General features: G+C 40.0%; 1 protein-coding gene across 7 annotated transcripts; it reads left to right on the forward strand.

Moving 5' to 3' along the window:
• The first annotated feature begins 6,169 nt into the window (after positions 1–6,169).
• LOC124868046 (UDP-glucuronosyltransferase 2C1-like) lies at positions 6,170–59,413 on the forward strand. Of its 7 annotated transcripts, XM_047364832.1 has the most exons (11): positions 48,688–48,941; positions 49,170–49,216; positions 49,362–49,434; positions 49,712–50,103; positions 56,229–56,718; positions 56,799–56,852; positions 57,078–57,226; positions 57,301–57,432; positions 57,509–57,596; positions 57,773–57,992; positions 58,113–59,413. In XM_047364832.1, exons 4-11 carry the CDS (start codon positions 49,846–49,848, stop codon positions 58,390–58,392), a joined length of 1,671 nt encoding a protein of 556 aa, XP_047220788.1. In that variant the 5' UTR covers positions 48,688–48,941; positions 49,170–49,216; positions 49,362–49,434; positions 49,712–49,845; the 3' UTR covers positions 58,393–59,413. The 7 variants fall into 7 exon arrangements, with proteins under 7 accessions (XP_047220787.1, XP_047220788.1, XP_047220783.1 ...); XM_047364827.1 differs by lacking the exon at positions 49,362–49,434; XM_047364831.1 differs by lacking the exons at positions 48,688–48,941; positions 49,170–49,216; positions 49,362–49,434 and adding an exon at positions 6,170–6,296.
• The last annotated feature ends 1,535 nt before the right edge of the window (positions 59,414–60,948 follow it).

Raw genomic sequence — 60,948 nt, forward strand, 5'->3', positions numbered from 1 at the left:
TCCCACCTCTCAAACACTTATGAAATTCACATGCCACATTAAATAACTACTATGGAAAACCTGAAAAATAACCTTGTCTGTAGCTAATTTGACTATAAATGAAAAATATGTTATGGGCAAATCAATTAACTACAGTACATGTTTTCATAAATGGTGTTGCTCGTATGCCATCTTGTTTTTGTGATCAGAAAGAAGACTTGTCCTCAGTGTTGTAAGAAATCTTGCAGAAGGCTTATTCTTTTTTTATTTATTTATTTATTTTTTGCAGAAACATAATCTCACACTGAAAAGTTTGTAGGTTTCTTAGAGTGAGCTTTAGAGATTTTTTGACTCTGTTTACCATCCATGATCATATATCAGTGAATTGGCGCAATATAAATAAATTTGAATTGAACTGAATTATTTATTTTTGTCATTTCTCTGACTGCAGGTACTCACAATGACATCTGCATAAATGTAGACTGTGGAAGAACCACATTGCTGATATTATTGTACCTCAGTGCACAATTTGACATGATGATCACATTATATTGGACTGACTGGAGAACTGGGTTGGTCTATCTGGTACCGCAGTTGACTGGTTTGAGTCTTAGTGGAAAGATAAGGATGTTTTTGTGTCAATAGGACACTTTACATTAGAGTTGACAAAAATAAGTTGTAGAGTTTCTCAAGGTTCCAGTTTGGGGGCTCTCCTATTTAATATTTACATGCTCTCACTAGCTCAGTGTAAATGTTGGATTTCTTGAACATGTCAGTGCGAGACACTACTACTGAAAAATAAAAGATTTATCAGTAAAACATTTTTAAATAGTTGTTTGTGTGTTGCCCTGCGATGGACTGGCAACCTGTCCAGGGTGTACCCTGCCTCTCGCCCATAGACTGCTGGAGATAGGCACCAGCTCCCCCGCAACCCACTATGGAATAAGCGGTAGAAAATGACTGACTGACTGACATTTATAAATTAAAATTAAAATTTGACAATTAAATTAAAATGAAAAAATATTTGAAGGCTTTTCATTCATCTTATTGAGAACTACCAGTAAATGTGGGGAGGGGCATTACATCATGTCACTTTTTGCCTCGTACACTTCTTTACTTTTTAGTCTCCATTAACAGTCTAGCCTGTAAATTTACCATGTCAATTCATTTGGCCTGCTCGTTACATTTGTCACATATATTGTGCCTTCATACTGATCCTGAAGCTGTGATGTTGCATATGTTGTTGCATGCGGATAACCCCGGTGCTGGCACTACAGTAGAGAGCCAGATGAATCAGTGTTCAGATGAAGATAGCACCATACTTTGCATTCACAAAATTATGCAATCAGTCATGTACTGTTCATATAAGGTTTCAAAATCATATGGACAACCTAAAAGTCAAAGCTGCAGGTTACCTTAAAGCGGTGTATTTTAGCCCTGCTCCTCAAAGCATGCTGCCCTGTATGTTTAAGATGTTTCCCTGCTTCTGCACACCTGATTTTAATTGATCACAGTTTGACAGGCCTTTACTGAACTGGAAATATCTGAATCAGGTGTGTTAAAGCAGGTAAACATCTAAAACCTGCAGAGCAGTGTGGCTTGAGGACCAGGGTTGAGAAATACTGCCTTAAACGGCTTTTTAATGACATCACCTGCTAGATCTGAAATTCTAAGAACAGAAAAAGATTTTAAAATGTATTTTCTTTTATTTCTGAAAAATTCTGATACTTTACTTGAATTTTTCTGTGACCATCTGTTGTTTTCCTTCTCAGCTTGTCATTATGCACTCTTTCGTGCTGTTGTCAGCTCCACCTTAACTCTCAACACTCTCTCTCTCTCTCTGTAATGACCCTGATCTCTCCCCTGCACTCTCTGTCACTCTCTAATCCGATGTTATCTGTCCGAGCCCAGGGTTTTTATGCCACACCTGTTACCCTGTCATACGCCCTGCTGTGCATGTGTGCGCATGTGCTGTCCCATTTTTAGTGTGGGTCTACTTCTGTCTTTAATTAAACCATGCTTGCTTAGTGCTGATTCAGCACCTCAACTTAAACTTTAACCTTAAATTACAAACCGGCAAGTAAAATAACATTCACAAACAAAAACTGAGAAATAAGAACACAACATAGAGTACAGTTTATGTCCCACATTTCTAATACTTCCCATTTGTAGCCTTTTTAAGATGTTTTTCTCTGTTGCACTTCACTTTACAATGTAAACTTCCTAATAGGAATGTTTAAGCAGCCATTAAAGTGTGCATGTGCATGCATATCAGCAGCACGAGATCAATGCAGCGGAAACTCTGACAGTAGAGGTGTGCTGCAGTGTTGGACTCCTAACTTAAGTTAAGGATCCAAGTGTACCTGTTTATCACATAAGGAAATGCACAAGCATGTACAAACAAATAGGGTTAAAGTATATGGTTGTTTCAGAACAGAAGTTGCAAATACCTTTACAAATTAGATTCATGACTGCTGGCTTTAAGTCAGACCTATTACCGTTAGGAAAAGGAAACAAAGTATTGCCTGTGGTCAGAATACAAAAAGAAGTCTATAATAACAATACTAAAGATTAAATATAGTTTAAAATACAAACTAATCAAATGGAGCATCAATAGACCTTGTTGGACTTTAGTTTAGAGAAACAGAAGGTCTGATATTAGCCAAAGAATTTTATGATTTGCACTGAAGGCCACATTGGTCCACAGTCTGTTTCGATAAATATGTCATGTGAAACCAATTTCAGCTCCATAAGGTTCACAGAGCAAACAAGTGCAGATTCTGTAGTAAATAAATATATACAAAAAAGAAAGTAGACTAAATGTTCAATATAGAGCATTTATATCAGAGGGGCCCCGTGGGCCATTTGTAGTCCTTGAATTGATTTTATGTGGCCCGTGAAAACAAATTTATCCAGTTTAAATTTGGTGTGGCACCACAGGAATGTGGTTGGATGCATGTTTTTCTCTATTTTTATTCTTAGGTTGAACAATGCAAATACATTAGGACATTGTACACCTTTTTTAAATAAGGCAAACAGGCAAGGCCACTTTTCATTTACATATTGTGCGTTCAGTGTAAAGTCAGTCAGTCATTTTCTACCGCTTATACCATAGTGGGTCACGGGGAAGCTGGTGCCTATCTCCAGCAGTCTATGGGCGAGAGGCGGGGTACACCCTGGACAGGTCAGTGTAAAGTTAGTCAGGTAAAAAAAAGGTTTCACAAATATCTTTTGGTTTTGATTTTATGCTGTTTCTTTTTTATTATTTTTTATTTTTTTGTTATTTTGACTGCATGGATAAAACTATAACCCTTTTTCTGTTGAAGAGTTAGTATGAGGAGTTTATAAAATAATCTGGCCTTAACCAAGTTCCAATATTATTTACATCTAACTTTAGGTGTATAAAGACACAGAACAATTTCTCCACTATCAATTTTAGTCAACAAAGATTAAAGTAAAATTTTAAGTTTTTTGTGACAAACTAAATACATCCTTTCTACTTGCGTAGGACTCTTGAGAAGTACCAGCAAGGAGCGCGATTGATGTTTCACCACCAAGTGTGACTACCTCTTTAAAAGCAACAGTACACTGATTCCTAACCACAGCTGCAAATTTAAAACAGAATATCTAAATGGACCAGTTTAGAGTCTAACCTCATTAAGATGTTGAGACATAAGCTTAGGAAGGCTGTGGATAAACAATCATTTGCAATCCTCAATGAATTTAAGGATGAAGGTTTGGCCAAAATTCCTTCAAAAAAAAATATTAGAGGATCACACAGTCATACAAAAAAAAACTAGATATGGCACGGAGCTTTGGAGTCCTTTCTGGCATCAGCAATCATGCCTGACTGGGTACATCTTCATGCACATTTGAACTGATATCCAGTGAGTTTGGACATTGAGTCTATGACTTTAGTCATGTACCTTGACCCATACCTACTGTAAAAGTGTGATTGGATGAATTGCTCTGCTGGGAAAAGCTGCAGCTCGAGTGTAGAATCTTGCAGAGGCTAATGTAACAATGTTCCCGTTGTTAAAATCCAGGTATTAAAATCAAAGGAATACCAAGCATGTGGTATCTTTCTGCAAGATCCTGCTTTTCATCTGTCACATTGTGCTTCAACAGACATTTCTCATTGTTCCCCGCACCATTTCTCTCATCAAAATGTGAAAGCTTTAACATTGGTCGGTTGTAGAGTACTGTCATTGACAAGTATCTCTCACAACCTCTACCACTCTGTACATTTTCTTGCATGCTAACAATGGCATTTTTGTGAGCCGGTGACAAAGACTCAAAGAATAGGAGTCTGTATGTGACTTTGTGTCGTGTCCCTCTCCGTACTGTCACAGGCTGTCAGGGCCAGAGAGAGAGAGATAAAGATGAGTCTGAAAAAATGACAGCGGGACGACTCTTCAATCCTCCATTGTGGTCAAGCTGGGGGTCATGAACCTGCAGTGACAGTCAAAAAGAAGACAGAAAGGGTGTCAAGGGAAGAAAACAGAATAATTTATTTTCCGTGATTTATTGTTAAGAAAAAATACAAGTGAAGAGAAAATCTTATCTCCCTTATTAATTAATAAATATTCTTTTGTCATCATATTTTGAAATGTTGGGTTTTTATAAAATAAAAACATATGAGCAAGAAAGCATGCAGCAGTAATTCAGCCGTAAGTGATTTTATACAAATAAATCTCACTAAAAGATGATCAAACCACTATCATATCCCATTCATCTGGACAGGGAAACTACATAAGTTTCTCCGTCCAGATAAATCAACATTCTTTGGCTGCAGCTCTACTTATTTAGCATCTAGACTGCCCCCCAATCCTGTTCTCATTGTATGTTACCTTTTGGGTCCACCATTACCAAACACAAGATTTGTTATCATTGTTTTGCAGATTATGTACAAATTCATCCACCACTAAGAATAGAAAATAATTAATGCAGTGTATTTTAAATATTTTTGATGACATTCAAATCATTGTTGAAGCTAGACTTTCTTAACGTAATTGAAAACAAAACCGTTTATGTAATTTTGATGAACTCACTCAGAACATAACCCACATCATTTTCTTCTGCTATTGGGTTCCAATATCAAATATTTTGTGAAAATCCTTGGTGTGATATTTGATAGTTCTTTGTCTAACTGAAGGGCTAATACACAAGACAGTGCAATCTCCATCATTTTATGCAGCTGTTTGCTCCTTCTGTCTGCTTCTTCACTGGATTCACAAGGTAGTCTACATGACAAACAAGTAATTCCCCCCATCAGGTTCAGCAGATGGGAGCAGTTTGCACCTATTTTCATCAGGTTACAGTTCTCTCTATAGCCACAAATACAACTTGGCAGTTGCAGAAATACTAAGGAAAATTATTGTACTTTTTATTATATTTTTGACATGTGTATATATGCATATACACACACACACACACACACACACACACACACAAACACACACATATATATAGACATATGTTGGTATGATATGAAAACCACTAATCAAAACTGTTTTATACCACAAGGTATCAATATCCAGCCTAAGCAAAGTGAATGGTTGTAGAACTAAAAAACTGCAGAACCATTGCTCTACTTTCCACCATCAGAACCCTGAAAATCTCCCAATAATATGTTAAGCATTAATGAGCTGTTCATTTTAAACTTGCAAACTTTATTTTTTGCAAACTTTATTTTTATTCTAAGCTGTTGCATATTACCATGTCCTGCTCCTACCATGTAACTGCGTTGATGCATGCATAGTTTCCATATTATCAGATAGATCAACATCAGAAAACTAAACACCCTGATTGAATAAGAATAAAATATTTTTTGTCCCCAATGGATGCTGAAGCTGCAACCGTGGTTAAGAAATCTCTAATCTTATTATTCTGTAGTCTTGTTAGATGTTTCTCTAGTTGAATTGTACTAAAACCTTTACTTTGGATCTACATCCCTGCTTTACCTCTATCTGCATCTTGTTCTGTCATCCTGGGCATTCAATTAATCGCGTTTGTTTATGGGACAGTGCACGTACGCCTGTTTTGATACAGTAGACTTTTGCCAGTGACACAATTTTCCCAACTCTATTGACAGGAAGTGCTACCTTAGCAACAAGAGTAAAACAAAGGAAGTTGAGACTGCATGTTTCAAATTCCAGTTCTTTTCTTACCCGAGCAAAGGAGCAGGAGGGATGTAGAAGGATGGGAAACAATGAGCAGCACATACATTTTCCCCAAGAAGACGCAAGTGTTCAAAAAGAAGACCCGGAGTCGTACAGATGGCTAGACACAAACAAAAGGTCAATTATGAAGCCTGGGTAAGAAAAAAAGCAGCTATGCACATATTTCAAGAAAGAGTGGCAACAGTGAGGTCATCAGTGTTTCACTACAGATTTCACCACACAAACAACCATGTAGAGCTCAGAGGGTAATCCTGACATAAAATCATGTTGAACTAAGAAAGAATTATTGTTTCATTAAAAGACAGGAACTACTGTCATTTATATTTTTTGTGAAGAGACAAAGCTACTTCTTTTCTTTTTATAAGTGTCTCACACACAGCCAATATATATAAAAAAAAGCCTTCTGTCTGCTTCTGTTTTATTGTTAGCTGTAGAGTTCATGTAGAAGCTCCTTTGGACGTTATTTTCAAAAAAAAATTAATTTCATTCAAAGCTTATATTGAGTTTATATTTTAAATCACTGACTCTCACACTTTGTCTCTTCATAAATACATTGGTATTTTAAAAAAATCTTCATGTGTTTTCTGAATTATGACGCAGTGTCACATGAGACTTGAAAGGTAGAAGCATCATGTTTAGATGAATGAATGCTTTTGTACTTGTCTATTTCTGATGCTGGACTTGCATGAATGACATTTTAAAGGTCTTTTCAACATTTACTGCTTTCACTTCAGATTTCAGTACACTGTTATGAAGATAGCTCACTAAATGTCTGTTTTTGCCTATTCAGTGCAGTGCTTTCACCTCCTCCTTTAATCAAACCACTTTACTCCTCCTCCTTGCCTTAAACCACCTAACTCATCCATCTTGTCTTCTATCTTTTAGTCCAGTCCCTTCAATCATTCTGCTTTGTAAGTCCTGCTGTTTAGTTGTCTGACTTGCTGAGGTCATGTTGGCAATAGATTGCTGGATATATGCCAAATCACACAGATGCAGCTGCCCATCTCTCTCTCATTTCACATTTTTTCCCCTTACTTTCTAAGCCACGTCACTACTCTTCTCTGAATTACTGTTCCCCTTTTCTTGGTCTTTTATTTCATAATTTCTTTGTCTCATTGTGTCCCCTTCAATAAATCATTATCAACCCTCTCTACATCCTTAATTTAACTCACCTATTCTCCCACTAACAACCGCACCCCAGCCCCTCCATTACTCATCTCTCTTACTGCAGGCTTATGCAGTTTTTGACAGATTTTTTGACGGATAGACATTTCTCTTCAAGTAAAAGTACTTTGGAGTGGGCAGAGGTAATGTTTATTTTTGTGCTGTGAATAGTCAATATAAAGGCTTTAAAGAAGTATTAATATGGTGTACAAAAAAGTTTTCTAACAAGGGATGTTGTGACCCCAAACATCAGGTCAGGGTTACAAACAACGCATTTGTAAAAGATTGTAAAGATGCTCCCTCTCTCTGAGTTGTATTCTTTAGGAAAAACTCAGTCTGATTAGGTTAAAATGCATCACAATCCAGGTAAAGGTTAAAGGTTTCTCATCCAACAAAGTGTTCACTAATGCTGACAAATCACTTTGAAACTCACTTTTGTGTGTCAGCACCTATTGTTTGCAATTATCCTGATGTTTAATGCCTGTCCTTACAGCAAACATCTTAAAAAATTCCTTTTTTTTCTAAAACACGTCGATCAAAAACTTTGTATTTTGGTAAAATCCTGAAATGGAAATTCATATTTTGCTGTTTTTTGTAGTAATTATTCTACGGTTGAAAAGGAAGTTCAGTACTTCAGTACTTCAAATGACACAGCCTGGTGTCGGGGGCAAGAAATCCTGACCAGGACATGCCTAATTTTGACAAAAATATGAAAGAATTCACAGAATTCATCTTGTAATGGTAAACACAATAATAACACTTTTAATCTTTTCAAACACAGCTTTATGCCTCTACATATAACTCAAAGTTTACACAAATAATATCATTACACAACTCTTAACTAAACTTTTAGGCAAAGCATTACTTTGACACTCCTTATCCGAAGAGAAGAGCCACCCAGTTTTTTTGGCACAGATTGTGTTGTGACAGATTATTGGCACTGTGATGAGTCATTTCAACTAAAATAAGTCTTCTCAACCAATGACACTAGGCAACTCTCAGAATATGAATTTTGTTCACAAAGATGTGCCTCATAAAAGTCCTATAGGAACTACAATTTTGCTGACCAATAATTGTGATGTCAATTGCATTTAGGTCTAGGTTTTTGCAAATAACTTCTAAGTAAAATAAATGTTATTGCTTTATTTTAAATGAAAAAACAACTGCTGACTGGTAGTAGGTTTTTCAGATGTCCCAAAAAAGCATCTGTAGCTTCACCTGTGTCATGCTTAACTTCAACATTCTCATAACTGCAGTTTTAAGATGTCCTGCTACCTTTAAAGCAAATTTAGCATTAAGTTAAATGTAAAAACACTGTGTATATATACATATTTACAAAAATATTTTTTATTTTTCCTTAATATTTCTGGAAAAAAATGCCTTCATTGAGAGCAAGTGGAACCAAAGGCAAATTGCTTGTTTGTGTGCACATACTTGGCAAATGAAAGCTGATTCTGATTCTGAATTTGCATTTATTCAAGAACAAGCATTGGTTTTCTTTCAATGAGGCCGATGAAACTTGCGTGATTCTGGTTTAGTGGCAAGAGTAGTTGTCTTGTATTTGGACAGTTGTGGGTTCAATTCCAGCTTCCTCCCATTACTTGTCAAAGTACCTTAATGAATGTGGTTCTAGTGTAAAGCTCTTTGAGTCATCAGTACCGCTAGCAAAGATCTGCATAAATTAATTCCATTTATATGTTTAATTTTCCACAGTAATTCAGTACAGTGGGGTCTCAAGCCACTTTACAGAGGAAAAAGTCCAGTTATCAAATAATGCAGTCAGGTTAAATTTATTATTAAAATTATTAAAAAAGTTTTGTTTTTAAGGAAACCCAGCAGATTGCATCAAGTCAGTGACTTGCAGCAATCACGCCTTGTGGATCATCATGTAGAGACAGTGGGCCGTCGCTTACATTGAGAAGACAGATCATACATACACGAAAAAAGACGAGTACTGATCCAAACGTACTTTCTATGTGACATATAAAAATAAAGAGTTAGTGGCAATATTACCTGACCCTAGCAGATAAGCTATGAACCAGTTTTCAAATCTATAGGATGAAAGAGAGCACAGTAAAAGCTCAGCCAATAGCTATGTCTAGGAGACAGACAGGGTTAAACAATTGAAGACAGGGACAAATCATCTATAGATGTATCATCTATAAAAGGAGAACATTAAGTTATTGGAAGAAGCTAATGACACCCTCTAGGAAGGTGTCGAACCTAAACAGAACATCAGGCCAAATGTAACTACATAACTACAATAACTGCAAATATAGCTCAGGATTACCTAAGCCACTCTAACTATAAGTTTTATCAAAAGTAAGTCTAGTAAATCAGTAAGCCTAGTCTTGAAGGTAGACAGGATCTCTGCCTCACGGATTAAATCTGGGAGCTGGTTCCACTGGAGAGGAGCCTGCTTTGCTATCTGAATAACTTTCACATTCTTTAAATACATGGCACAAGATTATGCAATATTTTTCTTACTCAATCCTAAAGGTATTGTTGATAATGGCTTAACTTTGGGGCGAAGAAAAACCATGGGGTTTAGGTCATGCTTCTATGCGAACCAGTCCCCTTTTTTTATTACAAAGGCAGAAAATCTGTAAAAAAAAAAAAAAGATTTACAACTGGCTACATTTGACAAAAAAAATTCGCTTTCTTGTATTTAATCCTATTAACCTGATTAAATATATCCATCTTAACATTTCTCACTCTGGCTTCTGTTTGCAGGGTCCTCAGAAGAAATCCTTCGCTCACTGCACCTGCAGATTTCTCTCCCCATGCTCCTTTCACGACCTCCCTCCTACATTCTCTCTGTTCTGACAGTGTGATCCATGGGGGCATTATCTTTCCATTATCTGTCCCTCCCATAATCATTTCCCTCACCTCATCCAGCATCTCTGGAGAATATTAATCAGCTCACAGACAAGACTAATCACTGCTCTATGGCTATAATGGGAGACACAGTCAATCTTGCGGGTACCACAAGCGTTCAAGCACACACCGAGAAGAACATTTTCTAATTAGTCAGTAACTCCCTCCCTGCCTCAGAACAGTTTGGTCACCATAAATCATAACACTGAAAGTTTGGCACGTACAGATGTACCTGCTTTGACAACATATTTACACAAATCTATTTAGCTTGTCATAATAAGCTACTAACATTTGGCTAAAAGGCCCTCCCGTAAAAGCACACTTCACAATAATGTGGTAATGTTGTGCAAGTTGAAAAGAAGTTATTCTAGAACAACCGAATCAAAGATCACATTTTATGGGAGCATTTTTGTTAATTGTGTACAGCTTTAAAAATCAGCAAATCAGCAACTTCCACTTTAGGAAAGGTTATACTGTAAATGACAATGTCTGGGTATACCTGAATTTGCTAAATGTATCCTAGTTTTGTTTTAATGCCTAAATATTAAGCATATTGACTCCATAATTTTGAATTAATTGAAAGATGATTTTTTTAGAGTTGCTGGGGAATAGGTTGTGACTGATTTTACAGAAGACATGGCATAGTGGAGTATCACGGTTACATCAAAGACTAAGTTTCTTGGTTCAAATTCTTCTCGTGCAATTTGCATGTTCTCATTTTTATTCAATTTGAAAACGTTGCTTCATGTATGTTAACTCATCGGTTTTTAAGCTGTCTTTTACAACAAGTACCTCCCCAGTAAGTTTTCCAAACACCACTATAATTACAGGCATTTTGAATCAGCAGTGCAACAGGACCTATACAGTTTATCTTGTTATGTCATTAAAAACATACAAAACAAACAAACATAAAAACATTCTCATTAATTGACACTGCATGTTTGGTTGAAGGATGTGGTTTAATTATGTGTTGTGTTTGATTATTAGTCAAACTCAATCTAAACATCTAATATGGTTGCCATGTGTTTAAAGTGTAGGGAAAGTGTAAGTCATAAACACGTCTGTTAGGTTGTATCACATTGAACTTCTAATCCATGCTGCAAATCCACTTTTAATGAAAGTGTTGCATAAATTGCAAAGAAGTACATTTCAAATGTTAGCTTAGCCACTTAACTCAATCATTAACAAATACTATAGATTTGTTTATATTGCAACTGGAAAGCAGTTTATTTAAGTGTGATGCTATTTTCATATCAGAATTTTGGCTTTACAGGAATATGGAACAAAACAAAAGTATCCACTAGTACTTGTTTCTGGTGTACCATCATTCACATCAGTTTCAATCAGGGAAAAATGTCTATTGAAATATCCTGCATGGTACTTCTCTTTGAGTGATCAGTATAGCTAGCAAATATAATGCAATTATGAGAATGCTTAAACAACTTTGTCTTTCATGTTTGTACCATTACATGATTCTTGCAGCACAATTCGAAAACCCCTGTGATAACTTTATTGTTAATATAATACACTGACAATCTGTTCAAATTGGTTTATCCAGCCCTTGTGCAATCCCAAAGAGGAATACAAGAACAGAATGGATGGATGTAAAAAAAACTGCATTGTTAAACAGTTAGGAGACTACTGCTTTGCTTAGTCTGTTATTTGTTCTCACGTGGAAAGGAAGAAATTCAGAATGTAGAGCTTATTTACAGGTGTATCTTAGTAAATTAAAGCATCATTACAAATTATTTAACATCAGTAAATCAGTTCAAAAGTGAAACTCATGCATTATGTATTATGCAGGAAATAATATATTTAAAGCATTCATTTCTTTGACTTTAGTTTAGAGGTCTCCAACTCCAGTCCCTCGAGAGCTACTGTCCTGCAGCTTAAAGTTGCACTACAAAACATTGCATTGCGCACTTAGTTCTGCACATAAACGTTTTGTAGGTGTTTAGGTATAAAGGAACGCTGTATTTATTTGGTACAGGTGCGTACCAAACTAACAGGGCTATACTGGATTTTGTTCAGTACAAATACTTGTACGGGTAAACCCGTATTTTGGTAACTCAAAATTTTGTTTCTTAGAAAGTTAGAATATTGCAAAGATCAACAAAAAGGAAAAAAACTTTTTTTTTTTAAACCGAAAAGTATTTCCATATAATTTACAATGTATATTCTAGTCAGTTTGGGCTCCTTTTGCATGAATTACTACATTAATGCAGTGGGACATGTAGGAGATCATGCCCCACTGCTTTGCTGAGGTGTTAAGGAAGCCCAGGTTGTTTTAATAGCAGCCTTCCGCACAGCTATATTGTTAGGTGTATTGTTTCTTATCCTCCTCATACCAATACTCTATAGATTTTCTGTGGGATTTAGCTCAGGCGAGTTTACTGGCCAATCAAGCACAGTGATATGATGGCCATTAAAGCAGGTATTGGTCCGGTTCAGTTGGAAGTATGGGCAGGTACTGCTGAAACTGAAATCAACATCTCCATTAAGCTTGTCAGCAGAGGGGAACATGAAGTGCTAAAAAATTCTGCTGCTGTTTGGGCACCTTTTTCTATTACTTTTTTTATCCTTCCACCTAGTTTTTCATTAACATGCTTTACTATGTGAACAAGCAGTTTCTTTAGTAATGTCATTTTGTGGAATAGCCTACTTGTGGAGAGTGTGAGTGACTGTCATTTTTCCCCATGGTTTTGTAGGCCATAAAATATACATAGAATAACATTTCTGGATCATTTTTATTTGTCTTATGCAATATTCTAATGTTTTGACAAAATGATTTTGGGGTTTTCATTAGTTGTAAATTATAACCATCAAAATTAACTGAAATAAATGCTTAAATCCATCTTTGTGTGTAACAAGTCTATATACAGGTCCTTCTCAAAATATTAGCATATTGTGATAAAGTTCATTATTTTCCATAATGTCATGATGAAAATTTAACATTCATATATTTTAGATTCATTGCACACTAACTGAAATATTTCAGGTCTTTTATTGTCTTAATACAGATGATTTTGGCATACAGCTCATGAAAACCCAAAATTCCTATCTCACAAAATTAGCATATTTCATCCGACCAATAAAAGAAAAGTGTTTTTAATACAAAAAACGTCAACCTTCAAATAATCATGTACAGTTATGCACTCAATACTTGGTCGGGAATCCTTTTGCAGAAATGACTGCTTCAATGCGGCGTGGCATGGAGGCAATCAACCTGTGGCACTGCTGAGGTCTTATGGAGGCCCAGGATGCTTCGATAGCAGCCTTTAGCTCATCCAGAGTGTTGGGTCTTGAGTCTCTCAACGTTCTCTTCACAATATCCCACAGATTCTCTACGGGGTTCAGGTCAGGAGAGTTGGCAGGCCAATTGAGCACAGTGATACCATGGTCAGTAAACCATTTACCAGTGGTTTTGGCACTGTGAGCAGGTGCCGGGTCGTGCTGAAAAATGAAATCTTCATCTCCATAAAGCTTTTCAGCAGATGGAAGCATGAAGTGCTCCAAAATCTCCTGATAGCTAGCTGCATTGACCCTGCCCTTGATAAAACACAGTGGACCAACACCAGCAGCTGACACGGCACCCCAGACCATCACTGACTGTGGGTACTTGACACTGGACTTCTGGCATTTTGGCATTTCCTTCTCCCCAGTCTTCCTCCAGACTCTGGCACCTTGATTTCCGAATGACATGCAGAATTTGCTTTCATCCGAAAAAAGTACTTTGGACCACTGAGCAACAGTCCAGTGCTGCTTCTCTGTAGCCCAGGTCAGGCGCTTCTGCCGCTGTTTCTGGTTCAAAAGTGGCTTGACCTGGGGAATGCGGCACCTGTAGCCCATTTCCTGCACACGCCTGTGCACGGTGGCTCTGGATGTTTCTACTCCAGACTCAGTCCACTGCTTCTGCAGGTCCCCCAAGGTCTGGAATCGGCCCTTCTCCACAATCTTCCTCAGGGTCCGGTCACCTCTTCTCGTTGTGCAGCGTTTTCTGCCACACATTTTCCTTCCCACAGACTTCCCACTGAGGTGCCTTGATACAGCACTCTGGGAACAGCCTATCCGTTCAGAAATTTATTTCTGTTTCTTACCTTCTTGCTTGAGGGTGTCAATAGTGGCCTTCTGGACAGCAGTCAAGTCGGCAGTCTTACCCATGATTGGGGTTTTGAGTGATGAACCAGGCTGGGAGTTTTAAAGGCCTCAGGAATCTTTTGCGGGTGTTTAGAGTTAACTCGTTGATTCAGATGATTAGGTTCATAGCTCGTTTAGAGACCCTTTTAATGATATGCTAATTTTGTGAGATAGGAATTTTGGGTTTTCATGAGCTGTATGCCAAAATCATCCGTATTAAGACAATAAAAGACCTGAAATATTTCAGTTAGTGTGCAATGAATCTAAAATATACGAATGTTAAATTTTCATCATTACATTATGGAAAATAATGAACTTTATCACAATATGCTAATATTTTGAGAAGGACCTGTAGTATATGTTTTTCTAGTTCATTTCGAAAAAATAAATACATTTTTTCATTTGGGTATTGGTACCTCAAAAATGTCGATACAGATGTGGCAGAGGAATTGCTGTGTTCGAATAATAAACAGCTTTATGCAATCTAAAATCAAGGTTGTTACTAACATAAAATCCATGCAAGAGCATTTTAATCTGTCCAAGTTCATCCCATAAATCATCATGCGAATTAATAAACTCTTTCCCAACCTAAAAAATGCTGCAAAAAAAAGGGCAAAAGATGAAAGAATATCCTGTTTTTCCCCTCAACAGACCAAAACCAGAATGTTCTTGAATATAAACTGTTGCCTTGAGGATGATGACAAGTGGAGGAGCGCAGCAAAAAGGAGGAGAGAAATGAGGGGATGAAAGAAGAAGTCTGGAAGATCAGAGGCTGAGGAATGTTTGCCACGGGGATGCAAAACTACTAACTATATGAAACTTTAAGTGTCCACGTGTATGTGCTTGCAGGCTTAAAGCACGCATAAAAAGAGAGATGCACTTTCATACATGCAATTTTGTTTGCCAAATGCACTGAAAAGGATTTTGTCTCCTCTCACGTTCCTGACTGAGTCCAGAGGCAATCTTAATATTTCACCTTAATATTTCTGATCTCCATCAGAAATTTTAAGGTGAAAGATGGGTTAGCAACGGGTGTGGCGGGATACTGGATGTGGTACAAAGATAAGGATAAGGGTTATATGAGGAACTGCCAATGTGTGTGTGTGTGTGTGTGTGTGTGTGTGTGTGTGTGTGTGTGTGTGTGTGTGTGTGTGTGTGTGTGTGCACATGAACTATAAATCCTAAGGGGGACTGAAACAGACACAGCTGTTTCACACCGGTCCAGATGTCAAAAGCAAAAGATCCAGAGCAATATACCGATGGATGGAGACATGACCAGACCTATACTGTACACATCAAAGACTGCAATGTAACAGACATGCATTGTGGAAAAAAGACACAAACACACATTACAGATGGTGTTAAGACTCGGTGAGCATTAGAAGACGCTTTGAACCAAATGAACTAGCTTTTCCTTCTTCCTCTCGTAGTAATGCTGCAGATTTCAGCTGGGGGTGTAAATGTGCAGGAGTAAATATTTAACCTTAAGAAAATGCTTCATAGCTTTTTTCCACCTTTTAATGATTGAGCTACTTTATTTGCAACTCCCACATCAACAGAAAAAAGCTCCATTCAATTCTGTGACAACCTCTGTGTTGAGCTTAGTTTCCTTGACCCATTAATGTTGTCTCTGTACAATTTTATATATATGACACTGTTTTTTCAGACATCTTTGCTGCACAAAGTCTTTAGTTTTATATTAACACTTTTTTCTGACTATTTTTCTCTGATTATTCATTAATGTAATAAAAGCATACCTAATGTAAAGCGCTTTGACGGCTAGGTATGACTGGAAAGGCACTATGTAAGTTCAGTCCATTTACCGTTTACCTGAAGTAGTGGTTTAAGCATGGGTTTGCTGATAATACTGCTTCAAGGTTGTACAGAAAGAATACCTCTTGATTTGGAGAATGTATGTAGTTAGAATAGAAGTATGTTTTATTGGAACTGAACAGTTGTTGTGTTTTGGTTGTTGGGGTCATCCATTTTGGGGGGATAGACCGGCTGGGCTGCACAGTTCGACATGCGCAGCTTAACAGAAGTTGCAGGTCTGACGTCGCCCGGGATTATAAAACCCGCGGAAAATAAACTTTCGTTGCCCTCCAGATACGGGAAGGTGACATATTCCACTGTTCAAACAATTTTATGTAAACATACATACACTTGCAATGTCCAGTGATCATCATACTGTTCAAAAAATATTATTGGGCCCAGCCATAGGTGAAACAAAAAGGGCTTAACTGCACACAAAAAACAAAAGAGACTGACAGAAACCCTGAACCCAGAATGCACATTAATAACCCATTTTAATGCATAGCTCCTAGGAAGGAGGAATCACAGCTGGAATCGGCACCACCGGGCCCTCTGACCACCATCAGCAGGCAAGGTGGGTGAAGTGTCTTGCCCAATGCTGCGTTCCATTAACCTCAGAAGTCGGAACTGGTATGTAATTCGTATTGCTAGCTACTGTAACAGCAGGCTTACAACAATAACAATGACAATAACACTGTTCTATTACTTCTATTTCTATTTTTCTAGTTCTATTTATTGTACTATTTCTTTCATATAAACAGCATTGAAACATTTCGCTTATGAACACTGGAAAGTAGTACATGTATGACTAACTAAATGCTACACAAATAACAAAAAAACTACTAAAAGCAGTCAAAGTATCAATGTTTTATTACTGTTGATGCTAGTAACAGAAATCTTAAATGCAGTGTTGGGACATGGGAGTATTACTGTGTTTTTCACTAGAGGTCATCCCGGAGCCACTGCAGGTTCTGGCCACAGGTGTTCCAGATCTACGGCTGATGCTGTGTGCAAGCTGAGGAGTATTTAGGAGGAGATGAACTGCTAACCTCTGCCTTTACTGTGGTTCCCCAGAGCATTACCTAGCCTCATGTCCAATTCGGCCAAAATCGGGTCCGTCAGTAAGGACGGGGAGTCTGACGGACTATACCACGTTACCTACATGTCCCCCGCCTAGTACTTCCTGCCAAGATTCTGCTGTCCCAATCTTCACATGAACTCACCGCCCTCGCCCTCGTCGCCTCAGGTTGTGAACCTGATCCCATCAAAAGTGCTCTGGTGGAGAGACTTGGGATCAGAACTGAACAACTCTCCACGCCTATGAGGGCTAAGGCCTTAGATGGGAAGGAACTGCCCCACATAACACATTGCACTGAACCATTACAACTTGTCCTCTCAGGTAGCCATTGAGAGATAATATCCTTTTACGTCTTCCCTGTCTCTCATTCCTCTATTGTTTTGGGTTTTAGTTGGCTGAGTTTACATAATCCCCACCTCGATTGGACAAAGTCTGGTATTCTCTCCTGGTCTTCATTCTGCCTTTCTACTTGTTTACAGTCCGCTGTTCCCCCTACCTCCGCACCCACATCCCCTGAGGAGACTGATCCCACTGGCCTTTCAGAGGTTCCACCTGAGTATCATGATCTATGCCAAGTGTTTAGTAAACAGCAGGCCCTTTCTCTGCCACCACACTGTCCTTACGACTGTGCTATCTACCTGCTTCCAGGGGCTCCTCTCCCCTCCAGCAGGTTGTATCCCATCTCTCGGCCTGAACGCCAAGCCCTGGAGGATTACATTACCAACTCTCTAGCCGCTGGGCTCATCGGACATTCTTCGTCACCACTAGGGGCTGGTTTCCTTTTTGTCAGCAAGAAAGACGGGTCTTCGCGAGCTTGCATTGACTTCCGGGGGTTAAATTCTATCACTGTAAAGAACAAATATCCTCTTCCACTCATGCCTGCGTCTACTGAGCCTGCTCAGGGGGCAACTGTTTTCTCCTAACTAGACTTGCGCATGCATACCATTTAGTGCGCATCAGACAGGGAGATGAGTGGAAAACAGCATTTAAAACACCCTTGGGTCACTTCGAATACTTGGTGATGCCATTCGGGTTATGCAATGCACCAGCGGTGTTTCAGGCCCTGGTCAATGATGTCCTCTGGGACTTTTTGAACATTTTTGTCTTTGTATACTTGGACGACATCCTCATCTTTTCTAAAGATTTCTCTGAGCATCGTGTGTCCATGTTCGTCTAGTACTACAACGACTCCTCGAAAACAGACTGTTAAAGTCGAGAAATACGAGTTCCACAAACCATCTGTGTCCTTCCTGGGGTTCGTTGAATGGTCAGCTCTCCTCTGACCCGGCCAAAATCAAGGCTGTATTACATTGGCCAGTGCTAGATTCCAGGAGGCAACTTCAACGTTTTTTCAGCTTTGCTAACTTTTATCGCCATTTCATAAAAGACTTTAGTCGAACAGCCACTCCGCTCACTAGTCTCACCTCTACCAGGGTTGCCTTTTCCTGGACTCCTGAAGCTAACTCTGCCTTTGTAGCTCTGAAAGAGAGATTCGCAGCGGCACCCATCCTTCTCCAGCCCGATCCATCTAAACCACATATGTCAAAGTCAAGGCCCAAATTAATTATCTATGGCCCCCTGGATGATATTTAATTACTATTAGAACTGCCCGCTGGCGTTTTGCACGCACCAACACTACATTCCCTACAATGCAACGATACTCCACGAAGTCACTGTAGCGCGCACAAGTGGCTTCATTGTTCATCAGCAATCACAGCAGAGATCACCTTCATGTACCCTCCTCAAAAATGGCTAAACGTAAGGTGGACGCTGAGAACAGGGGGTTTCAAGCCAGGTGGGAGGCAGAGTACATGTTCACGGAGGTAAAAGGCAAACCTGTGTGTCTTCTGTGTGGAGAAGGTTTGGCTGTAATGAAAGAATATAATCTAAGAAGGCACTATCAAACTTCTCAGAAACATAGACAAAGACAAGAATATGGACACGGAACAAAGGCTACAGAAGGTGGAAGAATTAAAACGAGGCCTTAAGTCCAGGCAGGCTATGTTCACATTTGCCAAATCACAAAGCGAGGCTGCTGTCAAGGCTAGCTTTTTTGTGGCAAAAGAGGTCGCAAAATCAGCCCGGCCCTTTACAGAAGGAGAGTTTATCAAAAACTGTATGCTTAAAGTTTGTGACGCAATGTGCCCAAACAAAAGACAACTATTCTCAAACGTGAGCTTGAGCAGAAACATCGTTGCTGAATGTGTAGACCAGCTTTCCACCAATATAAAAGAACAACTTGTGAAAGGGAAAAGATTTCATTGCATATTCTCTTGCTGTGGATGAGAGCACGGACACATCTGACATTGCCCAGCTGTCAATTTTCGTCCGTGGAGTAGACTCCAGCCTGAGCATAACAGAAGAGTTCTTGGCATTATGTCCTATGCATGGCACAACTACAGGACAGGATTTGTGTGAAGAGGTATCCAGATATGTAAATGAGATGGGGCTGCCTTGGGACAAACTTGTGGGATTAACCACAGATGGAGCACCCGCAATGTGTGGGCACAGGAGTGGATTGGTGGCAAGGATGCTTGAGAAGATGCGGGAGCAAAACGTCACAGATGAGCTGACAGCTTATCACTCCATCATACACCAAGAGTCGTTGTGTGGCAAAGCCTTGAAAATGGAACATGTAATGAGCACCATAACGCGAGCAGTTAACATAATCAGAGCCAAAGGTTTAAATCACCGCCAATTCAAGGCATTTCTGGGCGAGTTAGATACAGAGTATGGTGACTTATTGTATCACACAGAGGTGTGATCGCTAACCCGGGGAAAGGTGCTACAAAGATGCTTCAAGCTGCGTGAGGAGATCTGTCTGTTCATGGAAAGCAAGGGGAAAGACACAACAGAGCTTCGAGATGAAACTTTCCTGTGTGAAATGGTGTTTCTCTGCGACATCACGTGCCATCTGAATGTGATGAATCTGCAGCTGCAGGGACGGTGACGTGTCATCTCTGATATGTACAGTACAGTGAAGGCCTTTAAAACCAAGCTGAGTCTGTGGGAGACGCAGATGAGGAAAGATAAACTTGAACCACTTTTCCAGCTGCCAGACCATGAAAGAGAAGCTCTCTACCGTTGTGTTCCCGAGTGCACAGTTTGCTGATAAACTCAACATACTTGCCGTCGACTTCCAACGCCGATTTGCTGACTTTGAAGCCCAAAAAAGCAAGTTTGCACTGCTCAGCAATCCCTTTGCAGTCAATGTAGAAAGCGCACCACCAAATCTACAAATGGAGTTGATTGAGCTCCAGTGCAATGACACACTGAAGGAAAAATATGAGAGTGGGTGCTGCTGAGTTTACACGTTTCATCCCCGACACAATGCCCCAGTTGCGCTTCCAGGCTGCTCAGACGTGCTCTATGTTTGGCAGCACATACCTGTGTGAAAAACTTTTCTCTTTAATAAAGTTAATCAAAACATCACACAGGAGCCGTCTGACTGATAATCACCTTCACTCAATCCTGAGGATTTCCTCAGCTCAGAGACTAAACCCGAACATTGATGAACTTGTACAAAAGATGAGACACCACCAAGTATCAGGCTCAGCCTCAGACAAGTGAGCATCACAGAGCAGTAACGTATTTTTCAGTTTTTAATTCAGTTACATTTTCACATTTGTTTGTACAAGATGTGATTTTTCTATGAAGGAAATATTGTTTTGTCTGTGTGCCATAGATTTTTATATTTTATTTTATTGTATTTTATTTTATTTTATTTTATTTATTCATATTTATTTTTCAGTTGAATGTACTCAGGGAAAATTGCAGATCCATGAGAAAGAATACAACTGATTTATTTTTTTTATTTTCTTATTTTACTTTTTGAAAGCAATGATCAGTAGGATCATAGAGCAGCACAATAATGCATTTTCAGTTTATAATGCATGCACTTTTATTTACAGGTCCTTCTCAAAATATTAGCATATTGTGATAAAGTTCATTATTTTCCATAATGTAATGATGAAAATTTAACATTCGTATATTTTAGATTCATTGCACACTAACTGAAATATTTCAGGTCTTTTATTGTCTTAATACAGATGATTTTGGCATACAGCTCATGAAAACCCAAAATTCCTATCTCACAAAATTAGCATATCATTAAAAGGGTCTCTAAACGAGCTATGAACCTAATCATCTGAATCAACGAGTTAACTCTAAACACCCGCAAAAGATTCCTGAGGCCTTTAAAACTCCCAGCCTGGTTCATCACTCAAAACCCCAATCATGGGTAAGACTGCCGACCTGACTGCTGTCCAGAAGGCCACTATTGACACCCTCAAGCAAGAGGGTAAGACACAGAAAGAAATTTCTGAACGAATAGGCTGTTCCCAGAGTGCTGTATCAAGGCACCTCAGTGGGAAGTCTGTGGGAAGGAAAATGTGTGGCAGAAAACGCTGCACAACAAGAAGAGGTGACCGGACCCTGAGGAAGATTGTGGAGAAGGGCCGATTCCAGACCTTGGGGGACCTGCGGAAGCAGTGGACTGAGTCTGGAGTAGAAACATCCAGAGCCACCGTGCACAGGCGTGTGCAGGAAATGGGCTACAGGTGCCGCATTCCCCAGGTCAAGCCACTTTTGAACCAGAAACAGCAGCAGAAGCGCCTGACCTGGGCTACAGAGAAGCAGCACTGGACTGTTGCTCAGTGGTCCAAAGTACTTTTTTCGGATGAAAGCAAATTCTGCACGTCATTCGGAAATCAAGGTGCCAGAGTCTGGAGGAAGACTGGGGAGAAGGAAATGCCAAAATGCCAGAAGTCCAGTGTCAAGTACCCACAGTCAGTGATGGTCTGGGGTGCCGTGTCAGCTGCTGGTGTTGGTCCACTGTGTTTTATCAAGGGCAGGGTCAATGCAGCTAGCTATCAGGAGATTTTGGAGCACTTCATGCTTCCATCTGCTGAAAAGCTTTATGGAGATGAAGATTTCATTTTTCAGCACGACCTGGCACCTGCTCACAGTGCCAAAACCACTGGTAAATGGTTTACTGACCATGGTATCACTGTGCTCAATTGGCCTGCCAACTCTCCTGACCTGAACCCCATAGAGAATCTGTGGGATATTGTGAAGAGAACGTTGAGAGACTCAAGACCCAACACTCTGGATGAGCTAAAGGCCGCTATCGAAGCATCCTGGGCCTCCATAAGACCTCAGCAGTGCCACAGGCTGATTGCCTCCATGACATGCCGCATTGAAGCAGTCATTTCTGCAAAAGGATTCCCAACCAAGTATTGAGTGCATAACTGTACATGATTATTTGAAGGTTGACGTTTTTTGTATTAAAAACACTTTTCTTTTATTGGTCGGATGAAATATGCTAATTTTGTGAGATAGGAATTTTGGGTTTTCATGAGCTGTATGCCAAAATCATCCATATTAAGACAATAAAAGACCTGAAATATTTCAGTTAGTGTGCAATGAATCTAAAATATATGAATGTTAAATTTTCATCATGACATTATGGAAAATAATGAACTTTATCACAATATGCTAATATTTTGAGAAGGACCTGTAAGTATTTATCTTGATATTAAGAAACATACTTTGTTTTTCAAACCAATTAAATTTTTTGCTGTTTGCCTGTTGAAAATGTTTTCCCTTGAGGTTACTGACAGAGCCATAAAAAAATATTGCTTTATTCTTTTAATGTACAGAACGTGGAATTTGTCTTTGAAAGAAGTTCGTTTTTTTCTGCCTGTTGAAAAATGGTTTCACTTGAAATTACTGACAGATCCATAAGAAAATATTGCTTTATTCATTTAATTATTAAATAATATACTCTGTGTTAGGTCTTGGTTCAATAGGCTATGTGCAATCATTTCAATATGTTTTAATAAACACTGAACCAGTCTGGCCCTTGGCTTATAGCAAATTTGTTTTTTGGGCCCTCGGTGCATTTGACTTTGACATCCCTGATCTAAACAGTTCATCCTGGAAGTGGACGCCTCTGATTCTGGATTAGGTGCTGTGTTGTCTCAACGTTCGTGTGAAGATAATCAACTCCATCCATGTGCTTTCTATTCCCGCAGACTAAAACCAACTGAGAGAAATTATGATGTGGGGGATCGTGAATTCCTGGCCATCAAACTCGCCTTGGAGGAGTGGCGCCACTGGTTGGAGGGCACGGAACACACAGTACTGGTCTGGACGGATCACAAGAACCTCTCCTATCTCCAGTCACCTAAGCGGCTAAATCCACGTCAGTTCCGTTGGTCATTATTCTTCTCACGATTTAACCTCACCATTTCTTACCGTCCTGGAACTAAGAATGTCAAACCTGATGCCCTGTCCCATCAGTTCTCTACAGATGTAACCAGTGAAGAGCCCGTTCCCATTTTACCACCCAACTGTAAGATCGGCTCTGTTACCTGGGAGATCGATGATCTCGTTACACAGGCTTCACTTACAGACCCTGGTCCAAGCAGTTGCCCCCCTAACAAGACCTATGTTCCCTTGTCTGCAATATCTGCGCCCCGAGATAACCTTCTCACCGACCCCCTGCTGGATTACTTCAACCTCTACCCATACCCAAATGACCCTGGTCACATATTGCCTTGGATTTTGTTATGGGACTGCCACCCTCACGTGGCACGACAACCATTCTGACGGTAGTGGATCGGTTCTCCCAATCATGTCATCTGATCGCTTTAAAGAAACTTCCTTCTGCATTTCAGACGGCTCAGTTACTGATCCGACATGGGTTTTGTCTCCATGGCATTCCTCTAGAGATCTTGTCAGCCTGCCACCAGTCCTTTGTCGGCTGAGTGTTTTGCCCATGTGGTAATCTCTAGCCTGTGTAATCTTGCCAGTATTACTGTTGCTCTATGCTCACCATGTGTTTGTTTTTGCTTCCTACTAGTACCTGTGAGGTGTGGGCGGATTCTGTAAATTTTGAACCTGGACATTCTGCATTGCAACCTGGCCATAAGTGATTTTGGATTTCACTTCCATCGACTGTGGCTGTGCTCCTGGATTTCCCAACAATCTGCCTCTGTGTGAACTATGACCAACTGTGGACCGCTTCAATGGTAAAACACCCTCCGGAGTATTTACAACCCACGATGAAAGTAAGCAAGTTCATTTGAATCTTTTTATGACATTTATTAAAAGAACTCTGAACTAATTAGAATCTTTCTCTCGAGAGAGAGTCTGTGAAGCCTGAGCACCCACCTGGGCCTCTTCGACTGAATCTTCCGTGCTCATTTATCAAACCTGTAAAATAAACCTTTTAACCTTTTCTGGTTTCCTGAGTGTGTTTGCATGTGGGTCAAGCAAATTACTAAAGTTATGACAGAGGTCGGGGATTGTAATTTTGCCCTGACATTCCGACTCAAAATGTCATCTTTCGGAGAGGTTCCCGTTAAAATTTCCTACTCAGAGGTCGGAAATTCCAACCTTAAGTACAAATGAAATGCAAATCAGTATTTGTTTTTCACACGTGAGAAGTCCAGAACTGCATTCAATCAGTCACTGTGATAGCTAGTTAATAAAAATCAATTATCCAAAAGGTTATTAATCTCTAATTCAGCAAATTATTTCTAAAGCATTATTTATTTTTTTGAAAAAATATTTCATTTTCCCTTCTGCTTTGCATTGTGAACTGGTTGTTTGAACACATACCAACTGTTGTTCTTAATTAGTTTTAAAGCTAATTTCACCTTAATCCCAACTGCTCAAAACAAAACTTGGTTCTTAAACAAATATTAAAAATACTGAACAGTGATATCCTTGATTGTTTTATTGATGTGAGTTTTATTCATATTTGTTTCTTTTTACTATGTTTTATGAATTTTCTTTATATTTTAAATTTTTAATAAGTAGTTTATGTTGAATGTTACTTGTCTGATTAAAGAGTTTGTTGACTAAAGTATTTTGACTTGAAGTTAAAGTATTTTGTTCATAGAGAGAAGTTGTGTGTGTTTATTCTGTATATGTGTACATGGCTTGCTGTTTGATAAAGCCGGTACACAAGATCACTCCTTCATCTTTTGTTCTATAATACCACACCTCACCAGGCAGGTATTCATAAAACAATAACTGACAGAGACTAATATCTGCTTAGCCATTATTTCCTGATAATAAGGTGGTGCCCTGAAGTGGTCATTTTGATCTGAAATACTAACTTTGTTAGTAAAGGCCTTTGGCACATCAGCTAGGAGGGAAAGGTTGAGGCACACATGGGTCTTTTAAATGGACAATGATCCAAAGCATACAGTCAAACTAGTTACAAAATGGCTAGAGGAAAAAAGTACATCTTGTAAAGAATTTACAGTAAAAGAAATTAATGCTACCATGAAAAAAATTGGGACAACAAAAAATCAGTTTTCATTTCACAAGAGGAAAGAAAATGTTCGATGCATATGAAATGTTCATAATCCATTTCAATGGAAATGTTGAAATAGATTATAGACATTGGTGCTGGGAATCCTTTACTCCTTGAATCACATCTGTGTTTTCAGCCTCAGACAGCTGTGGATGGAAGTAGCTAAGGAAACCCAACATGCTACTATAATAAATTATGGTGGCGGGAATTGTCAGAAGAAGCTGCCAAACTTACAACAGTTAGTCAAATGATTGAAAAGTAAAAAATGCCCTCCTGTCTTGGTTCAAAGTGTATTTTCTGACCTAAAAAATGTCCTGACCATGAAAGTTAATAGGAAAATCATTTGAGAAAATACACACAGTGAAACTAAAATAGTATAGATACATTTCTTTCTCAAAACACAACCAATATCTTAAGAACAATAATATGAAGCAGAAAGAAGAATGGTGATGAGTCATGAGTACATACGAGATCTTTGATGAAAAAACTACTTATTGAAAAAATGAAATGTCCTTGTACCAATTTGTTATCAGTGTTCAATCCAGCCATGGTGTGGGTGCCTGTTGATAAACTGCTGAAACAATAGTACCTTTTACAATGTCGAAGTCAACAAAAAAGATTCCATGACTCTTATCTGTTCGTTTGTAAAAACCATCATCAGTGTGGAAAATAAAACCAGTTTTGCATGTCAACATCCTTATCTTAATACTTTCTGTTATGTGGTGGTAGTGGTAGTGGTTTGGAGAGGATCATTCTCCCAAGTCGTTTATAGGGGACAAAGGTACTTTCGCTCACCTCTACCTTTCGCATACATTGAGGGTATCATCATAAACTACATTTATAATGTTTCTTTTCCAGGATGTTTTGAAAGCAAAACTGTAGCGGTTTTTGTTGCTTCATGCGTTCATTTGTGGGTTCAAGTTCACTTAGACATGCACACAAACCCACCAACATCTCAACCTGCATCACTCTGCATCTCTATACTGCTGAATGCACATGTTACAACACAGTACACAGAAAAAACACTCAGCACACATTAAAGCGGCAGTAAACTGTCTCCTTCCTGAACCTTATCTGATAGTTTGAATGAGCTCGTCATGCCTCATATTTTATAAATTTTTCACTTTGACAGCTTCTTGGAAATGGCTTCAAATTTTTTAAATATGCTTCATTTCCTTCCATTAAGGTATGTTTAAAGATACAAATTCATGACATTTTTGTGTTTAATTCACTGCTGTTCATATAAATGTCAATTTATTAGTACTTGAATTCTGGAATAGTTCTCTGCCACTTATTCAAGTAGTGCAACGTAACTGGTGGTTCATTGGAGAAGCAGAGCCTGACGCATGAAAAAGCAGAAAATATGGTTAGATTCTTTATGAATTTAGTTACTGATTAAAAAATAAAAGTCTCCAACTTTATGGCTTTATTTTTTGTGTATAGACAGATAATCAACCAAAAATCCTGGGAAAAAAAACACCAGTTACAAATCTATTTAAGTAAAATACACGACTTAAAATGTGGGGTTAAGCACAGTAGGATTTTCCTCTCAAATGAATGTTTGAAAAATCCTTAGTTTTCATGGCTCCCGGTGACAACTGAGGCTTCTCCTCCACATATTTTCTTTTTTATTGGAAAATATGTGATAGACTAATACACTTGTTCACCTGGTAGCATATTTTTCCGAACCTTTTACAAATAGAAATCTAAAAAATGTGCTTTTGTAATTTGCCCCTGACTCGATACTTTGTAGAAACACCTTTCGCCCAAATTAAAGCTGCAGGTCTTTTGAAGAATGTCTCTAGTACCAGCTTTGCACATGTAGGGACTGAAAGTTTTTTCCAATCTTTGCAAAACTGTTTAAGTCAGACGGGATTTAGAGCATCCATCAACTTTACTTTTCACCTCTTGCCAAAACATCTTAATTGGATTTAAGTAGGGACGTTTACTGGTCTGTTCTTTGATCTAAACCATTCCACCGTTGCTGTGGCTAAATGTTTTGGGTCATTGTTCTGCTACAATGTTTTTTTTAACCTCTAACATGTTTTGTTTCAGTATTACCTTGTATTTACCTTCATCCATCTAACTATGAAATCTACTCAGCTTCCCTGCCCCTGCTGAAGAAAAGAATCTCCACAGCATGACGCTTTCACCATCATGGTGGGGGTGGCACGTTCAGAATGATCTGTGGTGTTAGTCCTCCTTCTGGCTTGTGGCGAACAGCAATCTGAACTTCTTATGGCTTACCTTGAATTATGGATCTCTTCCATTAATGCCAGATTTGTGAAGTGCACAACTGTTGCATTTATACTTGGTTGATACACACAGGTGATGTTTACTCATTAGGTAACTTCTGAAGACAGTTGGTGTATGGAATTTTATTTAGGGGTGTCAGAGTAAAAAGGAAAAACCATGTATGCTGCTCTTTCCTCTTCACAATTCTGCACTCCGTTGTGTTAGTCTGTCACATAAAATCCAATTAAAATACATTGAGGTTTGTTGGAGGTAACATTATATTGTGTAAACGTGGAAAAACTCAAAGGGTAAGACGAGAAGGACTGACTGTTATATATTTCTTCCATTTCTGATTAAATCAAAGAAACTTTGTGCTGATGGTCTTGCAGCACATTCCATCCTTTGGCAGATCTATGATCTTTTCTTGGACATCGCTTAACAGGTCTACTCCTATAGGCTATAATTCAATACAATACAACTTTATTTATAAAGCACTTTAAAAACAATACGTTGACCACAGGGCTGTACACTGAAAAAGGAACAAAGTAAAACACAAAAATACAAAGACTAAAAAGTAAAAACAGTAACAATAATAACCAGTTATTGAAACATTCAAAGTCAACATCTCAAACTGAGTTAAATGCCAAAGAGAAAAAAATCTGCTTTAAGATTTAAAGTCTGGAAGTGAGTTAGCCTGTCTGATTTGTAAAGGCGGCTTGTTGCACAGTTTGATGACGCTTGGTCACCTCTCAACCTCCCCTTTGACTGTGGACAAATATCAGCAACTGATCTGCAGACCTGACCAAGCTTGAGGGAGCATACAGCTGGATCAAATCGGACAGATACTGAGGGGCGAGCCCATGTGATCATTAAAACAAATTGAAGAACTTTAAAGTCAATCCAGAAATGAACTGGAAGCCAGTGTAGTGATATTAAAGCAGGAGTGATGTGTGCTTGATTTTTGATATCAGTTAAAAGTCATGCAGCAGCATTTTGAACCAGTTTAAGTTGATTAATTAGTGCACCTGCTGTTAATTTCATTAACACCGAAACAACTGACACTGATTAACAACTCCCTCGACTTAAACTGACCAGATCAATATTCCAGGAGTTTAACTGACTTAATATTATACTCTGATTAAAAAGTGTTCCCTTAACTGTTTTCGAGGAGTGTATGTTGTAGTTAATTTTGTACTTCTGGACATTGTATATGTACTTTTCTTTGCATTTGTTCTTTCTGGCTGGAAAACAATTTTCCCCTTGGGGATCATAAAGTTTATCTTGAAAATCTGATGATTATCGAGGCAGTCATTCTTGTTTGCAAGTGAAAAATAATCAGAGGTCTTTTTAAGTAGAGGAAACTGCAAAACTCTTAAAGACACATGAATTGTCCAAAAAGCGGTCATTAAATCTTAATGCTAAATATTCATGATTTACTCCCTAAAGGTAACAAGTCTAAGACCAAACCTTAGTTGACCAATCATGAAAAACAAAAGCAATTTAATCTGTTCAAACTGAAAAGCACAAAAAAAAAAATTTACAAAAATGGAGCACAGCAATTAAAATTTACAGCAACGTAATGAGATTCAGTCTGTCGCTAAGTAAATCCTAATCTGGAGCAGTATGTTCAATATGTGTCATACAACTATGGCCGCTGTGACTGACCTTTCAGGGCGTTATAGTATTATAAGCTGGCAATACCAACTGTGCTACAGTAAGAGCAACAGAGGGAGAGGTACGTGGTGTTGGTGGGAACTAAACCGCTGATCTGAGATGATGGCTGGTTTAAATTAAAAGTCACGTTAAAGACATTTAGAAGGTGAGAGGTAGCTGGTGACTGAAGGCATTTACAGATTGATGTGCACAATGCAGCTGCAGATGAGATTATGCTCAACACAGAAAAAATAAGGCTCAGGAATGATCAGGCAGCTTTCCATAAAAAAATAAAACTAAGAAAGCAAAACATTTGCATTGCATATTTTTAAACTATTGTTCAAAATTATATTTATAGCATAGTTAAGATGCAAAGAAAATTGAGACCTGTTATCTCTGTGGAGAATCCTATTTCACCACAATGACGCACTTCAGTGGCAAATCCCTATATTTAACTTACTTTACACCAGCAGGTATAGCTCTTCCAGTCCTCTTTGTGATGAAAGCTGGAGGGAAGCAAAGCGGGGTGCAGTGGTTATGAAGGTCACTGGAACGGTGAACTGTACTTCCAAAATATATTGATAGAAATTATGTATTTTTCCCTTTTAAACAGATTACTTTATTTTCCATTTCTCGCTTGCTGACTTCCAATGTGTTGCATTTGTAACTATTGCTAATTATCCAGAAGTACCCGCTTACCACTCCGCCCAAAAAAACATTTTTAGTAAAAAGTATGCGTTATTACAGCATACAACATTAGTTTTTGGGGGTTTTTATGTGCAAAACACAGCTTAATGTGTTCGTTTTGCTTTACTGTCCTCCTTCTATAATAATATTAGGAAAATGATTCTGTCACTGGCCTACATCACATACGTGGGCATACTGATGGTTGATGAAATGCTGTGTTGGCTGATGTAAATTCCAAGGCTTAAGGGTTCCCATAGTGGTAGATGTAACAGTAGGTAAAAAGGTTTGACCTTTATCGATTGAAAAAGATAGAATTTTTGTTTTGTTCATGTAAATTAATAAATAGGCCAGATATGGGCCATATAAATGTGCTAGCAATTTCCATCAATCTATGTGCATTGTAACTCAATTGTCAACCGGTGCTCTAAGGTCAGATAACAGGTCCAGGATAGAAACACAGATATCCATCTCCTGATTGACACTCTCTGGCTCATTCTAGGATTTACTGAGCTGTTTTAATGACAGAGGGGATATGTTTTGCATGCAGTCAATCTTAGGCTTGCCTCTAGGTGAGATGTGCCTGGAAACCAAGAGATGGAGGAGTCCAAGATGCGTTCTAATCAGATATCAAAACCATCTCAACTGAGGTGCTCTATTTTGAAGTCCTCCAAGATCACAAAGCTCCTCAATAAATGTCTAAGGCTAAAATCTTGTTTTAAAGATCTTAATGGCACAAAACTCTATGACATAGAATACTTTGCAAAAGGGCTCACAGAAAGCTTGGAGCTCTCCCTCACTTGGATCCACTTCTTGCATAATGCGGCCGTTGAGGTTGGGTGCAGTGTGATTTGGTTGCACGGTACATTGCACTCAATATTCAAGAACTCTGAGATGTTCTGGACGGAAATATATCAAAAAATGTTGAAATCTAATGTATATTATAATTTATTGTGTCTATTTTCTGAAGATTTTATAGTAAGCTGTATTTCCATTGATTTCATTCTGATCCCATTTTAGCCAGATAACTATTGGGAAATGAGACAGATTTTGACTCCTGATTAAACCATAGTGACACAAGAGTAGATCTTTAGAACATTATAGAAAATTATTTATTATTCTTGTCACTAAAGGTTCAAAATGTCTCCAAGGTGGGTATGGATTAACACAAAGACTAGCATCCAACTTGTTTTGTAGAAAACGGTGGGACCTAGGACTGCCTATTCCTGGCGTCATAATTTTGCTATTACTATTCATAATGAAAAATTTAGTAATGAACTGGTATATGTTGGCCTTTAAAGAAATAAAGAAAAAGAAAAACTAAGAAAAAGAAAGAAGCAAAACCACCACAAATTAATTGTAGACATGCCATTCAAGATCTTATCATTATCCAAATACAGATAATCTAGGATCTAAGCTTATTTTTGTCAGCTACAAGTGTATTTAGTCTACATAAAAATAAAAAATTACCTTCAGGAGTCATATAAAAGTGCTTTACTCCATTGTGAAGTTGGTTGTGAGTTTAGGTTTAGGTATTCCCATTTATGCTTATTACTTTCTATATTGTGACTGACGGACTGACAGACTGACAGACTGACTGACTGACTGACTTTCTATATTTCATTTTATTTAAATTTTATACCAAGTTCCCATGTGAAAGAAACAGTAAGATATATCCTTATAACCAAAGGCTTAATAACCAAAGGGATCCATTGCAGTCTCATGAAAAGGCTGTTGACTCAGCTGTGCCACTGTGAGGTAAGCCACAGAGACCACCTCAAACACAACTTGGTCAGGGGGCACAGATACTTAACCACTCTAAAACAACACTGAAGGTGTGAATCTTTCTGTAGTTTATCCACACAAGGCCCATCAAGGGCAGTGGCTCTTTGTATGGGCAAACCTTAATTACAGCCTGGACAGTCATGAAAAAGCTTCCGTTCTGACATCAAATGCAAAGTCATTGAAGTACAAAGGCTTTCATTTTTCCCTTTGTTTTTGATGGCAACACGGCAGAAGGAGCGTAAGACAGAGGAGGAAATGGTGAACAGATAACACAATTTACAGGGAGTTGGCAGACAAACGGATTTGTCGCAGACAATAGCAAAGACAAAAATGGCAAAGGGAGACAGACAAGAATGAACAAAAAATGGAAACATGATAAGAATGATGGATGTTGGATGAGGGCTCCACTTGTGTATGAGTAAGGGTGTAAATATCTTTCGGTTTGGTAGACAGGACGAAAATTGCTGGAACAATGGAGCAGACAAGCTGATTCACAAACTTTATGAGCAATGTCTCCAATTTTTTACATCATTTTTACATGGTTCAGTAAGAGACCGTGCTTTTGTGGGTCTTGGAGGGACTTTTCTCAAATGGTTTTCCTCTCTTTGTTGCCTTGAATTAACAATGGTTTATTCTGTACTGTATGGGAAAGGAGACCAGTAATCAGTATGACGTGTATGTGTATGTTCCTATGAAGTCTGGAAAATTCTGGAAAAGTAGATAGTTTGATTTAAGTATTTTACAGGTTTGGTTAAGCATGGGGTCAGAATAGTTACGTATTTCCACAAACTAATGCCTATCCTATTGTCTAAATCCATCCATCCATCCATCCATCCATCCCTTATTCCCATTAATAGGTCCACCAATGCCTCATCAAAACTCCACCTGTAGAACCATAAAATATCTTAAACAGAACCTGCATGAAAGCATAAAGTGGACTGAAATATTTCAAAAAACAATAGTATATTAACTAAAGATTTCAAAAATAGATGAAGACTTCCCCTTCCTTAGGTTTCAGCCAATCTTTGGTGGGTTTACAAATAGGTTTTGGGTAATTTTCATATTGCAGGGTCCAGTTCTGCTTCAGCTTTTTTTACCAATGTTCTGAATTTTTTCTTAAACACCCTCTTATATACAGTGCCTTGCCAAAGTATTCGGCCCCCTTGAAATTTTCAACCTCTTGCCACATTTCAGGCTTCAAACATAAAGATATAAAATTCTAATTTTATGTGAAGAATCAACAAGTGGGACACAATCGTGAAGTGGAATGAAATTTATTGGATGTGTCAAACTTGTTTAACAAATAAAAAACTGAAAAGTGGGGCGTGCAATATTATTCGGCCCCCTTGCATTAATACTTTGTAGTGCCACCCTTTGCTGCAATTACAGCTGCAAGTCGTTTGGGGTATGTCTCTATCAGTTTTGCACATCGAGAGACTGAAATTCTTGCCCATTCTTCCTTGCAAAACAGCTCGAGCTCAGTGAGGTTGGATGGAGAGCGTTCGTGAACAGCAGTCTTCAGCTCTTTCCACAGACTCTCGATTGGATTCAGGTCTGGACTTTGACTTGGCCATTCCAACACCTGGATACATTTATTTGTGAACCATTCCATTGTAGATTTGGCTTTATGTTTTGGATCATTGTCTTGTTGGAAGATAAATCTCCGTCCCAGTCTCAGGTCTCTTGCAGACTCCAACAGGTTTTCTTCCAGAATGGTCCTGTATTTGGCCCCATCCATCTTCCCTTCAATTGTGACCATCTTCCCTGTCCCTGCTGATGAAAAGCAGGCCCAAACCATGATGCTGCCACCACCATGTTTGACAGTGGGGATGGTGTGTTCAGGGTGATGAGCTGTGTTGCTTTTACGCCAAACATATCGTTTTGCATTGTGGCCAAACAGTTTGATTTTGGTTTCATCTGACCAGAGCACCTTCTTCCACATATTTGGTGTGTCTCCCAGGTGGCTTGTGGCAAACTTTAAACGAGACTTTTTATGGATATCTTTGAGAAATGTCTTTCTTCTTACCAGTCTTTCATAAAGGCCAGATTTGTGCAGTGTACGACTGATTGTTGTCCTATGGACAGACTCTCCCACCTCAGCTGTAGATCTCTGCAGTTCATCCAGAGTGATCATGGGCCTCTTGGCTGCATCTCTGATCAGTCTTCTCCTTGTTCAAGATGAAAGAGGGACGGCCAGGTCTTGGTAGATTTGCAGTGGTCTGATACTCCTTCCATTTCGATATGATTGCGTGCACAGTGCTCCTTGGGATGTTTAAAGCTTGGAAAATCTTTTTGTATCCAAATCTGGCTTTAAACTTCTCCACAACAGTATCCCAGACCTACCTGGTGTGGTCTTCACGATACTCTATACGCTTTGAACAGAACCCTGAGAATATCACAGAGCAGGTGCATTTATACGGAGACTAGATTACACACAGGTGGATTCTATTTATCATCATCGGTCATTTGGGACAACATTGGGTCATCCAGAGATCCTCACTGAACTTCTGGAGTGAGTTTGCTGCACTGAAAGTAAAGGGGCCGAATAATATTGCAGGCCCCACTTTTCAGTTTTTTATTTGTTAAAAAAGTTTGACACATCCAATAAATTTCATTCCACTTCACGATTGTGTCCCACTTGTTGTTGATTCTTCACAAAAAAACTTTATTTTATATCTTTATGTTTGAAGCCTGAAATGTGGCAAGAGGTTGAAAGGTTCAAGGGTGCTGAATACATTCGCAAGGCACTGTACAGTAGAATCCACAGTGGATTCAGTGATGATGAGCTGACCAGGTCCTTCTGCAGCACAGCATTCCCAAACCTTGACACTCCCAGCTCTGTGCCTAAGGGATGGTATAGTCTTTCTCTGGAAGGCTATATTTGGCTTAAACCAAAAATCCTCTGTTACGGTGTCTAAATAATAAACTTTTGATTATTTTGTCCAAAGAACATTATGCCAGAGGTCCAGATGTTTGTCTACTTTCTCTCTGACAAACTTCTGTCTGGCCTTTGTGTTTTAAGGTTCCCTCTTTGCACACACCCCATGAAAATTAAACGTATGCAGTCTCTTTTGGTTGTACAGACATTATACTTTCACATCAACAAAGCAAAAGCTTGCTGAAGGTTCTGTGATGACATTTTAAGGTTTTGAAGACCTGTTATGGCATATTAGGGTCTGCTCTTTGAGTGAACTTGCTTGAATTGCAAGACCTGAGCATGTTGGCAATTGCTTTGAATGTCCTCTACTTGTAGACTATTTTTCAAGTAGTGAAATGGTTGATTTTTACCTACCCACTAGACTCACAGGCTTCTACAATCTTCTTTCTCAAGGCCTCAAACAACTCTAGTAGTCTAAATGTCATGATGTTCTCATCATATATACCTGATATAACCCTCCTGTGTGTGATTTCAGCAGTATTAAGTAGGAATAAATATGCAGGGCCCCCAATTGATCCTCACCATAAATTGCATCCTTTTAAATTACCTTTCCCAAAGTTTTAAAAGGTTTTCAGTACTGCTAAAATTGACATTAAATATCAATATGTTCAAATATGTGTGCTATTTATATTTTTTTCAAATGACTGTATGTTGAACCATAAAGATTTAAAGATGGATGATAAGAATGGGGAATTTGTTGTCTAAATGAAGCATCTGCAGGTATTTTAAAAATACTTATTCAGGCATGGTGTCAGGGATGCTATCTAATGTTGATAAGAGTTTATTCTTGTACATGTGTTTGTCTAGGATCCAAAAATTTGGTGCATTCCTGTTTGTCAGAAGCATGAACAGACGGTTCCTGTGTAGGTGAGGATACCGGATTATTTCAGTGGGTATGTGTGAGTTTATTTGGAGAAAAAGGCTGTGTGTTTATTGTGTGTATCCACTTGCGTGTGGTTCTTCCACACAATATCCGCCTCTACCTTTGTACTCCAACTGCCGACTTGTCTCTGTTTGGTCTTCAGAAGTGGACGTTTAAAGGATCAGAGAATGATGATGACCGCCTGTCTCACAGCAGACTTTGGCTTTTTCCATAAACTTTTTCTACAGTCAACTGACTTATTATGTACTTATACTGTATATATCGTTCTTTGCAATGCCAAAAGATTTAAAATATAAGTTTTCTTTTAAATACTCTGCATCCTACACATGCTTGGTTTTCTGAAAGAGGTAAAAATGCGCGGTGGCGCTGGTGAAGGTCCCGGGTTTGACTCCCGGCCGGGGGTCTTTCTGCATGGAGTTTGCATGTTCTCCCTGTGTATGTGTGGGTTTTCCCTGGGTACTCTGTCTTCCTCCCACAGTCCAAAAACATGACTGTTGGGTTAATTGGTCTCTCTACATTGCCCTTAGGTGTGAATGAGTGTGTGCTTGGTTGTTTGTCCTGTGTATGTCTGTGTTTCCCTGTGATGGACTGGCAACCTGTCCAGGATGTACCCTGCCTCCTGCCCATAGACTGCTGGAGATAGGCACCAGCTTCCCTGCGACCCACTATGGAAGAAGCGGTAGAAAATGACTGACTGTTTCAGCCAAGTAATAACTATCGCTGAAATAGAAAGGAAATATTTCAACCAGGAAGCCGAGTTATATTCTTTAAAGGGACAAAACATACTGACTTGTAAAAAAAATTGTAGAAAAGATTAAATGGATTATGTCTTCCCTAAAAATTGGCCAGGCTAAAGTTAAAGCTAGCAACAGGGAAGAAAAAATCTGGATATTTCAGTTACTCGTAAGTGCAGATGTTTTGTTTGAAGTCATTATGCTGAGTCAGTATCTTACTAAAAATTGTTTGAGTGACCTCTGTTTGGCAAATCAGCAGTCAAACTAACATATACTCAATGCTGACTCTGATTTAGAGCCACTGTTTAACATCTTAAAAAATTCAAAAATGAAAATGTTTCATTGTGGTTCAAGAACTACGTTTTGGCATCGGTTAGATGTTGAGTAATCCTACATACACCATAGTACCCGCACTGAAAAATGTGAAACTTTCCACTTCAGTGAGACAAAATATGTTGAGATTGCAAAACATTACTAAAGAAAACCGGAAACTCAACTAAGCTGAAGTCATGCAGAATCTTTAGAGATGTCTCCTAATGTGCTTTAAATCAGAAATCAAATGTTAAAAGAAGACAAGAGAGGGAAGATTGCAAACGATTAAAACATTAAAACAACAAAAAAAATGAAAGAATATGTTCAACAAAACCCTGCAACACTGGACAGTTTTAAGAAAGTATTTAAGTATGTTTCAAAAACCTGTGAAGATAAAAGATTATTTTAATAACTAGGAGCACACTGTGTGAGAAAGAATAATCTATAAAACTGGGATTAGCTATTATTTTCAACACAAAGACAAAATGGTTAAGGACTTGACACTTTAAACTACGTTAAGCATCTTATTTTAGCAGTTAGCAATGTTAGCTTGGCTAGCATTACAAAAACATACATTTCTGTGAGTATATCCTAGAGAAAGTTGGATCCTTACTGAAACTCTAAGATTTCCAAAAGTTTGCAACATTTTGAAATCAAGCATGCTCCATACCACACTGGTTTCTGAACTTTTCAGGTTTCAACCCCCAAAAACAACAGTGGAAGAGACTCGTGACACTAGCTATTCATTGAGAATTTAAAAATTTCTACATTAGTTACATTTCTAACTCAGTTAAACAGAGATATACAAAGATAACACACACAACAGTAACAGCCAATATACAGGTCCTTCTCAAAATATTAGCATATTGTGATAAAGTTCATTATTTTCCATAATGTCATGATGAAAATTTAACATTCATATATTTTAGATTCATTGCACACTAACTGAAATATTTCAGGTCTTTTATTGTCTTAATACAGATGATTTTGGCATACAGCTCATGAAAACCCAAAATTCCTATCTCACAAAATTAGCATATCATTAAAAGGGTCTCTAAAGGAGCTATGAACCTAATCATCTGAATCAACGAGTTAACTCTAAACACCTGCAAAAGATTCCTGAGGCCTTTAAAACTCCCAGCCTGGTTCATCACTCAAAACCCCAATCATGGGTAAGACTGCCGACCTGACTGCTGTCCAGAAGGCCACTATTGACACCCTCAAGCAAGAGGATAAGACACAGAAAGAAATTTCTGAACGAATAGGCTGTTCCCAGAGTGCTGTATCAAGGCACCTCAGTGGGAAGTCTGTGGGAAGTAAAAGGTGTGGCAGAAAACGCTGCACAACGAGAAGAGGTGACCGGACCCTGAGGAAGATTGTGGAGAAGGGCCGATTCCAGACCTTGGGGGACCTGTGGAAGCAGTGGACTGAGTCTGGAGTAGAAACATCCAGAGCCACCGTGCACAGGCGTGTGCAGGAAATGGGCTACAGGTGCAGCATTCCCCAGGTCAAGCCACTTTTGAACCAGAAACAGCGGCAGAAGCGCATGACCTGGGCGACAGAGAAGCAGCACTGGACTGTTGCTCAGTGGTCCAAAGTACTTTTTTCGGATGAAAGCAAATTCTGCATGTCATTCGGAAATCAAGGAGCCAGAGTCTGGAGGAAGACTGGGGAGAAGGAAATGCCAAAATGCCAGAAGTCCAGTGTCAAGTACCCACAGTCAGTGATGGTCTGGGGTGCCGTGTCAGCTGCTGGTGTTGGTCCACTGTGTTTTATCAAGGGCAGGGTCAATGCAGCTAGCTATCAGGAGATTTTGGAGCACTTCATGCTTCCATCTGCTGAAACGCTTTATGGAGATGAAGATTTCATTTTTCAGCACGACCTGGCACCTGCTCACAGTGCCAAAACCACTGGTAAATGGTTTACTGACCATGGTATCACTGTGCTCAATTGGCCTGCCAACTCTCCTGACCTGAACCCCATAGAGAATCTGTGGGATATTGTGAAGAGAACGTTGAGAGACTCAAGACCCAACACTCTGGATGAGCTAAAGGCCACTATCGAAGCATCCTGGGCCTCCATAAGACCTCAGCAGTGCCACAGGCTGATTGCCTCCATGCCACGCCGCATTGAAGCAGTCATTTCTGCAAAAGGATTCCCAACCAAGTATTGAGTACATAACTGTACATGATTATTTGAAGGTTGATGTTTTTTGTATTAAAAACACTTTTCTTTTATTGGTCGGATGAAATATGCTAATTTTGTGAGATAGAAATTTTGGGTTTTCATGAGCTGTATGCCACAATCATCCGTATTAAGACAATAAAAGACCTGAAATATTTCAGTTAGTGTGCAATGAATCTAAAATATATGAATGTATCATGACATTATGGAAAATAATTAACTTTATCACAATATGCTAATATTTTGAGAAGGACCTGTATTGCTTTCATCTGTTTTACTTTACCATCATAATTGTTGTCATTTTGTTTAATTTCTAAAGAGGATAAGAACCCACACTAGCTCAAAATGATTAAAAAAAAGATCAACTTTGTTGTTATATGTTCAGCCTTCCTCTTATCTACTGAACGTTTCCCTCTCTCTTGCTCCACCGCAGCCTAATTGAACCAAATGCACCTTGACATGTCGTAGAAAAGCAGCTTCCTACATCTCAGGAATGCATCTGACTTATTTTTAAAGAGCTCACTGTTGCTAAAAAATAGTTATCATAAAGTCTTCTTCAGTAGCACACTGAAGAGTCATGTTGTCTGTGCAACCTGTTAGTGCTTTGTATGGTGCAATGATCAGAAAAATACCAGATTTGAATTTCATACCAGCCAGTGACAGATTTCAAGCCTCCAATGAACTACCTAAACCCCATAACTATTTGTGATTCCCACATTTTGTATGTAAAGCAAAAATGTAAAGCAGACACAAGATTCATGAAGAAACAACAAACACACTGCCTAACAGCAACCCACAGATGCACACATTCTGTATGCTCACACCAACATCACAAGCCAAGTTCTTGACAACCGACTCCAAGCAGTCTCTGCCTCCCCCACAGCTTTATAATTGACCTTCTGTGTGTGTCTGGCCATCTGTGTGACTCCAGTCGCCCTGTTTGAACATTTTCATCAAGCCATCTCTGCTCATTTTGTTTGCCCTCTGTTTCTCCTCCACTCTCTTCCCATCCAATCAGACTCTGCAGCATTAAATAAAGAAAGCTGTATCAGACCATTTTTTCCACTAAACTCCTGCTGCCTCGACTTCTCTCTCGTCTAATGGAAAAATTTACTGCTGCAGGATTCAAACTTATCAGTCCATGTTCTGATGTGCATCGGTTTATGCGCCGTCAGCGATGCTGTATCTACTGTGCATACTTTTATATTTGCTTTGGATTCAAAGCTGATCAGTATCAAGCAAAAGCATAAAATCTTCAGTTTCTGTAATAATGAAAGATGGATTTAAGATACCAGCCTACCAGAGAAGCAAATAAGTTCAGAAAGCAGTTAAAGATAATTATGAGTCTTGCACAACCCACAGGATCCTAGTTATGGTAATGATGACAAAGACTCACATGGTGAAGACCACTGTTGCAGATTACAGTCATGGATTGATCAGTCTTTGACAGAAGTAGACCATAAGCACCTCTCTGTGGCAACAAGAGCAAATTCAATTGGAGGCAGAAATATCAAGAGAGCTGGCATTTTTTTCTTTTTTTACCTTTAGAGAGAGAGATTTTTAATTTTCTTCTTTTCTCAGTTTTAGGTTTTGTGTTTCTAAGAAAACCTATTTTTTTTTCCTGACTTTTCTAATTTGTTAACTGTCCTCATGCTTCTCTGCCACTATGTTTTTTGATACCTGGGAACAATCTGTTTTTTCTTCTTAGACATGATGTGCAGCTGTTTTATAACATCTGACCAGTTTAATTATAAATACTCAGATTTTATTAATATATATTTCTGATATGTTTACCACTGTTGCAGCTGATTTACGTAACAATTAATCAACCAAGAGCATGTATCTCTAACGTGGAAACAGCGCCACCTTGTGTATTACAATGAAAGCACCAAGACATACACAGAGCAACTAACATCATTGTTGAAGAAAGATTTATACTGGACAAAAAAACGCAAAACGCCAAAAAGAATTTGATTTAAAATTTTGCACTTAGATCTAACAGTGATTAAAAAACACAAGTTATACAAATAAATATAGACATATACACTGAAAATCCCAAATTAAAGAGCAGTAAATTGAATGTAACAACTACAGAAACAAAAAACAAATATCTCAATACTGAGGATAAGCTGAAAGAAATAAAAATGCAATATTACAAGAGTATGTGCCACATTCAACACTAGCTAAATTTCTTATTTTTGACATTTTTTAAGATACAACAAAATACAACAAACAACAAATTTTGTGCATTGATAAATTTATGTTAAAAAATCTTTATAAATTAATTTATATTAAAATAAATAAATAAAAAAGAAGCAAGAAAATACATTCCGCAGAGACAAATGCTTAAGAATAATACAAACATACCTACTAACATTGTCAAAAAGAAGAGAGGTTTCAAAACACAGTTGTGCCCTATCATCAAGAAGTATATTTATAATTGAAAGTTATTAATGGTCATTAATGGTTAACTTTGTAGAAACCTTGAAGTATATACATCACTTCATAAAGAACATGTAATTTTTAACATGACTTTCAAAGTTACCCAAAGAGCAGATGAACTTTGTGGAGACTGAATAAATAAATTGTCATGAACAGATAATCACTGAAGACATTCATTAATCAAACTTCAACAACAAAACAATTATTTTGCTTCACTCCAACAGCCCTGTGATTAATCTTTTGATACAACTGATTGTACTATTCCAGTAAAGTTCATTATGTCTGTATGCAATATAGTCTTTATGTTCATTTGTTATTGGGCACAATTAGTTTTGTCTCTAAGGACATACCTGACATGTTTCTATGGAGACTTCATGTACCATCTAGTGACATCTCTTAATCAGAGCTTCATATACCACTAGATGGTACGTGGCGTTTCAAAATCAGCTGTTGTTCCCTGAGGCGGTGTCTGCCTGTTGTTAAAATGACAGGCCGACAGGGCCCCCTGCTGCTGGCTCATTGCTGGAGGATGTCGCTCCAGGTCTAGGAAAGCTGGAAGGCCCATTTGTCCCGGTTCATTGCTGTGTGGGGTCGCTTTCTAATCCCCACTGCCACAATGATCCAGCGCTGATTGTTGTATAATTGGTATGTCCTGAAAGACAATACTATTGTCAGCCTGGTTTATTCTCTAATTACTTTTGCATGCATGTGCATATATATATATATATATATATAGTCAGTCAGTCAGTCATTTTCTACCGCTTATTCCATAATGGGTCGCGGGGGAGCTGGTGCCTATCTCCAGCAGTCTATGAGCGAGAGGCAGGGTACACCCTGGACAGGTCGCCAGTCCATCACAGGGGCAACACACAAACAACCATGCACATACTCATTCATACACCTAAGGGCAATTTAGAGTTACCAATTAACCTAACAAACATGTCTTTGGACTGTGGGAGGAAGCCGGAGTACCCGGTGAGAACCCACGCATGCACAGGGAGAACATGCAAACTGCATGCAGAAATCGAACCCAATATATATATATATATATATATATAGTCAGTCAGTCAGTCATTTTCTACCGCTTATTCCATAGTGGGTCACGGGGGAGCTGGTGCCTATCTCCAGCAGTCTATGGGCGAGAGGCAGGGTACACCCTGGACAGATCGCCAGTCCATCGCAGGGTGATCCACTATATATATATATATATATATATATATATACACACACAGGGGTTGGACAATGAAACTGAAACACCTGGTTTTAGACCACAATAATTTATTAGTATGGTGTAGGGCCTCCTTTTGCAGCCAATACAGCATCAATTCGTCTTGGGAATGACATATACAAGTCCTGCACAGTGGTCAGAGGGATTGTAAGCCATTCTTCTTGCAGGATAGTGGCCAGGTCACTACGTGATACTGGTGGAGGAAAACGTTTCCTGACTCGCTCCTCCAAAACACCCCAAAGTGGCTCAATAATATTTAGATCTGGTGACTGTGCAGGCCATGGGAGATGTTCAACTTCACTTTAATGTTCATCAAACCAATCTTTCATCAGTCTTGCTGTGTGTATTGGTGCATTGTCATCCTGATACACGGCACCGCCTTCAGGATACAATGTTTTAACCATTGGATGCGCATGGTCCTCAAAAATGGTTCGGTAGTTCTTGGCAGTGACGCACCCATCTAGCACAAGTATTGGGCCAAGGGAATGCCATGATATGGCAGCCCAAACCATTACTGATCCACCCCCATGCTTCACTCTGGGCATGCAACAGTCTGGGTGGTACGCTTCTTTGGGGCTTCTCCACACCGTAACTCTCTCGGATGTGGGGAAAACAGTAAAGGTGGACTCATCAGAGAACAATACATGTTTCACATTGTCCACAGCCCAAGATGTGCGCTCCTTGCACCATTGAAACTGACGTTTGGCATTGGCATGAGTGACCAAAGGTTTGGCTATAGCAGCCCGGCCGTGTATATTGACCCTGTGGAGCTCCTGACGGACAGTTCTGGTGGAAACAGGAGAGTTGAGGTGCACATTTAATTCTGCTGTGATTTGGGCAGCCGTGATTTTATGTTTTTTGGATACAATCCGGGTTAGCACCTGAACATCCCTTTCAGACAGCTTCCTCTTGGGTCCACAGTTAATCCTGTTGGATGTGGTTCATCCTTCTTGGTGGTATGCTGACATTACCCTGGATACCGTGGCTCTTGATATATCACAAAGACTTGTTGTCTTGGTCACAGATGCGCCAGCAAGACGTGCACCAACAATTTGTCCTCTTTTGAACTCTGGTATGTCACCCATAATGTTGTGTGCATTTCAATATTTTGAGCAAAACTGTGCTCTTACCCTGCTAATTGAACCTTCATACTCTGCTCTTACTGGTGCAATGTGCAATCAATGAAGACTGGCTACCAGGCTGGTCCAATTTAGCCATGAAACCTCCCACACTAAAATGACAGGTGTTTCAGTTTCATTGTTTAACCCCTGTATATATGTTTAAGTAGATTTCACACACCTTCCATTTCTGCTACCTGTGCGACCCCTTCTCTTTTCCAATGGTTATAATCTGAGAGAGGTACCACCAATCTTTGTTGTTTTTAGTATAACAACAAACTTTATCAGTTTATTATTTTACTTAGTACCCCTACACATAGCCCATTCTAAAATCGCCAAAATCTAACTCAGTAGTTTATTCTAACCTCCCCAACAATCCCACACCATTGCAAACCCTTCGTGAAGTGCCTTGGGACAACATGTGTTGTTAATTGGTGCTATATAAATAAAATTGAATTGAGTTGAATTTTCAAAAGTGTTACAGATTTAGGGACCAAAGTGCTTTAATTTGATGTTCTAAAAGGTAAGAAAAAGCAACAAAAAACAACAAGAAATTGGAATACTATCTTTTTTGATGTGTCCTGTTGTAAGAACCAACTCTTGACATCTTTATTGTGAACATGCAGTTAATCACAAGTATTCATATTCCTTTAACATTTTCAAGTCTTGTCACATTATAATCACAAGCTGATATGTATTTAATCGGGATTTTATGTAATAGAACAACAGAGTGTGTTATGATTATGTGGTGGACAGAAAATGTTACATGGTTTTTAAAGCTTTTTAGAAATAAAATTGGGAAAGGTCTGGTTTGCATTAACATTCAGCTTCTGGGAGTCAGTACTTTTCTGCAATCATAGCTGCAGGTCTGCGGGGAGTATGTCTCTACCAGCTTTGCATATGTAAGACCTGAGATTTCTGCACATTCTTCTTCGTTAACTGTCCTAAGCTCAGTCAGACTGGATGACATCTAACTGCAAAGTCTTGCCACACAATTGCAGTTGGATAAAGGTCTGCACTTTGACTAAACCATTTCACTGTAGCTATGGCTGTATGTTGATGGTCTGCTGGAAGGAGAACCAATTTTCCTCCTGGATTGCACGGTATTTGTCTTCACCTACTTTCCCACAACTCTGACTAGTTTTGCTTACTGAAGAAGTGGTTACAAAGTAACTTACCAAAGCATGATGCTGCCAGCACCAATTTTCACATTGGGAATGGTGTTTTCAAGGGAATGTGCAGTCATAGCATTTTGCAAGTAGGCCAAGGATTTAATGTTGGTCTGATCTGATCAAAGCATCTTCATCCATATCTTTGCTCTGTCTCCATTACGACTTATGTTAAAATGCAAGTGGAAATTATTTTGACTTGTGCAGCTGTGCCATAGTCTTTCTATTTCCAGACAATGGACTGAGCCGTGTTCAGTGATGTGTTCAAAGCTTAGGATATTATTTTATGACCAAGAGAACTCAACATAATAGCTCAGTTTACCTTACTTCAAAACTTTATTGTTTGAGGATAACTTTTATCCTCAGGTAATTTAAATATCTAGTTCTTGAGGAATATTCAGAATGCTGAATAGAGAACAAGCAGAAAAATCCAAGTGGCGATGGTTGTCATATTAGGACCATGTATCACAAATACATAAAAATATCTTTTAAAGAATATTTGAAGGTGTCCTTCTGCAACGATGGATCATACAGGATGAGTTCAGACTTACATTCTTATTTCAACATTGATATTAAGACTAATTGCAACGATCTTACCTTGTCATCCCCTTTGACCTTCTTCAGCTTTTCCTTCTAGCTTTCCTGTCTCAGCCCCTCTGGATTTACTGCTCCTCTCTGTCCCTTCTCTGATTCTGACAGTACAAACTGGCATTGGATGTACTGTACTCAGAGGAGAGTTTCAAAAAAAGAACTGACCCAATTAACCTATTACACTGAGTGAATCTATATTTAGCACTTTACAGCTAAAACTGATGTGATCCAACCTTTTCTGGTCCATCAGGTGGTTAATTTTAGACAATCACATGCTCCTGGTGCAATGCTACTGAACACTTATGTCTCCCAGGATGACCACCTTGTTTCTGTCTTCCCTATGGCTCTCCCCTTGTTGACTCTTCAACCAGAAGCACATTCTCATGAGCAGTTTCCTGCCAGGATCATCACTGCTTCTACAGTCGGTTTCCCTTCACTGTCAAAAACACAGTATATGAGGTTCCTCCGCACTGTTTTCTGTCAGTGCCTGCAGCTTAAATCTTCGGTGAACCAATCAAACATCCTGAACATCAGTTCATCTCAACATATTTTAGACTTCCTGTCAAGACTCTGTGTCACTGTGACCCCATTAATCTTAATTAAAACCAATAATGCTTATGCAAATCTGTACAATTTATATAGACTACTGTAGAAACGACATGAATAAAATGTCATTGTACTTCCAGCTTTCTGTTTTTTTGTAATATTTCCCAACTTTTATTATTCGTTTTCAGTATATTGCTGCACTCTGGCACAATGCTGCCCCTAATAACATACATTATGTTCCAAATTTGATATGTAGCAGTACCTACCAAGGAAGAGTGCTGATAATTATATTCTAGGGAGAGGTTGAACGCCTCCATGGCAGCTTATGCAGGGTGTGAGATGGTGAGAAATGTCAGAATGTCAAAGTCCCTGGAAAGGCTGATGGATAGAAAAATGCTGAAATAAAATTTTGATGTAGGTCTTGCAATTTACCCTAAACTAGATGGACTTTGTAAAGCACTCCCAACATTTACATTTGCTAAAAAACCCTATTTCCTATTATAGAAACACAAAAAGCAGTTATAGAGGAAAACCTTTTCTCTAGTAAGCTATTTCCTCATAAGATACAGCGCTGATGAATGAATTACAAACACTCGTTGACATGAATGTTGAATTGTTTTGGGTTTCAAATCATGGAGTAGAACTGTTTATGGAATAATCATGCATTTATTTTCAATGAATTTAAAGACTTAAGTACAAAATATTAAACTTAGTACTGATTTCCTGTAATCACAAAGGGTCAAAATTAACACGCTCAGAAATAAACACACACCCCAAAAATATATTGTTTAAACTGTTTGGTTTCCTGGCACAAATCTAGCATTTAATCATAGTTTATAAATTTCCAAAACGGTTTAAATTCCAGAAGCCCAATTCTATTGGGTCTGTTTATCCATTCCAAAACCAGTTGTAATGTGTGTTTACAGTCCTGTTAAGGCAACCAGCTTTGCCCAAGAATTAGCTACAATTAAATGTAGCTGAATTTGAAGAGTTTGGGGGTAGTTCTTTTGTTTCATTATATTATACACCTTGAGCAATGTGACAACACCAGCTGCAGCTGAACATACCCTCGGCATGATACTGCCACCACCATAGGTGAAAGTTTGTACAGTTTGGTAAAGTTTTCTTAGTTCCTCAAGCCTCACCTTGACTTTGTGGCTTCTTTTTGGTGTCCCCAACATAGCTTTCATTGTATGTAGGCTGGAACCTTCGTGGTTCCTTAGCTATTCTGCTTTCATCTCAGGGTGATGATTTCGACCAAACTGCTGAAACTTAGAAGCAGTTGGGTGTTCCAGTAGAACAGTGATCCCAAACACACATAGAAAATTATTTGAGTGGATAACATTGATTAGTATTAAGTAAACGAAAATGGCCCTCAAATCAAACTTAAACCATAAAAAATGTCAAAATGTTCTTCATAACCCAAATTACAAATATGATCATGTGCATGTTTACCGAAATTAGCAATCCTCCATCACTAGGGGGCACTGTGAAATTGAGAAGTTTAGAATGCAAAAACGGTTCATCAGATTCTCACCAAATCTTCCACATAACTTTGGGGTATATCCCTTAGATGATTATTTTTCAACCTTGGTTCTCAAGGCACACTGCCATACATGTTTTGGAGGTTTCCCTGCTTTAACACGCCTGATTCAGATAACTGCAGTAAAAGCCTGGTAATCAGCCATCAACTGAAATCAGGTGTGCTGAAGCAGGGAAACATCTAAAATATGCAGGGCAATGTGCCTTCAGAACCAGGGTTTAAAAACACTGCCTCAGATGATATATTAAATATGGTAAGATCATAGTGGGCAGGACACATTAACAAATTCTGAAAATCAGCCTTAGGTCTGAGTTTATAATGAGCTCAGCTTTGCAGGACATATTCCTTAGATAATGCTAAACGTTTCAATTACTCTCATTTTGACCTATCTCAAAGTCCCTCACTCTAATTTTTCAAAAGTGTGTGTTTAAAAAAAATCTGTGTATCTCCCACAATCCTAATAAAACTGGCCACGCTGCTTCAACACATGATGCCAAGTAATCCTCTTCAATTTGGTATCAGATCATGTATTCTTGTTCATTCCACTTGACCTTGAACTTTACAACTGTCACAATAAGGTTTAAATATTTTTTCCTGCAATTATTTTAAAGAAGCAGCATGAAAAAAACGCATTTAAATAAAGCACCCAGGCTTGTCGAACATTATCAGGATTTTAATGCATTTTTGAAGTCTGCATTAATCCTCTCTGTGGGAAAACATTGCAAAATGGAGAGAAGCTTTCTCTTAAAGAGGAATTAAACCCTAAATCTGCTTTTTTGCAGATAAACTGTATAAATTGGGTCTTGAGGGGGCTGTCTTTTAAATTTCATGTACATTTGTTTAATTCTGCAAAATGTGTCCTAAAACCGTCTTAGTGTTGTCCTATTTGGGTTGAACAGTGGTAACTGCAGTTGAATTTTCCAATTGGTTCACAAGGTACAGTTTAGTACGTGCTTACGTCACAGCCCCGCGTGGGGGCGGTTTCACTCAAACACGCCCCCATAGCGTTTCTCCACTGCCGCAGCAGGACCTGCTCCGGGCAGCGTCCTCAACCAGCGGCTCGAACTGATAAGGTTCAGACCCGCTGGGCTCCATAAAGACGAGAGGGGTGAAAAATCCTCAAAAGAGCTATCTGTGGCGAACCTACCAGCGTCGCTCTGCTGACTCTCATGTTTCAATATGTCAAATTAAACTAGCTGCCCCTTTCCCTCGTCTTCCTGACCACATCCCCGTTTAAATCCCTCCGCTTGGCACTGCCCACTTTGTTGGCATTTTTAAAAATGTGTGTGGGAGCGGAGTTATTGTTTTACATGGGGTTTGTTTCCACATTGGGCGCAGGTTAGTGTTCCGGTTCTGTCATTTTTTTTTTCTTGTTCCTCACACAAATGCTATGATACTTTATGTGGGTACGTTTCAAATAATGTATCAGCACCAGTTACATACATATTCCAATAAATGTTTGTTTTAAATCAGTAACATAACTAGAACAATATGTAATTTCACTTGGGGATTATAAAGTATTTTTGAATTGATTTCAAGAATAAAAAGACAACTTTACCTCCATAGAGAAGCTGGTTTTCATCACAGATTCAGAACTGCAGATGGCATAAGAAGTAATTATGGATTGGTTTTCTTTTACACTCTGCTTTAAAACAAGCTTTGGTGAATTTTCAAGGTTTAATGTGTTTTCTTTATTTTTGTGCAGTTTTTCTTTGTGTTTATTTACTTTCATTGACCTGAATTCTGCTTGATTTGTAGATTTTCCTCTCAGAGAAATGTACCTCACCTTTAATCTACAACCGCACCCTCACCTGCTCAGATTTCAGTTGCCGTGTGTGTCTTTTGCTCCAGATCTGCCATGTTCTCCACCATTAGACCCTGCTTTTATCTTTTTGCCTGTGGTTGTCCAACACTTTGGAAACTGGTGCTGTTTGTTTGCTTTTTTTGTTGTTGGTGGTGGTTCTGATTGGACTATTTGATCATTGGATCATCCTTATCTGAAATTAGCTTGTGTAACAAAATAAACCTTATTAGTCTTGTGTTCCAGTCCAACGAGGAACACAGGTTTCCTTGTTTTCCACCTGATTGCTCTTCATCTGTGTTTACAGCTGTAGAGCTGATGATGTTCTGAGCTGCTGTCCAATCGGAGAACAGCTCTAAGTGACCTTTGATCAGTGTGGACTCTGGATGATCTTCAGCTGGTGACAAACACTGGGTCCTCCATTTCCTCATTGTGTGATCCATGATGAAGCTCCCTCTACCTGCTCCTCTTCTTCTGCTTCCTTCTTTCCTGCTGGTTGGGACATTCTTCCCTCTGGCTAATGGTGGACACATCCTGGCCTTCCCAGGTGAGCACAGCCACTGGCTGAACATGCGGACCATCATAGAGGAGCTTGTAAGGAGAAACCACAAGGTTACCATCCTGGTGCCGGACGCATCGTCAACAGTCAACTACAACAGCAGCCGAGATGCTGCCATGTTTAACTTCCTGGTGTTTAAGGTAACAAGACCCAACCACTTGCCCACAGATCAATGACTGTCAATCAATATTATCTAGTGTGATCAACATCAGTCAGTATCTGTGCAATGATATATTTGGTTTGTTGTTATTTAATATTTAATTCAATTCAATTCAGTTTATTTATATAGTGCCGATTCACAACACACGTTGTCTCAAGGCACTCCACAAAAGCCAAACAATGTTCAGTCTGTCAAGTATTGTCCTTTAATCCTGGAGATGTTCTTTGGTGATAGAAAGCCGACTTTGTTACTGTCTTTATTTGCCTCTCAGGGTTCAGGTTTGAGTCCATCACTTCACCCAGGTTTCGAGCCTTATTGTTTGTTTCTAGCTGTATGAACTGAAGCTGTGTGCTAACTTTTAAACGCTCTTCCTTTGGTCCAAAAACTATTACTTCTGTTTTGTTTTCAGTTTTAAAATTTTTTTGGCACATCCATGCATTGATTTCTTCTGAGCATTTACCAAGAGCTTGAATGGGTTCATATTAACCTGGTGATATTGTAATGTAAAGCTCTGTCTCATCTGCATAGTTATGGTAACTTATGTTGTTTATAATTATAGTTAGGAGGAGCATAGAGATACTGAATAGGAGGGGCCCTAAGATGGACCATTGGGGAACGCCACATGTGAATTTTGTGGTTTCTGATGTAAAGATACCCATTGACCCAAAAAAGTACCTGTCCTTACAGTAGGATTTAAACCAATCGAGTGCTGTTCCAAAAAGGCCGACCCAGTTTTACAGGCGCTCTAATAAAATGGAGTGATCAACAGTGTCGAATACTGCACTCAGGTCCAATAATACCAGCACTGTGGTTCTTCCACAGTCTGCATTTATACGGTGTCATTGAACACCTTGACAAGGGTATTCTCTGTACTGTGGTGGGCACGGAAGCCTGACAGGAAGACATCAAAGATAAAAGATAAATGGGGAAATGAGGCAGGATTTGTAATATTTGATGAAGAATTGGAACAAATATATCACTTTGGAGGTGCAGAAAATCTCATACCTGCAAAGAATTCTGTTAGAAAATGTACCGCGTTACTTTGTTACTCCACGTCAAAGTACTCATGTCTCACAAGGAAACAGCCAATGTTGGAGAAACTGTGGATGCCAGAGTGCAGGTCATTATCATTATCATGTATTCTTATCCAAAAACTTTTAATGATATTAACAATGCCATTAAACATATCTTCCAAATCTGCATTCTACCATACTTCAAAACCATATTTCTGGGCTATAAGACTCAAACAATGCAATCAATAGATGGATACCTTTTGGAATATACATATGGCAGTGGGGAAAAAGCAATTACAAAAAAGTGGATGGTACATAAGGAACCAACTATCCAAGATCAGCTCAAATTGGATGGATTTTTACAAAATGGAAAAACACAGTTAATTGAAAGCTAAAAATTTTTTTAAACATTAGATAACTTGAACCGCCACCTTAATGTGGTGGAGGGGTTGTAGTGCTCGAATGATCCTAGAGGCTATGTTGTCTGGGGCTTAAATGCCCCTGGTAGGGTCTCCCATGGCAAACAGGCTCTAGGTGACGGGTCAGACAAAGAGCGGTTCAAGAAACTTCATGAGGACTAGTAGATCGAGGCACGTGACGTCACCCGGTACGGCGGAGCCGGGGTCCCACCCTGGAGCCAGGCCTGGGGTCGTGACTTGCCGGAGAGCGCCTGGTGGCCGGGTTGCTCCTCGCGGGACCCGGCCAGGCCAAGCCCGAACAAGAAACGTGAGGCCATCCCCCAGTGGGCCCACTACCTGCAGGGGGAACCGTGAGGGACCGGTACAGATACCGGTAGGATTGGGCGGCAGACGACGGCGGAGACCTCAGCCGCCCGATCCCCGGATGCTTAGGTTGGCTCTAGGGACGTGGAATATCACCTCGCTGGGGGGGGAAGGAGCCTGAGCTTGTGCAGGAGGTAGAGAGATATCAACTAGAAATAGTTGGGCTCGCCTCCACGCACAGCGTGGGCTCTGGAACTCATCTCCTCGAGAGGGGCAGGGCTCTCTTCTACTCTGGAGTGGCTCACTGGGAGAGGCGGCAGGCTGGGGTGGGTTTGCTTGTTGCCCCCCAGCTCAGCCGTCTCGTGTTGGGGTTTTCCCCAGTGGATGAGAGGGTCGCATCCCTGCGCCTTCGGGTTGGGGATAGGTCACTGACTGTCGTTTGGGCCTACGGGTCGAGCAGTAGTGCGGAGTACCCGGCCTTCTTGGCATCCCTGTCGGGGATGCTAGATAATGCCCCTCGTGGGGACTCCCTTATTCTGCTGGGGGACTTCAACGCCCATGTGGGAAACAACAGTGACACCTGGAGAGGCGTGATTGGGAAGAATGGCCTCCCCAATCTGAATCCGAGTGGTGCTTTGTTATTGGACTTCTGTGCTAGTCACGGGTTGTCCATAATGAACACCATGTTCAAACATAAGGGTGTCCATCAGTGCCCTTGGCACCAGGATACCCTAGCCAGGAGGTCAATGATCGACTTTGTTGTCGTATCATCAGACCGTCGGCCGCATGTTTTGGACACTCGGGTGAAGAGAGGGGCTGAGCAGTCCACTGATCACCACCTGGTGGTGAGTTGGATCCGCTGTGGGAGGAGAAAGCCGGACAGACTTGGCAGGCCCAAGCACATAGTGTGGGTCTGCTGGGAACGTTTGGCAGACCCCTTGGCCAGGGATGTATTCAACTCTCACCTCCGGGAGAGCTTTGACCAGATTCCGAAGGATGTTGGAGACATAGAGTCCGAGTAGACCATGTTCTCCGCATCTATTGTCGATGCTGCCGCCCGTAGCTGCGGCCGTAAGGTCTGCAGTGTCTGTCACGGCGGCAATCCCCAAACCCGGTGGTGGACACCGGCAGTAAGGGATGCTGTCAAGCTGAAGAAGGAGTCTTATCGGCTGTGGTTGGCTTGTGGGACTCCTGAGGCGGCTGACGGGTACCAAGCGTGCCGTGGCCCGGGCGGTGGCAGAGGCAAAAACTTGGACCTGGGAGGAGTTCGGTGAGGCCGTGGAGAAGGACTACTGGTTGGCCCTGAATCGATTCTGGCAAACCATCCGGTGCCTCAGGAGGGGGAAGTAGTGCTTCGCCAACATTTTTTACAGTGGGGGTGGGGAGCTGCTGACCTTGGCTGGGGACATTATCGGGTGGTGGAAGGAGTACTTCGAGGATCTCCTCAATCCTGCCATCACACATTCCCTGGTGGAAACAGAGGCTGGGGACTCAGGGTTAGACTCTTTCATCACCCAGGCTGAAGTCACCGAGGTGGTTAAAAAGCTCCGCGGTGGCAGGGCTTCGGGGTTGGATGAGATGCGCCCTGAGTACCTCAAGTCTTTGGATGTTGTGGGGCTGTCATGTTTGACACGCCTCTTCAACATTGCGTGGCGGACGGGGACAGTGCCTTTGGATTGGCAGACTGGGGTGGTGGTCCCCCTACATAAGAAGGGTGACCGGAGGGTGTGTTCCAACTACAGGGGGATCACACTCCTCCGCCTCCCTAGTAAGGCCTACGCCAGGGTATTGGAGAGGAGAGTCCGGCCGATAGTCGAACCCCGGCTTCAGGAGGAGCAGTGTGGTTTTCGTCCCGGCCGTGGAACACTGGACCAGCTCTATACCCTCTACAGGGCACTCGAGGGGTTCATGGGAGTTTGCCCAACTGGTCCACGTGTGTTGTGTGGACCTGGAGACAGCATTCGACTGTATCCCTCGTCATGCCCTGTGGGGGGTGCTCCAGGAATATGGAATCGGGGGCCCTTTACTAGGGGCCATCCGGTCTCTGTAGAATCAGAACAGGAGTTTGGTTCGCATTGCCGGCACTAATTCGGACCTGTTCCCGGTGCATGTTGGACTCCGGCAGGGCTGCCCTTTGTCACCGGTCCTGTTCATAACTTTTATGGACAGGATTTCTAGGCGCAGCCAAGGGCCGGAGGGGGTCTGGTTTGGGGACCAGAGGATTTCGTCTCTTCTTTTTGCAGTGGCGTGGTCCTGCTGGCCCCCTCTAGCCAAGACCTACAGCATGCACTGGGGCGGTTCACAGCCGAGTGTGAAGCGGCTGGGATGAAGATCAGCTCCTCCAAGTCCGAGGCCATGGTTCCCGACCGGAAAAGGGTGGCTTGTCCTCCTCAGGTTGGAGGGGAGTTCCTGCCTCAAGTGGAGGAGATTAAGTATCTCAGGGTCTTGTTCACAAGTGAGGGAAGAATGGAGCGGGAGATCGACAGACGGATTGATGCGGCTGCCACAGTAATGGTGGCGCTGTGCCGGTCCGTTGTGGTGAAGAGAGAGCTCAGCCGAAAAGCGAAGCTCTCGATTTACTGGTCGGTCTACGTTCCTACCCTCACCTATGGCCATGAACTTTGGGTCATGACCGAAAGAACGAGATCCCGGATACAAGCGGCTGAAATGAGCTTCCTCCGTAGGGTGGCCGGGCACTCCCTTAGAGATAGGGTGAGGAGCTCCGCCATCCGGGAGGGTCTCGGAGTAGAGCCGCTGCTCCTCCACATCGAGAGGAGCCAGTTGAGGTGGCTAGGGCATCTATACCGGATGCCTCCTGGACGCCTTCCTCGGGAGGTGTTCCACGCACGTCCCACTGGGAGGAGGCCCAGGGGACGGCCCAGGACACGCTGGAGGGACTATGTCTCTCGGCTGGCCTGGGAACGCCTTGGGCTCCCCCCGGAGGAGCTGGAAGAGGTGTCCGGGGAGAGGGACGTCTGGGTGTGTCTGCTGAGTCTGCTGCCCCTGCGACGACCCAGTCAGGGTTAAAGCGGAAAAAGACGAGTACGAGTACGAGTAAATGATAAAATATGACAAACAATATATGCTAGCAATAATATAGAATAGAAAGTGAACAAGAATAATACACATAGAAAGGATAGCCTTTGACTTATGGTTTGTACTTTAATAACAAGATTCTGTGATATATTTTGCCTTTTTGTTGATCCATAGTTTTACATAATCCTAAACTTATTGTTCATCTCTCTAGCACTTTATTTGCTTTATCTCTTCAACAAACAAAATCCAGATAGAGACACAGAAGAAAATGGGTGTAAACTCTAAAATCATAAATGTTTTGGATTGTATTCTCTTTTTTTCTTTACCAAATTGATCTTAATAAAAAAATTTTTAACATAGATTATTAACAGAAACAAACTCCAAGTTTATTTCAGTCAACTCTCTAAATAAGCTAGTTAACATTAACTAAAACTACCAAGCAAACATGAAAGAACAAAGGAAATCAATGAACTGTACACAAATGAAGAAAAATGGGGACAAATAAAATGGTTTAAAACAATAACCAGTAAAATGATGCAATAACATCACAGTTCATTGTGGATATTTATGTTTGAGAACCAGGGTTTATTTGGAGGAATTTGAAAATGAGATCAAATTCAATTCAGTTTATTTATATAGCACCAATTCACAACGTGTCGTCTCAAGGCAAAAAGTTAGTTCAATACAATCATACAGATTTCAAGTCAAGTACATCCATTCTAATTGATCCTAGTTTTCAAGCAGTGCAGTAGGTTCAGTTTATTATTCAAATTGGTTAAAAAGTATTTCTATCTAAGGAAACCCAGCAGATTGCATCGAGTCAGTGACTTGCAGCATTCACTCCTCCTGGCTTAGCATGTAGAGACAGTGGTGCATGTAGGGATAGTTTTTACCAGTCTCTTTGTTTGTGAACGGTTCAGTCCATCTTTCACCCCATGGCTAGGACACAACAGTCTCAGCCAGTGTGAAACATCATTATTTTTTTAAGATATTTTTTTGGCACTAAAGGCCTTTATTTTTAATATTTCGACAGTAGGCAGACAGGAAATAGGGGCAAACAGAGAGGGTGAGACATTCGCCAAAGGTCACCGGGTCCGGAACTCGACCCCGGGACAGCTGCATCGAGGACTATAGCCTCTATATGTGGTCACGTGCTTAACCCCTACACCACCAGTGCTGCAGTAACATCATTATTAACTGGAATACCAGTGAATGCTTCCACTCTTGACTCTTGAACTCACTGAAAGTTAATTAAAGTTTTACCTTGTTAGTATTTGAGTACTGATCAAAAATTTATAAATACACTGATCAGCTCCTTATGTTTCTTGCCTCAGGTTCCATTCAGCAGATCGGACATGAATGACATAATGCAAGATTATATTCAGTTCTCCATGTACCATGCCCATAACTCCTCCCTGTTGCGTCGGTTTCTGGTGCCTCTGACAATTTTAGGAAAGCTTTCTCAAATGGGGATGCAGCAATGTGACGCCATGCTAAAAAACCAGGAGCTTATGGTGACACTGCGGGACACCGCCTTCGATGTGGTCCTACTGGACCCCATGGTGGTGTGTGGAGACCTTGTGGCTGACATGCTTGGTGTGCCCCTAGTCCTTTCACTGCGGTTCTCAGTGGGCAGCACCTTGGAGCGTCACTGTGGTCAGGCATCAATGCCTGCGTCCTTCGTCCCCGCATCTCCGCTGCCGTACACCGACCACATGACATTTGGGGAGCGGCTAATCAACATGTTAACGTACATGGGGACATCAGTGCTGAGCCAACTGTACTGGAGAAGGACGCTTGACTCACTCTACACCGAGATCAAAGGTCAGTCCTGATCATATGTGTCATTCAAACTTATCATCCATCATCAAAACCTCCAAACAAAGAGCATAAATCTACTGCAGGATTTGGCTGTAGGATGAGGGTGGAGGGCTTGAGCCAGGTAATCTACAAGCTGAGTTAAGTCAGTTACTAAAATCTTTAAATCAAATGTTAGAGCTGCCATCAGAAAAACACTAAAAAATGTTTAGATTCCAAGTTTCTTAAGCGGATCTTCAGCATATAACTGTGTTTATGTGGAAACAGTCAAAACACCGTTTTTGTGCCATTTAATTTTCTGTCATTGTGAAGGACTTTCCCTCCAGAAAAGAAACATCTGACAGTAGTGTTTCCTGTGTGAACAGGAAGTGCTAGCAGCTTCTGTAGCTCCCTGGGGAGGGCTGATGTCTGGCTGATCAGGACCTTCTGGGACATTGAGACACCGCGGCCAATACCGCCAAACTTTTTCTATGTTGGCGGTCTTCACTGCAGACCAGCCAATCAGTTGCCAGAGGCATGGTTCAACTTTCTGTTTTGTTCACAGATCAAAGTGATTTAATGTTATAAAGCTTATTTCCCATCCTGCAGGACATGGAAGCATTCCTGCAGAGCTCAGGAGATGATGGTGTGGTGGTTGTCACCTTCGGCTCCCTGGTAACCAGTCTGACAGCAGACAGAGCTGATGTCATTGCCAGTGCTTTAGGACGAATACCACAGAAGGTCAGAGGCTCCGCCCACTCACTTCCAGTTACTGTTTCCTCTCACCAGATACCAGCTGTCATGTGACGTCTTTCAGGTAATTTGGCGTTATTGTGGCAAAACCCCGGGATCCCTTTCACCAAATACGAAGCTCTATGATTGGATCCCTCAGAATGACTTGTTGGGTATGAACTTCTGTCTCAGCTTTGCAAAGTAAAAGCCTGCTCTCTGTTATTCTTTCTGTAAGATCTTTTCAAAGTAAAATGATGTGGACTTATCATCTGATTATCTATCAGTCAGTATCAGATGCTGTTCCTGTTTATAAAGCTTAAACAATTAGAGCCCCGTGTCTTACCTTTAGGTCACCCACTGACCCGAGCCTTCGTGACACACGGTGGCACAAATGGTTTATATGAGGCTTTGTTTCATGGTGTTCCGGTGGTTGGTATCCCGCTGTTTGGTGATCAGCCAGATAATCTTGCGCGTCTGAGCCGGCGTGGTGCTGCCGTTGTCCTAAACTTCAACCACATGACGGTGGATGACCTGGAGAAGGCGCTTCATGCTGTCATCAATGAGCCCAGGTGAGATTGACGTCTCAGGAAGCAGGATTTTACTTTGACATTAAATGTTCTGACCTTCCAGTCTTGTTGCAGCTCCTTCACAGTGAAAATGTTTACTTCTTTTTTTGCCATAATTTTCAGCTTCAAATCAAACATGCAGTACCTCTCCTCGCTACAGCGTGAACAGCCGGTGGCACCACTAAGCACTGCTACTTTCTGGTTGGAGTTTGTGATGCGGCATGGAGGAGCTAAACACCTGAGGATGGCGTCACATGACCTGTACTGGTTCCAGTACTACAGCTTGGACGCAGGAGCGGCTCTACTGCTCTCTATGATAGCTGGCCTCTCCCTCTGCTGGGCAGGGCTCTGCTACTTCCTGCGGTGCTGCAGAGGGCAAGCACAAAGACAGAAAAGTGATTGACAAGTTCAGTTTCTGAACTGTAATGTTTTCCTAATTAAGGACATTTCTTAATGTACTTTTATAATAGTATAATGTATGTAAATTGTTTACCTTGTGTGGATTAGGGAAAATATACCAGTACATTCAAACTTTTGAAACCAAGTCTTGTTTCTTTTTAAAGTCATTGTCGTATCATCATTCCATTGTAAAAAAGACTATAGTGTAAATTTTCTGCCTTTACACTATAGTCTTTCTTTGAAGGCCCAAAATTATTGTGACATTCAAACCATGGTCACAATAAGTCTGTATCATATAAGGATTCTCTGGCCCCGTCCCTGATGTGACCAGTGAGGACATGTTTAGCCGAATGCTTCACTCAACCGTTGCTGTCTAGGTGGTGTCCTGAAAATGATGTGGGCTACATTTATAATTGGCATTATTTAAACATTTTGAGGAAAACCTGGTCTGATTCGGAGAGATCCATCCATCCCACTTTGGATGGAGCAGCTCTTCTTTCTAGGAATCTGGCTGAAGTTATTAGTTCTCCAAAACTCTGACAACCGAAGATTACGTTACTATAAATGACTTAACTACTAATTATTTAAATGTTCACATACCTCGAAATACTGGGCGAGGAGGAGTAGCAACCATCATTCAGTCCAATTTATTGATTAGTCTCAGACCAATTATTAGCAACAATTCTTTTGAATATTTAACCCTTAGTTTTCCTCATCCAAATTGCAAACCACTAAAGCCACTTCTGTTTGTTGTTTTGTACCTCCACCAGACCCTTACTCTCAATTTTTAGATCAGTTCTCAGACTTATTAGATTTAGTGTTAAATACAGACAAGGTCATAGTGGGGGATTTTAACATTCATGTTGACACTGAAAGTGATAGCCTAAATATAGCCTTTAATGCTATCTTAGACCCATTTGGCTTTGCTCAACACATTAGCAAACCTACCCACCTTTGTCTTCATTCTCTGGACCGTGTGCTGACATATGGAATTGAGTGTAAATAAATATTTCTTCATAATCCTCCCCTGTCTGACCATTTTTAATAACCTTTAAGTTTAATTTAACTGAGTACTCCACACCTAAAATAAAATTTTATAATAGTAGGTCATTTTCAGACAATGCTGTAACAACCTTTAAAGAATCTGTAGCATTTTTAACTTCCTCATTATCACAGAAAAACACAGTGGAGGGGAGTAATTTTGTTTCTTCCCCTTCACAAATTGATTCTCTCTTTCATAGTGTTCCTTCCTCATTGCGCAGTGCATTAGACAATATAGCCCCCTTGAAAAAAAAGGTAATTATTCATAGGAGGTTGCCTCTCTAGTTTAATTCAGAGCTGTGTACTTTAAAGCACAATGTTAGAAAATTGGAGAGAAAAAGGTGCTCTACTCACACAGAGGACTCATACTTAATCTGGAAAACGTCTATTGTTGCCTAAAGACATTTTGCCAATATAGAACAGTTTGTTTCTCATTAATAGAAGAGTATAATCCTAGGTTTCTTTTTGGCATAGTAGCTAAACTTACACAGTCATAGCTCTGTTGAGCAATCAATTCCTTAGCTCTAAGCAGTAATGACTTCCAATATGCTTCCAATAGGTAAAATAATCAGGCAACATGGGATAAATTTTCACTGTTATGCTGATGATACTCAGCTTCATTTATCCATAAATCCTGATGAGCCTAACTAGTTATATAGACTACAGGGATGTCTTAAAGACATAAAAGCATAGATAACTTTAAATTTTCTGCTTCTAAATTTAGACAAGACAGAAGTTGTCATCTTTGGACCGGAGTCTTTGAAAAAGGAACTGCTTAGTCAATCAATAATGTTGCCGGCATTAAATTGGCCTCCAGTAGTAAAGTAAAAGAAACCTTGGTGTTATTTTTGACCAGGACATGTCATTTAAATCCCATATTAAACAGGTTTCTAGGATTACCATCTTTCACCTCCGGAATATTGCCAAAATTAGAAATATCCTGTCCAGGAGTGATGCTGAAATACTATTCCATGCATTTGTTACTTCAAGGCTGAACTATTGTAATTCTTTACTATCAGGGTGTCCACAAAATGCAGTTAAAAGGCTTCAGCTGATCCAAAATGCTCCAGCAAGAGTTCTGATGGAAATTAAAAAGAGAGATCATATTTCTCCTATTTTAGCTTCCCTTCAATGGCTCCCTGTTAAATCCAGAATAGAATTTAAAATTCTCCTCCTCACATATAAAGCCCTTAGTGATCTAGCTCCATCATACATCAGAGATCTGATTGTTTCATATGTTCCTAACAGGGCACTTTGTTCTCAGACTGCAGGTTTACTGGTGGTTCCTAGAGTCTCTAGAAGTAGAATGGGAGGCAGATCCTTTAGTTATCAGGTTCCTCTTTGGACCAGTATCCAGTTTTAGTCCGTGAGGCAGACACCCTGTCTACTTTTAAGGTTAGGCATAAAATTTTACTTTTTGAGAAAGCTTATAGTTAGAGTGGCTTAGGTTATCTTGAGCTATCTCTGTAGTTATGCTGCTATAGGTTTAGGCTGCTGGAGGACATAATGACTACATTCA

The sequence above is a fragment of the Girardinichthys multiradiatus genome, chromosome 5, assembly GCF_021462225.1.
Source record: "Girardinichthys multiradiatus isolate DD_20200921_A chromosome 5, DD_fGirMul_XY1, whole genome shotgun sequence".
NCBI lineage: Eukaryota > Metazoa > Chordata > Actinopteri > Cyprinodontiformes > Goodeidae > Girardinichthys > Girardinichthys multiradiatus.

What these genes read in the sequence shown, in the direction of transcription:
- LOC124868046 (XM_047364831.1), top strand. Translation starts at nt 49,846, where the DNA reads ATGATGAAGCTCCCTCTACCTGCTCCTCTTCTTCTGCTTCCTTCTTTC. An exon ending in TTAACTTCCTGGTGTTTAAG is followed by an intron (nt 50,104 to 56,228) that starts GTAACAAGACCC and finishes TTCTTGCCTCAG; the next exon opens with GTTCCATTCAGCAGATCGGA. An exon ending in ACTCTACACCGAGATCAAAG is followed by an intron (nt 56,719 to 56,798) that starts GTCAGTCCTGAT and finishes AATCTACTGCAG; the next exon opens with GATTTGGCTGTAGGATGAGG.